Source organism: Thermobia domestica, chromosome 18 (assembly GCF_964235325.1).
Source record: "Thermobia domestica chromosome 18, izTheDome1.hap1.1, whole genome shotgun sequence".
NCBI lineage: Eukaryota > Metazoa > Arthropoda > Insecta > Zygentoma > Lepismatidae > Thermobia > Thermobia domestica.
This window is the reverse complement of record NC_137471.1, coordinates 112530574-112602662: the sequence shown is the minus strand read 5'-3', so window position 1 is coordinate 112602662 and position 72089 is coordinate 112530574. Positions and strand designations below refer to the sequence as shown.

Below are 72089 nucleotides of genomic sequence, written 5' to 3'. Positions count from 1 at the left end.
TTTCGTTAAAATATGTGCAGAAGTTTCGGAGATATAGCCTTTAGTATATAGTTGTTAGGTGCAATGCACAACAATATAATATATATAAAAATGACATATGTTATATTGTTGAGATGTTACCTAACAACATATTTATACCAAATAGTACAGTTTTGAAGAAAATTGAAGAAAATAGTGTTTGAAGACATACTTTTTCGACTTAAGATGAGTGTCACGTGGTCTCATCAATCCTGCAAGGGTTAAATTGCTTCAAGTATAACAACAGGTACTAACTTCATTTTTTACATTTTTTGTTGTAATCTATAGATTTTCTTTCCCCTTCGTCATGTGTGCAACACTTAGGTAGTATATTTGGTAGTTGTGTTGAAAAAATATACAGGGTGATGCAAAATTTCAACCCTTAATACTATAAAATTATTGTTTTTTCATCAAGAAATAAAGAAAATGCACCATATACCGAGTGCGCTGTATGTAGTTCTGAATGGTACATGTTCTTACCCCTCGGTTGTCATTCGTCAGCCATATTGTTATGAGGCAATGAGACATATTATGGGATAAAATCTGTTATATTCTGAAAAAAAAACAGTTAGAAAGCCCCAAATATGATATATACAAGGTAACTTCCCTTCTACGGTAGAGGACTCTGCTTGCACTCACATCATAAAGGGGGCAATGCTCTTCAATTTGAGCTTTATTTCGTTAAAATATGTGCAGAAGTTTCGGAGATATAGCCTTTAGTATATAGTTGTTAGGTGCAATGCACAACAATCTATATTATAAAAGAGAACGTACAAATCCTTTGTTCCCTCATCACGCTAATACGGCTGAACCAATTTCTTTTATTTTTGGGGGGTTATTAGGATTTGGACCCTAGATGGTTTTTATCATATCACTTTAATTTTTAATTACCAGTGTCTTGAGATAATTGACCATTCAAGTGTCCATAACGTACAAATCCTTTGTTGGTTCATCATAGGTATAAAAATAAACGTATTTATATGCAACCCGCATGACCGTGTCACTCGGCGGGTTAACATAAATGACAGGCGCTATGATGTTAACATTTACTGCAATTTGAAAGCGAAAAAGTAAAAATTATCTAAGTAACAAAGTTTATTGCGTTCCGGGGCGACCGCAGCGAAGCGGGGTGAACGCTGCTAGTATAATATATATAAAAATGACATATGTTATATTGTTGAGATGTTACCTAACAACATATTTATACCAAATAGTACTGTTTTGAAGAAAATTGAAGAAAATAGTGTTTGAAGACATACTTTTTCGACTTAAGATGAGTGTCACGTGGTCTCATCAATCCTGCAAGGGTTAAATTGCTTCAAGTATAACAACAGGTACTAACTTCATTTTTTACATTTTTTGTTGTAATCTATAGATTTTCTTTCCCCTTCGTCATGTGTGCAACACTTAGGTAGTATATTTGGTAGTTGTGTTGAAAAAATATACAGGGTGATGCAAAATTTCAACCCTTAATACTATAAAATTATTGTTTTTTCATCAAGAAATAAAGAAAATGCACCATATACCGAGTGCGCTGTATGTAGTTCTGAATGGTACATGTTCTTACCCCTCGGTTGTCATTCGTCAGCCATATTGTTATGAGGCAATGAGACATATTATGGGATAAAATCTGTTATATTCTGCAAAAAACAGTTAGAAAGTACCAAATATGATATATACAAGGTAACTTCCCTTCTACGGTAGAGGACTCTGCTTGCACTCACATCATAAAGGGGGCAATGCTCTTCAATTTGAGCTTTATTTCGTTAAAATATGTGCAGAAGTTTCGGAGATATAGCCTTTAGTATATAGTTGTTAGGTGCAATGCACAACAATCTATATTATAAAAGAGAACGTACAAATCCTTTGTTCCCTCATCACGCTAATACGGCTGAACCAATTTCTTTTATTTTTGGGGGGTTATTAGGATTTGGACCCTAGATGGTTTTTATCATATCACTTTAATTTTTAATTACCAGTGTTTTGAGATAATTGACCATTCAAGTGTCCATAACGTACAAATCCTTTGTTGGTTCATCATAGGTATAAAAATAAACGTATTTATATGCAACCCGCATGACCGTGTCACTCGGCGGGTTAACATAAATGACAGGCGCTATAATGTTAACATTTACTGCAATTTGAAAGCGAAAAAGTAAAAATTATCTAAGTAACAAAGTTTATTGCGTTCCGGGGCGACCGCAGCGAAGCAGGGTGAACGCTGCTAGTATAATATATATAAAAATGACATATGTTATATTGTTGAGATGTTACCTAACAACATATTTATACCAAATAGTACAGTTTTGAAGAAAATTGAAGAAAATAGTGTTTGAAGACATACTTTTTCGACTTAAGATGAGTGTCACGTGGTCTCATCAATCCTGCAAGGGTTAAATTGCTTCAAGTATAACAACAGGTACTAACTTCATTTTTTACATTTTTTGTTGTAATCTATAGATTTTCTTTCCCCTTCGTCATGTGTGCAACACTTAGGTAGTATATTTGGTAGTTGTGTAGAAAAAATATGCAGGGTGATCCAAAACTTCAACCCTTAATAGTATAAAATTATTGTTTTTTCATCAAGAAATAAAGAAAATGCACCATATACCGAGTGCGCTGTATGTAGTTCTGAATGGTACATGTTCTTACCCCTCGGTTGTCATTCGTCAGCCATATTGTTATGAGGCAATGAGACATATTATGGTATAAAATCTGTTATATTCTGCAAAAAACAGTTAGAAAGTACCAAATATGATATATACAAGGTAACTTCCCTTCTACGGTAGAGGACTCTGCTTGCACTCACATCATAAAGGGGGCAATGCTCTTCAATTTGAGCTTTATTTCGTTAAAATATGTGCAGAAGTTTCCGAGATATAGCCTTTAGTATATAGTTGTTAGGTGCAATGCACAACAATCTATATTATAAAAGAGAACGTACAAATCCTTTGTTCCCTCATCACGCTAATACGGCTGAACCAATTTCTTTTATTTTTGGGGGGTTATTAGGATTTGGACCCTAGATGGTTTTTATCATATCACTTTAATTTTTAATTACCAGTGTCTTGAGATAATAGACCATTCAAGTGTCCATAACGTACAAATCCTTTGTTGGTTCATCATAGGTATAAAAATAAACGTATTTATATGCAACCCGCATGACCGTGTCACTCGGCGGGTTAACATAAATGACAGGCGCTATAATGTTAACATTTACTGCAATTTGAAAGCGAAAAAGTAAAAATTATCTAAGTAACAAAGTTTATTGCGTTCCGGGGCGACCGCAGCGAAGCGGGGTGAACGCTGCTAGTATAATATATATAAAAATGAAATGCGTTATATTGTTGAGATGTTACCTAACAACATATTTATACCAAATAGTACAGTTTTGAAGAAAATTGAAGAAAATAGTGTTTGAAGACATACTTTCTCGACTTAAGATGAGTGTCACGTGGTCTCATCAATCCTGCAAGGGTTAAATTGCTTCAAGTATAACAACAGGTACTAACTTCATTTTTTACATTTTTTGTTGTAATCTATAGATTTTCTTTCCCCTTCGTCATGTGTGCAACACTTAGGTAGTATATTTGGTAGTTGTGTTGAAAAAATATACAGGGTGATGCAAAACTTCAACCCTTAATAGTATAAAATTATTGTTTTTTCATCAAGAAATAAAGAAAATGCACCATATACCGAGTGCGCTGTATGTAGTTCTGAATGGTACATGTTCTTACCCCTCGGTTCTCATTCGTCAGCCATATTGTTATGAGGCAATGAGACATATTATGGTATAAAATCTGTTATATTCTGCAAAAAACAGTTAGAAAGTACCAAATATGATATATACAAGGTAACTTCCCTTCTACGGTAGAGGACTCTGCTTGCACTCACATCATAAAGGGGGCAATGCTCTTCAATTTGAGCTTTATTTCGTTAAAATATGTGCAGAAGTTTCGGAGATATAGCCTTTAGTATATAGTTGTTAGGTGCAATGCACAACAATCTATATTATAAAAGAGAACGTACAAATCCTTTGTTCCCTCATCACGCTAATACGGCTGAACCAATTTCTTTTATTTTTGGGGGGTTATTAGGATTTGGACCCTAGATGGTTTTTATCATATCACTTTAATTTTTAATTACCAGTGTCTTGAGATAATTGACCATTCAAGTGTCCATAACGTACAAATCCTTTGTTGGTTCATCATAGGTATAAAAATAAACGTATTTATATGCAACCCGCATGACCGTGTCACTCGGCGGGTTAACATAAATGACAGGCGCTATAATGTTAACATTTACTGCAATTTGAAAGCGAAAAAGTAAAAATTATCTAAGTAACAAAGTTTATTGCGTTCCGGGGCGACCGCAGCGAAGCGGGGTGAACGCTGCTAGTATAATATATATAAAAATGACATATGTTATATTGTTGAGATGTTACCTAACAACATATTTATACCAAATAGTACAGTTTTGAAGAAAATTGAAGAAAATAGTGTTTGAAGACATACTTTTTCGACTTAAGATGAGTGTCACGTGGTCTCATCAATCCTGCAAGGGTTAAATTGCTTCAAGTATAACAACAGGTACTAACTTCATTTTTTACAATTTTTTGTTGTAATCTATAGATTTTCTTTCCCCTTCGTCATGTGTGCAACACTTAGGTAGTATATTTGGTAGTTGTGTTGAAAAAATATACAGGGTGATGCAAAACTTCAACCCTTAATAGTATAAAATTATTGTTTTTTCATCAAGAAATAAAGAAAATGCACCATATACCGAGTGCGCTGTATGTAGTTCTGAATGGTACATGTTCTTACCCCTCTGTTCTCATTCGTCAGCCATATTGTTATGAGGCAATGAGACATATTATGGTATAAAATCTGTTATATTCTGCAAAAAACAGTTAGAAAGTACCAAATATGATATATACAAGGTAACTTCCCTTCTACGGTAGAGGACTCTGCTTGCACTCACATCATAAAGGGGGCAATGCTCTTCAATTTGAGCTTTATTTCGTTAAAATATGTGCAGAAGTTTCGGAGATATAGCCTTTAGTATATAGTTGTTAGGTGCAATGCACAACAATATAATATATATAAAAATGACATATGTTATATTGTTGAGATGTTACCTAACAACATATTTATACCAAATAGTACAGTTTTGAAGAAAATTGAAGAAAATAGTGTTTGAAGACATACTTTTTCGACTTAAGATGAGTGTCACGTGGTCTCATCAATCCTGCAAGGGTTAAATTGCTTCAAGTATAACAACAGGTACTAACTTCATTTTTTACATTTTTTGTTGTAATCTATAGATTTTCTTTCCCCTTCGTCATGTGTGCAACACTTAGGTAGTATATTTGGTAGTTATGTTGAAAAAATATACAGGGTGATGCAAAATTTCAACCCTTAATACTATAAAATTATTGTTTTTTCATCAAGAAATAAAGAAAATGCACCATATACCGAGTGCGCTGTATGTAGTTCTGAATGGTACATGTTCTTACCCCTCGGTTGTCATTCGTCAGCCATATTGTTATGAGGCAATGAGACATATTATGGGATAAAATCTGTTATATTCTGAAAAAAAAAACAGTTAGAAAGCCCCAAATATGATATATACAAGGTAACTTCCCTTCTACGGTAGAGTACTCTGCTTGCACTCACATCATAAAGGGGGCAATGCTCTTCAATTTGAGCTTTAATTCGTTAAAATATGTGCAGAAGTTTCGGAGATATAGCCTTTAGTATATAGTAGTTAGGTGCAATGCCCAACAATATAATATATATAAAAATGACATATGTTATATTGTTGAGATGTTACCTAACAACATATTTATACCAAATAGTACAGTTTTGAAGAAAATTGAAGAAAATAGTGTTTGAAGACATACTTTCTCGACTTAAGATGAGTGTCACGTGGTCTCATCAATCCTGCAAGGGTTAAATTGCTTCAAGTATAACAACAGGTACTAACTTCATTTTTTACATTTTTTGTTGTAATCTATAGATTTTCTTTCCCCTTCGTCATGTGTGCAACACTTAGGTAGTATATTTGGTAGTTGTGTAGAAAAAATATACAGGGTGATCCAAAACTGCAACCCTTAATAGTATAAAATTATTGTTTTTTCATCAAGAAATAAAGAAAATGCACCATATACCGAGTGCGCTGTATGTAGTTCTGAATGGTACATGTTCTTACCCCTCGGTTCTCATTCGTCAGCCATATTGTTATGAGGCAATGAGACATATTATGGTATAAAATCTGTTATATTCTGCAAAAAACAGTTAGAAAGTACCAAATATGATATATACAAGGTAACTTCCCTTCTACGGTAGAGGACTCTGCTTGCACTCACATCATAAAGGGGGCAATGCTCTTCAATTTGAGCTTTATTTCGTTAAAATATGTGCAGAAGTTTCGGAGATATAGACTTTAGTATATAATTGTTAGGTGCAATGCACAACAATCTATATTATAAAAGAGAACGTACAAATCCTTTGTTCCCTCATCACGCTAATACGGCTGAACCAATTTCTTTTATTTTTGGGGGGTTATTAGGATTTGGACCCTAGATGGTTTTTATCATATCACTTTAATTTTTAATTACCAGTGTCTTGAGATAATTGACCATTCAAGTGTCCATAACGTACAAATCCTTTGTTGGTTCATCATAGGTATAAAAATAAACGTATTTATATGCAACCCGCATGACCGTGTCACTCGGCGGGTTAACATAAATGACAGGCGCTATAATGTTAACATTTACTGCAATTTGAAAGCGAAAAAGTAAAAATTATCTAAGTAACAAAGTTTATTGCGTTCCGGGGCGACCGCAGCGAAGCGGGGTGAACGCTGCTAGTATAATATATATAAAAATGACATATGTTATATTGTTGAGATGTTACCTAACGACATATTTATACCAAATAGTACAGTTTTGAAGAAAATTGAAGAAAATAGTGTTTGAAGACATACTTTTTCGACTTAAGATGAGTGTCACGTGGTCTCATCAATCCTGCAAGGGTTAAATTGCTTCAAGTATAACAACAGGTACTAACTTCATTTTTTACATTTTTTGTTGTAATCTATAGATTTTCTTTCCCCTTCGTCATGTGTGCAACACTTAGGTAGTATATTTGGTAGTTGTGTTGAAAAAATATACAGGGTGATGCAAAACTTCAACCCTTAATAGTATAAAATTATTGTTTTTTCATCAAGAAATAAAGAAAATGCACCATATACCGAGTGCGCTGTATGTAGTTCTGAATGGTACATGTTCTTACCCCTCGGTTCTCATTCGTCAGCCATATTGTTATGAGGCAATGAGACATATTATGGTATAAAATCTGTTATATTCTGCAAAAAACAGTTAGAAAGTACCAAATATGATATATACAAGGTAACTTCCCTTCTACGGTAGAGGACTCTGCTTGCACTCACATCATAAAGGGGGCAATGCTCTTCAATTTGAGCTTTATTTCGTTAAAATATGTGCAGAAGTTTCGGAGATATAGCCTTTAGTATATAGTTGTTAGGTGCAATGCACAACAATATAATATATATAAAAATGACATATGTTATATTGTTGAGATGTTACCTAACAACATATTTATACCAAATAGTACAGTTTTGAAGAAAATTGAAGAAAATAGTGTTTGAAGACATACTTTTTCGACTTAAGATGAGTGTCACGTGGTCTCATCAATCCTGCAAGGGTTAAATTGCTTCAAGTATAACAACAGGTACTAACTTCATTTTTTACATTTTTTGTTGTAATCTATAGATTTTCTTTCCCCTTCGTCATGTGTGCAACACTTAGGTAGTATATTTGGTAGTTGTGTTGAAAAAATATACAGGGTGATCCAAAACTTCAACCCTTAATAGTATAAAATTATTGTTTTTTCATCAAGAAATAAAGAAAATGCACCATATACCGAGTGCGCTGTATGTAGTTCTGAATGGTACATGTTCTTACCCCTCGGTTCTCATTCGTCAGCCATATTGTTATGAGGCAATGAGACATATTATGGTATAAAATCTGTTATATTCTGCAAAAAACAGTTAGAAAGTACCAAATATGATATATACAAGGTAACTTCCCTTCTACGGTAGAGGACTCTGCTTGCACTCACATCATAAAGGGGGCAATGCTCTTCAATTTGAGCTTTATTTCGTTAAAATATGTGCAGAAGTTTCGGAGATATAGCCTTTAGTATATAGTTGTTAGGTGCAATGCACAACAATCTATATTATAAAAGAGAACGTACAAATCCTTTGTTCCCTCATCACGCTAATACGGCTGAACCAATTTCTTTTATTTTTGAGGGGTTATTAGGATTTGGACCCTAGATGGTTTTTATCATATCACTTTAATTTTTAATTACCAGTGTCTTGAGATAATTGACCATTCAAGTGTCCATAACGTACAAATCCTTTGTTGGTTCATCATAGGTATAAAAATAAACGTATTTATATGCAACCCGCATGACCGTGTCACTCGGCGGGTTAACATAAATGACAGGCGCTATAATGTTAACATTTACTGCAATTTGAAAGCGAAAAAGTAAAAATTATCTAAGTAACAAAGTTTATTGCGTTCCGGGGCGACCGCAGCGAAGCGGGGTGAACGCTACTAGTATAATATATATAAAAATGACATATGTTATATTGTTGAGATGTTACCTAACAACATATTTATACCAAATAGTACAGTTTTGAAGAAAATTGAAGAAAATAGTGTTTGAAGACATACTTTTTCGACTTAAGATGAGTGTCACGTGGTCTCATCAATCCTGCAAGGGTTAAATTGCTTCAAGTATAACAACAGGTACTAACTTCATTTTTTACATTTTTTGTTGTAATCTATAGATTTTCTTTCCCCTTCGTCATGTGTGCAACACTTAGGTAGTATATTTGGTAGTTGTGTTGAAAAAATATACAGGGTGATGCAAAATTTCAACCCTTAATACTATAAAATTATTGTTTTTTCATCAAGAAATAAAGAAAATGCACCATATACCGAGTGCGCTGTATGTAGTTCTGAATGGTACATGTTCTTACCCCTCGGTTGTCATTCGTCAGCCATATTGTTATGAGGCAATGAGACATATTATGGGATAAAATCTGTTATATTCTGAAAAAAAAAAACAGTTAGAAAGCCCCAAATATGATATATACAAGGTAACTTCCCTTCTACGGTAGAGTACTCTGCTTGCACTCACATCATAAAGGGGGCAATGCTCTTCAATTTGAGCTTTAATTCGTTAAAATATGTGCAGAAGTTTCGGAGATATAGCCTTTAGTATATAGTAGTTAGGTGCAATGCCCAACAATATAATATATATAAAAATGACATATGTTATATTGTTGAGATGTTACCTAACAACATATTTATACCAAATAGTACAGTTTTGAAGAAAATTGAAGAAAATAGTGTTTGAAGACATACTTTCTCGACTTAAGATGAGTGTCACGTGGTCTCATCAATCCTGCAAGGGTTAAATTGCTTCAAGTATAACAACAGGTACTAACTTCATTTTTTACATTTTTTGTTGTAATCTATAGATTTTCTTTCCCCTTCGTCATGTGTGCAACACTTAGGTAGTATATTTGGTAGTTGTGTAGAAAAAATATACAGGGTGATCCAAAACTGCAACCCTTAATAGTATAAAATTATTGTTTTTTCATCAAGAAATAAAGAAAATGCACCATATACCGAGTGCGCTGTATGTAGTTCTGAATGGTACATGTTCTTACCCCTCGGTTCTCATTCGTCAGCCATATTGTTATGAGGCAATGAGACATATTATGGTATAAAATCTGTTATATTCTGCAAAAAACAGTTAGAAAGTACCAAATATGATATATACAAGGTAACTTCCCATCTACGGTAGAGGAATCTGCTTGAACTCACATCATAAAGGGGGCAATGCTCTTCAATTTGAGCTTTATTTCGTTAAAATATGTGCAGAAGTTTCGGAGATATAGACTTTAGTATATAATTGTTAGGTGCAATGCACAACAATCTATATTATAAAAGAGAACGTACAAATCCTTTGTTCCCTCATCACGCTAATACGGCTGAACCAATTTCTTTTATTTTTGGGGGGTTATTAGGATTTGGACCCTAGATGGTTTTTATCATATCACTTTAATTTTTAATTACCAGTGTCTTGAGATAATTGACCATTCAAGTGTCCATAACGTACAAATCCTTTGTTGGTTCATCATAGGTATAAAAATAAACGTATTTATATGCAACCCGCATGACCGTGTCACTCGGCGGGTTAACATAAATGACAGGCGCTATAATGTTAACATTTACTGCAATTTGAAAGCGAAAAAGTAAAAATTATCTAAGTAACAAAGTTTATTGCGTTCCGGGGCGACCGCAGCGAAGCGGGGTGAACGCTGCTAGTATAATATATATAAAAATGACATATGTTATATTGTTGAGATGTTACCTAACAACATATTTATACCAAATAGTACAGTTTTGAAGAAAATTGAAGAAAATAGTGTTTGAAGACATACTTTTTCGACTTAAGATGAGTGTCACGTGGTCTCATCAATCCTGCAAGGGTTAAATTGCTTCAAGTATAACAACAGGTACTAACTTCATTTTTTACATTTTTTGTTGTAATCTATAGATTTTCTTTCCCCTTCGTCATGTGTGCAACACTTAGGTAGTATATTTGGTAGTTGTGTTGAAAAAATATACAGGGTGATGCAAAACTTCAACCCTTAATAGTATAAAATTATTGTTTTTTCATCAAGAAATAAAGAAAATGCACCATATACCGAGTGCGCTGTATGTAGTTCTGAATGGTACATGTTCTTACCCCTCGGTTCTCATTCGTCAGCCATATTGTTATGAGGCAATGAGACATATTATGGTATAAAATCTGTTATATTCTGCAAAAAACAGTTAGAAAGTACCAAATATGATATATACAAGGTAACTTCCCTTCTACGGTAGAGGACTCTGCTTGCACTCACATCATAAAGGGGGCAATGCTCTTCAATTTGAGCTTTATTTCGTTAAAATATGTGCAGAAGTTTCGGAGATATAGCCTTTAGTATATAGTTGTTAGGTGCAATGCACAACAATATAATATATATAAAAATGACATATGTTATATTGTTGAGATGTTACCTAACAACATATTTATACCAAATAGTACAGTTTTGAAGAAAATTGAAGAAAATAGTGTTTGAAGACATACTTTTTCGACTTAAGATGAGTGTCACGTGGTCTCATCAATCCTGCAAGGGTTAAATTGCTTCAAGTATAACAACAGGTACTAACTTCATTTTTTACATTTTTTGTTGTAATCTATAGATTTTCTTTCCCCTTCGTCATGTGTGCAACACTTAGGTAGTATATTTGGTAGTTGTGTTGAAAAAATATACAGGGTGATGCAAAATTTCAAACCTTAATACTATAAAATTATTGTTTTTTCATCAAGAAATAAAGAAAATGCACCATATACCGAGTGCGCTGTATGTAGTTCTGAATGGTACATGTTCTTACCCCTCGGTTGTCATTCGTCAGCCATATTGTTATGAGGCAATGAGACATATTATGGGATAAAATCTGTTATATTCTAAAAAAAAAACAGTTAGAAAGCCCCAAATATGATATATACAAGGTAACTTCCCTTCTACGGTAGAGTACTCTGCTTGCACTCACATCATAAAGGGGGCAATGCTCTTCAATTTGAGCTTTAATTCGTTAAAATATGTGCAGAAGTTTCGGAGATATAGCCTTTAGTATATAGTAGTTAGGTGCAATGCCCAACAATATAATATATATAAAAATGACATATGTTATATTGTTGAGATGTTACCTAACAACATATTTATACCAAATAGTACAGTTTTGAAGAAAATTGAAGAAAATAGTGTTTGAAGACATACTTTCTCGACTTAAGATGAGTGTCACGTGGTCTCATCAATACTGCAAGGGTTAAATTGCTTCAAGTATAACAACAGGTACTAACTTCATTTTTTACATTTTTTGTTGTAATCTATAGATTTTCTTTCCCCTTCGTCATGTGTGCAACACTTAGGTAGTATATTTGGTAGTTGTGTAGAAAAAATATACAGGGTGATCCAAAACTTCAACCCTTAATAGTATAAAATTATTGTTTTTTCATCAAGAAATAAAGAAAATGCACCATATACCGAGTGCGCTGTATGTAGTTCTGAATGGTACATGTTCTTACCCCTCGGTTCTCATTCGTCAGCCATATTGTTATGAGGCAATGAGACATATTATGGTATAAAATCTGTTATATTCTGCAAAAAACAGTTAGAAAGTACCAAATATGATATATACAAGGTAACTTCCCTTCTACGGTAGAGGACTCTGCTTGCACTCACATCATAAAGGGGGCAATGCTCTTCAATTTGAGCTTTATTTCGTTAAAATATGTGCAGAAGTTTCGGAGATATAGCCTTTAGTATATAGTTGTTAGGTGCAATGCACAACAATCTATATTATAAAAGAGAACGTACAAATCCTTTGTTCCCTCATCACGCTAATACGGCTGAAAAAATTTCTTTTATTTTAAGGGGTTATTAGGATTTGGACCCTAGATGGTTTTTATCATATCACTTTAATTTTTAATTACCAGTGTCTTGAGATAATTGACCATTCAAGTGTCCATAACGTACAAATCCTTTGTTGGTTCATCATAGGTATAAAAATAAACGTATTTATATGCAACCCGCATGACCGTGTCACTCGGCGGGTTAACATAAATGACAGGCGCTATAATGTTAACATTTACTGCAATTTGAAAGCGAAAAAGTAAAAATTATCTAAGTAACAAAGTTTATTGCGTTCCGGGGCGACCGCAGCGAAGCGGGGTGAACGCTGCTAGTATAATATATATAAAAATGACATATGTTATATTGTTGAGATGTTACCTAACAACATATTTATACCAAATAGTACAGTTTTGAAGAAAATTGAAGAAAATAGTGTTTGAAGACATACTTTTTCGACTTAAGATGAGTGTCACGTGGTCTCATCAATCCTGCAAGGGTTAAATTGCTTCAAGTATAACAACAGGTACTAACTTCATTTTTTACATTTTTTGTTGTAATCTATAGATTTTCTTTCCCCTTCGTCATGTGTGCAACACTTAGGTAGTATATTTGGTAGTTGTGTTGAAAAAATATACAGGGTGATGCAAAACTTCAACCCTTAATACTATCAAATTATTGTTTTTTCATCAAGAAATAAAGAAAATGCACCATATACCGAGTGCGCTGTATGTAGTTCTGAATGGTACATGTTCTTACCCCTCGGTTCTCATTCGTCAGCCATATTGTTATGAGGCAATGAGACATATTATGGGATAAAATCTGTTATATTCTGAAAAAAAAAACAGTTAGAAAGCCCCAAATATGATATATACAAGGTAACTTCCCTTCTACGGTAGAGTACTCTGCTTGCACTCACATCATAAAGGGGGCAATGCTCTTCAATTTGAGCTTTATTTCGTTAAAATATGTGCAGAAGTTTCGGAGATATAGCCTTTAGTATATAGTTGTTAGGTGCAATGCACAACAATCTATATTATAAAAGAGAACGTACAAATCCTTTGTTCCCTCATCACGCTAATACGGCTGAACCAATTTCTTTTATTTTTGGGGGGTTATTAGGATTTGGACCCTAGATGGTTTTTATCATATCACTTTAATTTTTAATTACCAGTGTCTTGAGATAATTGACCATTCAAGTGTCCATAACGTACAAATCCTTTGTTGGTTCATCATAGGTATAAAAATAAACGTATTTATATGCAACCCGCATGACCGTGTCACTCGGCGGGTTAACATAAATGACAGGCGCTATAATGTTAACATTTACTGCAATTTGAAAGCGAAAAAGTAAAAATTATCTAAGTAACAAAGTTTATTGCGTTCCGGGGCGACCGCAGCGAAGCGGGGTGAACGCTACTAGTATAATATATATAAAAATGACATATGTTATATTGTTGAGATGTTACCTAACAACATATTTATACCAAATAGTACAGTTTTGAAGAAAATTGAAGAAAATAGTGTTTGAAGACATACTTTTTCGACTTAAGATGAGTGTCACGTGGTCTCATCAATCCTGCAAGGGTTAAATTGCTTCAAGTATAACAACAGGTACTAACTTCATTTTTTACATTTTTTGTTGTAATCTATAGATTTTCTTTCCCCTTCTTCATGTGTGCAACACTTAGGTAGTATATTTGGTAGTTGTGTTGAAAAAATATACAGGGTGATGCAAAACTTCAACCCTTAATAGTATAAAATTATTGTTTTTTCATCAAGAAATAAAGAAAATGCACCATATACCGAGTGCGCTGTATGTAGTTCTGAATGGTACATGTTCTTACCCCTCGGTTCTCATTCGTCAGCCATATTGTTATGAGGCAATGAGACATATTATGGTATAAAATCTGTTATATTCTGCAAAAAACAGTTAGAAAGTACCAAATATGATATATACAAGGTAACTTCCCTTCTACGGTAGAGGACTCTGCTTGCACTCACATCATAAAGGGGGCAATGCTCTTCAATTTGAGCTTTATTTCGTTAAAATATGTGCAGAAGTTTCGGAGATATAGCCTTTAGTATATAGTTGTTAGGTGCAATGCACAACAATATAATATATATAAAAATGACATATGTTATATTGTTGAGATGTTACCTAACAACATATTTATACCAAATAGTACAGTTTTGAAGAAAATTGAAGAAAATAGTGTTTGAAGACACACTTTTTCGACTTAAGATGAGTGTCACGTGGTCTCATCAATCCTGCAAGGGTTAAATTGCTTCAAGTATAACAACAGGTACTAACTTCATTTTTTACATTTTTTGTTGTAATCTATAGATTTTCTTTCCCCTTCGTCATGTGTGCAACACTTAGGTAGTATATTTGGTAGTTGTGTTGAAAAAATATACAGGGTGATGCAAAATTTCAACCCTTAATACTATAAAATTATTGTTTTTTCATCAAGAAATAAAGAAAATGCACCATATACCGAGTGCGCTGTATGTAGTTCTGAATGGTACATGTTCTTACCCCTCGGTTGTCATTCGTCAGCCATATTGTTATGAGGGATGAGACATATTATGGGATAAAATCTGTTATATTCTGAAAAAAAAAACAGTTAGAAAGCCCCAAATATGATATATACAAGGTAACTTCCCTTCTACGGTAGAGTACTCTGCTTGCACTCACATCATAAAGGGGGCAATGCTCTTCAATTTGAGCTTTTATTCGTTAAAATATGTGCAGAAGTTTCGGAGATATAGCCTTTAGTATATAGTAGTTAGGTGCAATGCCCAACAATATAATATATATAAAAATGACATATGTTATATTGTTGAGATGTTACCTAACAACATATTTATACCAAATAGTACAGTTTTGAAGAAAATTGAAGAAAATAGTGTTTGAAGACATACTTTCTCGACTTAAGATGAGTGTCACGTGGTCTCATCAATCCTGCAAGGGTTAAATTGCTTCAAGTATAACAACAGGTACTAACTTCATTTTTTACATTTTTTGTTGTAATCTATAGATTTTCTTTCCCCTTCGTCATGTGTGCAACACTTAGGTAGTATATTTGGTAGTTGTGTAGAAAAAATATACAGGGTGATCCAAAACTTCAACCCTTAATAGTATAAAATTATTGTTTTTTCATCAAGAAATAAAGAAAATGCACCATATACCGAGTGCGCTGTATGTAGTTCTGAATGGTACATGTTCTTACCCCTCGGTTCTCATTCGTCAGCCATATTGTTATGAGGCAATGAGACATATTATGGTATAAAATCTGTTATATTCTGCAAAAAACAGTTAGAAAGTACCAAATATGATATATACAAGGTAACTTCCCTTCTACGGTAGAGGACTCTGCTTGCACTCACATCATAAAGGGGGCAATGCTCTTCAATTTGAGCTTTATTTCGTTAAAATATGTGCAGAAGTTTCGGAGATATAGACTTTAGTATATAATTGTTAGGTGCAATGCACAACAATCTATATTATAAAAGAGAACGTACAAATCCTTTGTTCCCTCATCACGCTAATACGGCTGAACCAATTTCTTTTATTTTTGGGGGGTTATTAGGATTTGGACCCTAGATGGTTTTTATCATATCACTTTAATTTTTAATTACCAGTGTCTTGAGATAATTGACCATTCAAGTGTCCATAACGTACAAATCCTTTGTTGGTTCATCATAGGTATAAAAATAAACGTATTTATATGCAACCCGCATGACCGTGTCACTCGGCGGGTTAACATAAATGACAGGCGCTATAATGTTAACATTTACTGCAATTTGAAAGCGAAAAAGTAAAAATTATCTAAGTAACAAAGTTTATTGCGTTCCGGGGCGACCGCAGCGAAGCGGGGTGAACGCTGCTAGTATAATATATATAAAAATGACATATGTTATATTGTTGAGATGTTACCTAACAACATATTTATACCAAATAGTACAGTTTTGAAGAAAATTGAAGAAAATAGTGTTTGAAGACATACTTTCTCGACTTAAGATGAGTGTCACGTGGTCTCATCAATCCTGCAAGGGTTAAATTGCTTCAAGTATAACAACAGGTACTAACTTCATTTTTTACATTTTTTGTTGTAATCTATAGATTTTCTTTCCCCTTCGTCATGTGTGCAACACTTAGGTAGTATATTTGGTAGTTGTGTAGAAAAAATATACAGGGTGATCCAAAACTTCAACCCTTAATAGTATAAAATTATTGTTTTTTCATCAAGAAATAAAGAAAATGCACCATATACCGAGTGCGCTGTATGTAGTTCTGAATGGTACATGTTCTTACCCCTCGGTTCTCATTCGTCAGCCATATTGTTATGAGGCAATGAGACATATTATGGGATAAAATCTGTTATATTCTGCAAAAAACAGTTAGAAAGTACCAAATATGATATATACAAGGTAACTTCCCTTCTACGGTAGAGGACTCTGCTAGCACTCACATCATAAAGGGGGCAATGCTCTTCAATTTGAGCTTTATTTCGTTAAAATATGTGCAGAAGTTTCGGAGATATAGCCTTTAGTATATAGTTGTTAGGTGCAATGCACAACAATCTATATTATAAAAGAGAACGTACAAATCCTTTGTTCCCTCATCACGCTAATACGGCTGAAAAAATTTCTTTTATTTTTGAGGGGTTATTAGGATTTGGACCCTAGATGGTTTTTATCATATCACTTTAATTTTTAATTACCAGTGTCTTGAGATAATTGACCATTCAAGTGTCCATAACGTACAAATCCTTTGTTGGTTCATCATAGGTATAAAAATAAACGTATTTATATGCAACCCGCATGACCGTGTCACTCGGCGGGTTAACATAAATGACAGGCGCTATAATGTTAACATTTACTGCAATTTGAAAGCGAAAAAGTAAAAATTATCTAAGTAACAAAGTTTATTGCGTTCCGGGGCGACCGCAGCGAAGCGGGGTGAACGCTGCTAGTATAATATATATAAAAATGACATATGTTATATTGTTGAGATGTTACCTAACAACATATTTATACCAAATAGTACAGTTTTGAAGAAAATTGAAGAAAATAGTGTTTGAAGACATACTTTTTCGACTTAAGATGAGTGTCACGTGGTCTCATCAATCCTGCAAGGGTTAAATTGCTTCAAGTATAACAACAGGTACTAACTTCATTTTTTACATTTTTTGTTGTAATCTATAGATTTTCTTTCCCCTTCGTCATGTGTGCAACACTTAGGTAGTATATTTGGTAGTTGTGTTGAAAAAATATACAGGGTGATGCAAAACTTCAACCCTTAATACTATCAAATTATTGTTTTTTCATCAAGAAATAAAGAAAATGCACCATATACCGAGTGCGCTGTATGTAGTTCTGAATGGTACATGTTCTTACCCCTCGGTTGTCATTCGTCAGCCATATTGTTATGAGGCAATGAGACATATTATGGGATAAAATCTGTTATATTCTGAAAAAAAAAAAACAGTTAGAAAGCCCCAAATATGATATATACAAGGTAACTTCCCTTCTACGGTAGAGTACTCTGCTTGCACTCACATCATAAAGGGGGCAATGCTCTTCAATTTGAGCTTTATTTCGTTAAAATATGTGCAGAAGTTTCGGAGATATAGCCTTTAGTATATAGTTGTTATGTGCAATGCACAACAATCTATATTATAAAAGAGAACGTACAAATCCTTTGTTCCCTCATCACGCTAATACGGCTGAACCAATTTCTTTTATTTTTGGGGGGTTATTAGGATTTGGACCCTAGATGGTTTTTATCATATCACTTTAATTTTTAATTACCAGTGTCTTGAGATAATTGACCATTCAAGTGTCCATAACGTACAAATCCTTTGTTGGTTCATCATAGGTATAAAAATAAACGTATTTATATGCAACCCGCATGACCGTGTCACTCGGCGGGTTAACATAAATGACAGGCGCTATAATGTTAACATTTACTGCAATTTGAAAGCGAAAAAGTAAAAATTATCTAAGTAACAAAGTTTATTGCGTTCCGGGGCGACCGCAGCGAAGCGGGGTGAACGCTACTAGTATAATATATATAAAAATGACATATGTTATATTGTTGAGATGTTACCTAACAACATATTTATACCAAATAGTACAGTTTTGAAGAAAATTGAAGAAAATAGTGTTTGAAGACACACTTTTTCGACTTAAGATGAGTGTCACGTGGTCTCATCAATCCTGCAAGGGTTAAATTGCTTCAAGTATAACAACAGGTACTAACTTCATTTTTTACATTTTTTGTTGTAATCTATAGATTTTCTTTCCCCTTCGTCATGTGTGCAACACTTAGGTAGTATATTTGGTAGTTGTGTTGAAAAAATATACAGGGTGATGCAAAATTTCAACCCTTAATACTATAAAATTATTGTTTTTTCATCAAGAAATAAAGAAAATGCACCATATACCGAGTGCGCTGTATGTAGTTCTGAATGGTACATGTTCTTACCCCTCGGTTGTCATTCGTCAGCCATATTGTTATGAGGGATGAGACATATTATGGGATAAAATCTGTTATATTCTGAAAAAAAAAACAGTTAGAAAGCCCCAAATATGATATATACAAGGTAACTTCCCTTCTACGGTAGAGTACTCTGCTTGCACTCACATCATAAAGGGGGCAATGCTCTTCAATTTGAGCTTTTATTCGTTAAAATATGTGCAGAAGTTTCGGAGATATAGCCTTTAGTATATAGTAGTTAGGTGCAATGCCCAACAATATAATATATATAAAAATGACATATGTTATATTGTTGAGATGTTACCTAACAACATATTTATACCAAATAGTACAGTTTTGAAGAAAATTGAAGAAAATAGTGTTTGAAGACATACTTTCTCGACTTAAGATGAGTGTCACGTGGTCTCATCAATCCTGCAAGGGTTAAATTGCTTCAAGTATAACAACAGGTACTAACTTCATTTTTTACATTTTTTGTTGTAATCTATAGATTTTCTTTCCCCTTCGTCATGTGTGCAACACTTAGGTAGTATATTTGGTAGTTGTGTAGAAAAAATATACAGGGTGATCCAAAACTTCAACCCTTAATAGTATAAAATTATTGTTTTTTCATCAAGAAATAAAGAAAATGCACCATATACCGAGTGCGCTGTATGTAGTTCTGAATGGTACATGTTCTTACCCCTCGGTTCTCATTCGTCAGCCATATTGTTATGAGGCAATGAGACATATTATGGGATAAAATCTGTTATATTCTGCAAAAAACAGTTAGAAAGTACCAAATATGATATATACAAGGTAACTTCCCTTCTACGGTAGAGGACTCTGCTTGCACTCACATCATAAAGGGGGCAATGCTCTTCAATTTGAGCTTTATTTCGTTAAAATATGTGCAGAAGTTTCGGAGATATAGCCTTTAGTATATAGTTGTTAGGTGCAATGCACAACAATCTATATTATAAAAGAGAACGTACAAATCCTTTGTTCCCTCATCACGCTAATACGGCTGAACCAATTTCTTTTATTTTTGGGGGGTTATTAGGATTTGGACCCTAGATGGTTTTTATCATATCACTTTAATTTTTAATTACCAGTGTCTTGAGATAATTGACCATTCAAGTGTCCATAACGTACAAATCCTTTGTTGGTTCATCATAGGTATAAAAATAAACGTATTTATACGCAACCCGCATGACCGTGTCACTCGGCGGGTTAACATAAATGACAGGCGCTATAATGTTAACATTTACTGCAATTTGAAAGCGAAAAAGTAAAAATTATCTAAGTAACAAAGTTTATTGCGTTCCGGGGCGACCGCAGCGAAGCGGGGTGAACGCTGCTAGTATAATATATATAAAAATGACATATGTTATATTGTTGAGATGTTACCTAACAACATATTTATACCAAATAGTACAGTTTTGAAGAAAATTGAAGAAAATAGTGTTTGAAGACATACTTTTTTGACTTAAGATGAGTGTCACGTGGTCTCATCAATCCTGCAAGGGTTAAATTGCTTCAAGTATAACAACAGGTACTAACTTCATTTTTTACATTTTTTGTTGTAATCTATAGATTTTCTTTCCCCTTCGTCATGTGTGCAACACTTAGGTAGTATATTTGGTAGTTGTGTTGAAAAAATATACAGGGTGATGCAAAACTTCAACCCTTTATAGTATAAAATTATTGTTTTTTCATCAAGAAATAAAGAAAATGCACCATATACCGAGTGCGCTGTATGTAGTTCTGAATGGTACATGTTCTTACCCCTCGGTTGTCATTCGTCAGCCATATTGTTATGAGGCAATGAGACATATTATGGGATAAAATCTGTTATATTCTGAAAAAAAAAACAGTTAGAAAGCCCCAAATATGATATATACAAGGTAACTTCCCTTCTACGGTAGAGGACTCTGCTTGCACTCACATCATAAAGGGGGCAATGCTCTTCAATTTGAGCTTTATTTCGTTAATATATGTGCAGAAGTTTCGGAGATATAGCCTTTAGTATATAGTAGTTAGGTGCAATGCACAACAATATAATATATATAAAAATGACATATGTTATATTGTTGAGATGTTACCTAACAACATATTTATACCAAATAAGACAGTTTTGAAGAAAATTGAAGAAAATAGTGTTTGAAGACATACTTTTTCGACTTAAGATGAGTGTCACGTGGTCTCATCAATCCTGCAAGGGTTAAATTGCTTCAAGTATAACAACAGGTACTAACTTCATTTTTTACATTTTTTGTTGTAATCTATAGATTTTCTTTCCCCTTTATCATGTGTGCAACACTTAGGTAGTATATTTGGTAGTTGTGTAGAAAAAATATACAGGGTGATCCAAAACTTCAACCCTTAATAGTATAAAATTATTGTTTTTTCATCAAGAAATAAAGAAAATGCACCATATACCGAGTGCGCTGTATGTAGTTCTGAATGGTACATGTTCTTACCCCTCGGTTCTCATTCGTCAGCCACATTGTTATGAGGCAATGAGACATATTATGGTATAAAATCTGTTATATTCTGCAAAAAACAGTTAGAAAGTACCAAATATGATATATACAAGGTAACTTCCCTTCTACGGTAGAGGACTCTGCTTGCACTCACATCATAAAGGGGGCAATGCTCTTCAATTTGAGCTTTATTTCGTTAAAATATGTGCAGAAGTTTCGGAGATATAGCCTTTAGTATATAGTTGTTAGGTGCAATGCACAACAATCTATATTATAAAAGAGAACGTACAAATCCTTTGTTCCCTCATCACGCTAATACGGCTGAACCAATTTCTTTTATTTTTGGGGGGTTATTAGGATTTGGACCCTAGATGGTTTTTATCATATCACTTTAATTTTTAATTACCAGTGTCTTGAGATAATTGACCATTCAAGTGTCCATAACGTACAAATCCTTTGTTAGTTCATCATAGGTATAAAAATAAACGTATTTATATGCAACCCGCATGACCGTGTCACTCGGCGGGTTAACATAAATGACAGGCGCTATAATGTTAACATTTACTGCAATTTGAAAGCGAAAAAGTAAAAATTATCTAAGTAACAAAGTTTATTGCGTTCCGGGGCAACCGCAGCGAAGCGGGGTGAACGCTGCTAGTATAATATATATAAAAATGACATATGTTATATTGTTGAGATGTTACCTAACAACATATTTATACCAAATAGTACAGTTTTGAAGAAAATTGAAGAAAATAGTGTTTGAAGACATACTTTTTCGACTTAAGATGAGTGTCACGTGGTCTCATCAATCCTGCAAGGGTTAAATTGCTTCAAGTATAACAACAGGTACTAACTTCATTTTTTACATTTTTTGTTGTAATCTATAGATTTTCTTTCCCCTTCGTCATGTGTGCAACACTTAGGTAGTATATTTGGTAGTTGTGTAGAAAAAATATACAGGGTGATGCAAAATTTCAACCCTTAATAGTATAAAATTATTGTTTTTTCATCAAGAAATAAAGAAAATGCACCATATACCGAGTGCGCTGTATGTAGTTCTGAATGGTACATGTTCTTACCCCTCGGTTCTCATTCGTCAGCCATATTGTTATGAGGCAATGAGACATATTATGGTATAAAATCTGTTATATTCTGCAAAAAACAGTTAGAAAGTACCAAATATGATATATACAAGGTAACTTCCCTTCTACGGTAGAGGACTCTGCTTGCATTCACATCATAAAGGGGGCAATGCTCTTCAATTTGAGCTTTATTTCGTTAAAATATGTGCAGAAGTTTCGGAGATATAGCCTTTAGTATATAGTTGTTAGGTGCAATGCACAACAATCTATATTATAAAAGAGAACGTACAAATCCTTTGTTCCCTCATCACGCTAATACGGCTGAACCAATTTCTTTTATTTTTGGGGGGTTATTAGGATTTGGACCCTAGATGGTTTTTATCATATCACTTTAATTTTTAATTACCAGTGTCTTGAGATAATTGACCATTCAAGTGTCCATAACGTACAAATCCTTTGTTGGTTCATCATAGGTATAAAAATAAACGTATTTATATGCAACCCGCATGACCGTGTCACTCGGCGGGTTAACATAAATGACAGGCGCTATAATGTTAACATTTACTGCAATTTGAAAGCGAAAAAGTAAAAATTATCTAAGTAACAAAGTTTATTGCGTTCCGGGGCGACCGCAGCGAAGCGGGGTGAACGCTGCTAGTATAATATATATAAAAATGACATATGTTATATTGTTGAGATGTTACCTAACAACATATTTATACCAAATAGTACAGTTTTGAAGAAAATTGAAGAAAATAGTGTTTGAAGACATACTTTTTCGACTTAAGATGAGTGTCACGTGGTCTCATCAATCCTGCAAGGGTTAAATTGCTTCAAGTATAACAACAGGTACTAACTTCATTTTTTACATTTTTTCTTGTAATCTATAGATTTTCTTTCCCCTTCGTCATGTGTGCAACACTTAGGTAGTATATTTGGTAGTTGTGTTGAAAAAATATACAGGGTGATGCAAAATTTCAACCCTTAATACTATAAAATTATTGTTTTTTCATCAAGAAATAAAGAAAATGCACCATATACCGAGTGCGCTGTATGTAGTTCTGAATGGTACATGTTCTTACCCCTCGGTTGTCATTCGTCAGCCATATTGTTATGAGGCAATGAGACATATTATGGGATAAAATCTGTTATATTCTGAAAAAAAAACAGTTAGAAAGCCCCAAATATGATATATACAAGGTAACTTCCCTTCTACGGTAGAGTACTCTGCTTGCACTCACATCATAAAGGGGGCAATGCTCTTCAATTTGAGCTTTAATTCGTTAAAATATGTGCAGAAGTTTCGGAGATATAGCCTTTAGTATATAGTAGTTAGGTGCAATGCCCAACAATATAATATATATAAAAATGACATATGTTATATTGTTGAGATGTTACCTAACAACATATTTATACCAAATAGTACAGTTTTGAAGAAAATTGAAGAAAATAGTGTTTGAAGACATACTTTCTCGACTTAAGATGAGTGTCACGTGGTCTCATCAATCCTGCAAGGGTTAAATTGCTTCAAGTATAACAACAGGTACTAACTTCATTTTTTACATTTTTTGTTGTAATCTATAGATTTTCTTTCCCCTTCGTCATGTGTGCAACACTTAGGTAGTATATTTGGTAGTTGTGTAGAAAAAATATACAGGGTGATCCAAAACTTCAACCCTTAATAGTATAAAATTATTGTTTTTTCATCAAGAAATAAAGAAAATGCACCATATACCGAGTGCGCTGTATGTAGTTCTGAATGGTACATGTTCTTACCCCTCGGTTCTCATTCGTCAGCCATATTGTTATGAGGCAATGAGACATATTATGGTATAAAATCTGTTATATTCTGCAAAAAACAGTTAGAAAGTACCAAATATGATATATACAAGGTAACTTCCCTTCTACGGTAGAGGACTCTGCTTGCACTCACATCATAAAGGGGGCAATGCTCTTCAATTTGAGCTTTATTTCGTTAAAATATGTGCAGAAGTTTCGGAGATATAGCCTTTAGTATATAGTAGTTAGGTGCAATGCACAACAATATAATATATATAAAAATGACATATGTTATATTGTTGAGATGTTACCTAACAACATATTTATACCAAATAAGACAGTTTTGAAGAAAATTGAAGAAAATAGTGTTTGAAGACATACTTTTTCGACTTAAGATGAGTGTCACGTGGTCTCATCAATCCTGCAAGGGTTAAATTGCTTCAAGTATAACAACAGGTACTAACTTCATTTTTTACATTTTTTGTTGTAATCTATAGATTTTCTTTCCCCTTTATCATGTGTGCAACACTTAGGTAGTATATTTGGTAGTTGTGTAGAAAAAATATACAGGGTGATCCAAAACTTCAACCCTTAATAGTATAAAATTATTGTTTTTTCATCAAGAAATAAAGAAAATGCACCATATACCGAGTGCGCTGTATGTAGTTCTGAATGGTACATGTTCTTACCCCTCGGTTCTCATTCGTCAGCCACATTGTTATGAGGCAATGAGACATATTATGGTATAAAATCTGTTATATTCTGCAAAAAACAGTTAGAAAGTACCAAATATGATATATACAAGGTAACTTCCCTTCTACGGTAGAGGACTCTGCTTGCACTCACATCATAAAGGGGGCAATGCTCTTCAATTTGAGCTTTATTTCGTTAAAATATGTGCAGAAGTTTCGGAGATATAGCCTTTAGTATATAGTTGTTAGGTGCAATGCACAACAATCTATATTATAAAAGAGAACGTACAAATCCTTTGTTCCCTCATCACGCTAATACGGCTGAACCAATTTCTTTTATTTTTGGGGGGTTATTAGGATTTGGACCCTAGATGGTTTTTATCATATCACTTTAATTTTTAATTACCAGTGTCTTGAGATAATTGACCATTCAAGTGTCCATAACGTACAAATCCTTTGTTAGTTCATCATAGGTATAAAAATAAACGTATTTATATGCAACCCGCATGACCGTGTCACTCGGCGGGTTAACATAAATGACAGGCGCTATAATGTTAACATTTACTGCAATTTGAAAGCGAAAAAGTAAAAATTATCTAAGTAACAAAGTTTATTGCGTTCCGGGGTGACCGCAGCGAAGCGGGGTGAACGCTGCTAGTATAATATATATAAAAATGACATATGTTATATTGTTGAGATGTTACCTAACAACATATTTATACCAAATAGTACAGTTTTGAAGAAAATTGAAGAAAATAGTGTTTGAAGACATACTTTTTCGACTTAAGATGAGTGTCACGTGGTCTCATCAATCCTGCAAGGGTTAAATTGCTTCAAGTATAACAACAGGTACTAACTTCATTTTTTACATTTTTTGTTGTAATCTATAGATTTTCTTTCCCCTTCGTCATGTGTGCAACACTTAGGTAGTATATTTGGTAGTTGTGTAGAAAAAATATACAGGGTGATCCAAAACTTCAACCCTTAATAGTATAAAGTTATTGTTTTTTCATCAAGAAATAAAGAAAATGCACCATATACCGAGTGCGCTGTATGTAGTTCTGAATGGTACATGTTCTTACCCCTCGGTTCTCATTCGTCAGCCATATTGTTATGAGGCAATGAGACATATTATGGTATAAAATCTGTTATATTCTGCAAAAAACAGTTAGAAAGTACCAAATATGATATATACAAGGTAACTTCCCTTCTACGGTAGAGGACTCTGCTTGCATTCACATCATAAAGGGGGCAATGCTCTTCAATTTGAGCTTTATTTCGTTAAAATATGTGCAGAAGTTTCGGAGATATAGCCTTTAGTATATAGTTGTTAGGTGCAATGCACAACAATCTATATTATAAAAGAGAACGTACAAATCCTTTGTTCCCTCATCACGCTAATACGGCTGAACCAATTTCTTTTATTTTTGGGGGGTTATTAGGATTTGGACCCTAGATGGTTTTTATCATATCACTTTAATTTTTAATTACCAGTGTCTTGAGATAATTGACCATTCAAGTGTCCATAACGTACAAATCCTTTGTTGGTTCATCATAGGTATAAAAATAAACGTATTTATATGCAACCCGCATGACCGTGTCACTCGGCGGGTTAACATAAATGACAGGCGCTATAATGTTAACATTTACTGCAATTTGAAAGCGAAAAAGTAAAAATTATCTAAGTAACAAAGTTTATTGCGTTCCGGGGCGACCGCAGCGAAGCGGGGTGAACGCTGCTAGTATAATATATATAAAAATGACATATGTTATATTGTTGAGATGTTACCTAACAACATATTTATACCAAATAGTACAGTTTTGAAGAAAATTGAAGAAAATAGTGTTTGAAGACATACTTTTTCGACTTAAGATGAGTGTCACGTGGTCTCATCAATCCTGCAAGGGTTAAATTGCTTCAAGTATAACAACAGGTACTAACTTCATTTTTTACATTTTTTGTTGTAATCTATAGATTTTCTTTCCCCTTCGTCATGTGTGCAACACTTAGGTAGTATATTTGGTAGTTGTGTTGAAAAAATATACAGGGTGATGCAAAATTTCAACCCTTAATACTATAAAATTATTGTTTTTTCATCAAGAAATAAAGAAAATGCACCATATACCGAGTGCGCTGTATGTAGTTCTGAATGGTACATGTTCTTACCCCTCGGTTGTCATTCGTCAGCCATATTGTTATGAGGCAATGAGACATATTATGGGATAAAATCTGTTATATTCTGAAAAAAAAACAGTTAGAAAGCCCCAAATATGATATATACAAGGTAACTTCCCTTCTACGGTAGAGTACTCTGCTTGCACTCACATCATAAAGGGGGCAATGCTCTTCAATTTGAGCTTTAATTCGTTAAAATATGTGCAGAAGTTTCGGAGATATAGCCTTTAGTATATAGTAGTTAGGTGCAATGCCCAACAATATAATATATATAAAAATGACATATGTTATATTGTTGAGATGTTACCTAACAACATATTTATACCAAATAGTACAGTTTTGAAGAAAATTGAAGAAAATAGTGTTTGAAGACATACTTTCTCGACTTAAGATGAGTGTCACGTGGTCTCATCAATCCTGCAAGGGTTAAATTGCTTCAAGTATAACAACAGGTACTAACTTCATTTTTTACATTTTTTGTTGTAATCTATAGATTTTCTTTCCCCTTCGTCATGTGTGCAACACTTAGGTAGTATATTTGGTAGTTGTGTAGAAAAAATATACAGGGTGATCCAAAACTTCAACCCTTAATAGTATAAAATTATTGTTTTTTCATCAAGAAATAAAGAAAATGCACCATATACCGAGTGCGCTGTATGTAGTTCTGAATGGTACATGTTCTTACCCCTCGGTTCTCATTCGTCAGCCATATTGTTATGAGGCAATGAGACATATTATGGTATAAAATCTGTTATATTCTGCAAAAAACAGTTAGAAAGTACCAAATATGATATATACAAGGTAACTTCCCTTCTACGGTAGAGGACTCTGCTTGCAGTCACATCATAAAGGGGGCAATGCTCTTCAATTTGAGCTTTATTTCGTTAAAATATGTGCAGAAGTTTCGGAGATATAGCCTTTAGTATATAGTTGTTAGGTGCAATGCACAACAATCTATATTATAAAAGAGAACGTACAAATCCTTTGTTCCCTCATCACGCTAATACGGCTGAACCAATTTCTTTTATTTTTGAGGGGTTATTAGGATTTGGACCCTAGATGGTTTTTATCATATCACTTTAATTTTTAATTACCAGTGTCTTGAGATAATTGACCATTCAAGTGTCCATAACGTACAAATCCTTTGTTGGTTCATCATAGGTATAAAAATAAACGTATTTATATGCAACCCGCATGACCGTGTCACTCGGCGGGTTAACATAAATGACAGGCGCTATAATGTTAACATTTACTGCAATTTGAAAGCGAAAAAGTAAAAATTATCTAAGTAACAAAGTTTATTGCGTTCCGGGGCGACCGCAGCAAAGCGGGGTGAACGCTGCTAGTATAATATATATAAAAATGACATATGTTATATTGTTGAGATGTTACCTAACAACATATTTATACCAAATAGTACAGTTTTGAAGAAAATTGAAGAAAATAGTGTTTGAAGACATACTTTTTCGACTTAAGATGAGTGTCACGTGGTCTCTTCAATCCTGCAAGGGTTAAATTGCTTCAAGTATAACAACAGGTACTAACTTCATTTTTTACATTTTTTGTTGTAATCTATAGATTTTCTTTCCCCTTCGTCATGTGTGCAACACTTAGGTAGTATATTTGGTAGTTGTGTTGAAAAAATATACAGGGTGATGCAAAACTTCAACCCTTAATACTATAAAATTATTGTTTTTTCATCAAGAAATAAAGAAAATGCACCATATACCGAGTGCGCTGTATGTAGTTCTGAATGGTACATGTTCTTACCCCTCGGTTGTCATTCGTCAGCCATATTGTTATGAGGCAATGAGACATATTATGGTATAAAATCTGTTATATTCTGAAAAAAAAAAACAGTTAGAAAGCCCCAAATATGATATATACAAGGTAACTTCCCTTCTACGGTAGAGTACTCTGGTTGCACTCACATCATAAAGGGGGCAATGCTCTTCAATTTGAGCTTTATTTCGTTAAAATATGTGCAGAAGTTTCGGAGATATAGCCTTTAGTATATAGTAGTTAGGTGCAATGCACAACAATCTATATTATAAAAGAGAACGTATAAATCCTTTGTTCCCTCATCACGCTAATACGGCTGAACCAATTTCTTTTATTTTTGGGGGGTTATTAGGATTTGGACCCTAGATGGTTTTTATCATATCACTTTAATTTTTAATTACCAGTGTCTTGAGATAATTGACCATTCAAGTGTCCATAACGTACAAATCCTTTGTTGGTTCATCATAGGTATAAAAATAAACGTATTTATATGCAACCCGCATGACCGTGTCACTCGGCGGGTTAACATAAATGACAGGCGCTATAATGTTAACATTTACTGCAATTTGAAAGCGAAAAAGTAAAAATTATCTAAGTAACAAAGTTTATTGCGTTCCGGGGCGACCGCAGCGAAGCGGGGTGAACGCTGCTAGTATAATATATATAAAAATGACATATGTTATATTGTTGAGATGTTACCTAACAACATATTTATACCAAATAGTACAGTTTTGAAGAAAATTGAAGAAAATAGTGTTTGAAGACATACTTTTTCGACTTAAGATGAGTGTCACGTGGTCTCATCAATCCTGCAAGGGTTAAATTGCTTCAAGTATAACAACAGGTACTAACTTCATTTTTTACATTTTTTGTTGTAATCTATAGATTTTCTTTCCCCTTCGTCATGTGTGCAACACTTAGGTAGTATATTTGGTAGTTGTGTTGAAAAAATATACAGGGTGATGCAAAACTTCAACCCTTAATAGTATAAAATTATTGTTTTTTCATCAAGAGATAAAGAAAATGCACCATATACCGAGTGCGCTGTATGTAGTTCTGAATGGTACATGTTCTTACCCCTCGGTTCTCATTCGTCAGCCATATTGTTATGAGGCAATGAGACATATTATGGTATAAAATCTGTTATATTCTGCAAAAAACAGTTAGAAAGTACCAAATATGATATATACAAGGTAACTTCCCTTCTACGGTAGAGGACTCTGCTTGCACTCACATCATAAAGGGGGCAATGCTCTTCAATTTGAGCTCTATTTCGTTAAAATATGTGCAGAAGTTTCGGAGATATAGCCTTTAGTATATAGTTGTTAGGTGCAATGCACAACAATATAATATATATAAAAATGACATATGTTATATTGTTGAGATGTTACCTAACAACATATTTATACCAAATAGTACAGTTTTGAAGAAAATTGAAGAAAATAGTGTTTGAAGACATACTTTTTCGACTTAAGATGAGTGTCACGTGGTCTCATCAATCCTGCAAGGGTTAAATTGCTTCAAGTATAACAACAGGTACTAACTTCATTTTTTACATTTTTTGTTGTAATCTATAGATTTTCTTTCCCCTTCGTCATGTGTGCAACACTTAGGTAGTATATTTGGTAGTTGTGTTGAAAAAATATACAGGGTGATGCAAAATTTCAACCCTTAATACTATAAAATTATTGTTTTTTCATCAAGAAATAAAGAAAATGCACCATATACCGAGTGCGCTGTATGTAGTTCTGAATGGTACATGTTCTTACCCCTCGGTTGTCATTCGTCAGCCATATTGTTATGAGGCAATGAGACATATTATGGGATAAAATCTGTTATATTCTGAAAAAAAAACAGTTAGAAAGCCCCAAATATGATATATACAAGGTAACTTCCCTTCTACGGTAGAGTACTCTGCTTGCACTCACATCATAAAGGGGGCAATGCTCTTCAATTTGAGCTTTTATTCGTTAAAATATGTGCAGAAGTTTCGGAGATATATCCTTTAGTATATAGTAGTTAGGTGCAATGCCCAACAATATAATATATATAAAAATGACATATGTTATATTGTTGAGATGTTACCTAACAACATATTTATACCAAATAGTACAGTTTTGAAGAAAATTGAAGAAAATAGTGTTTGAAGACATACTTTCTCGACTTAAGATGAGTGTCACGTGGTCTCATCAATCCTGCAAGGGTTAAATTGCTTCAAGTATAACAACAGGTACTAACTTCATTTTTTACATTTTTTGTTGTAATCTATAGATTTTCTTTCCCCTTCGTCATGTGTGCAACACTTAGGTAGTATATTTGGTAGTTGTGTAGAAAAAATATACAGGGTGATCCAAAACTTCAACCCTTAATAGTATAAAATTATTGTTTTTTCATCAAGAAATAAAGAAAATGCACCATATACCGAGTGCGCTGTATGTAGTTCTGAATGGTACATGTTCTTACCCCTCGGTTCTCATTCGTCAGCCATATTGTTATGAGGCAATGAGACATATTATGGTATAAAATCTGTTATATTCTGCAAAAAACAGTTAGAAAGTACCAAATATGATATATACAAGGTAACTTCCCTTCTACGGTAGAGGACTCTGCTTGCACTCACATCATAAAGGGGGCAATGCTCTTCAATTTGAGCTTTATTTCGTTAAAATATGTGCAGAAGTTTCGGAGATATAGCCTTTAGTATATAGTTGTTAGGTGCAATGCACAACAATCTATATTATAAAAGAGAACGTACAAATCCTTTGTTCCCTCATCACGCTAATACGGCTGAACCAATTTCTTTTATTTTTGGGGGGTTATTACACCCTAAAAAATGGTATAGTTGGCATAACCATTAAATGGTTAATAATACCAGAATAGTATTGCTTATATAGGGACAGCTATGCTTATGGCCAGTAATAGCATACAGGTATGGCTATTAAATCCGGGTTATTGTTACCATACATATGTGCAATAGTACCATATTTCTGTATTGTAAATTTAACTATAATCGGAGTTAATAGTCAATATTACCATGCAGATTACAATACAGCTACATCCCAACTATACCTTTATAGCTCTGCCTACAATACCATATTCGTTCGAATACTATACCGTATAGGTATTGCAAAGATACTAGATGGTTGGACAACAGGTGGACAACCATACCGTATAGTCATTGTAACCATTATATATTGTTGTATTTGCAAGACTAAATTACAGTACCTACAATACCGTATGGCTATTTTAACAATACTGTCTTATTGAGACAACCATATAGCAGGGTAGGTGCACCAAATTTTATACTTGATGTAACCATACTATATTGCTGTAGTTGCAATATTATATGACTATATCTACAATACGGTATGGCTGTGTGAACAAGAACGTCTTGTTGAAGCAGCCATGTAAGATGGTAGATGGAACAACCTGCATAGGTACTATAACCATATTATATTGCTATGGTAGCCATGCCGTATTGTAATATTGAAGATAAAGTATGTTTGCTGTTACCATGCTAGATTGTTGACAGAACAATCTAGCATAGTGTGTGGAACAATTTCGGAATTGTTATAGAAACAACACGCATAAACACACCACCTTGATTCTGCTTCATATTAAACTTCACAGAAGATAAGACAAAGGTATTATTAGAAACAGTTCCAGTAACCATTTCAATACTTCTTTAAATGGTTAATGGAAATGTTTCTAATAATACTTTTGTCTTATCTTCTGTGAAGTTTGATATGAAGCAGAATCAAGGTGGTGTGTTTATAGCTATCGTAACCATGCAGTGTTGTTTCTATAACAATGGAACTGAGGTGGTATGCAATGTAGATCAGAAATTACACAGCATTTATAACAACTACTTTTATTTTCCTTTAATCAAGTATACATTACAGAAAAATTAGAAATGCAGCACAGTAATACCAAAAAAGGAACTTTACAATAATGCAGTTATGAAAGTATATAAATCTTTTAATCAATGCAATGAAAATATACAACATACTTTTGATTTACATTTCTTTCTTAATATTTTTACACGTATTTTATAAAATGTGGATGTTACTAAATAACAGTTATTCCAAGTAATTGAACACGGAAGACACATATTGATGATGTGTCCAAATTAGAATTATTTTTCATCTTAAAGTTTCAGTGTACATCTGACACCATCTTCAGAGAGAGGAAATAAGATGGCAAATAATGGGTAAGGCAATTGAGAAGAACTCGAAGTATTCAATTTTGTAATCCATTCTTTTCCCATCCTATTTTTCTCTATCTGAAGATGCTGTCAGGTGTACAACCAGACTGTTAGACAAGATATAATTCTAATTTGGATACTAAGAATTGCCCCAATTACATAAACTAGAAGTTTTGAAGAATCAAGATTCACTTAATACAATACACATATATACACGGTGATTCAGAATTCGAATTCGCAGGAAAATGAACTTTGAATACCCTGGTCCTCGTAAAGTCCTTAAAACTACAAAGAAAAGCGTTCTTCGCAGGACAATCCGCCTCCACCATATCCGTTACGTTTCAACACAAAATTATGAAATATTCAAATTTGAAAGTTTTACTCCCTTGAGCGGAATATGGTACATCAACTCTGTCAATCATAGTAGAGGAGTTAGTGTTCTAAAGTTCATTTCCTTACGACTTCGGTATGCATACAAGCAAGAAATATATTGATTCTAGTAAGGAGCATGTAAATGAATATCAAATGAAATTAAATGCTGATTCATTTCACATTCTAAATTCAAACTTGAAAATTTAGTGGCAAGTATTTGTGCTTAAACTGATTCACACAGAACAGGAATCAGAAGAAAAATATATATATGTATTATTCCATTAGACGCAGAATTACTGTTTTACTGATAATGAATATATTATATTACGATTTATGGCTGATTCGTTTTATTATTAATGAATTTAACACTAATGCTTTATTGTTGTAAGATCATATTGCACTTATTTTTAATTTATTTTCCACATTCCTAATACTGATACAATAAATCATTTTTCAACCAAAACTGCTAAGTTTTATCTTAGACAGAAAACCAAGAAGAAGAAAAAATGAGTACAACTTAACAAATATACACAATTCTTTTGAAACTTGGTAACCGTTTGCATTAATTACAAAACATGTTACAAGACTGCTTTTTTAAAATGGAAAATTTTGTAACTACCATGTAGTTCTTTAGTGTCAATACCTACATCATAATAAATGTGTTTCTTCCTATGTTTGATAAATAATACGGAAACATGCATAAAATAAAGCTTAGAAGATTGAACTGAATTAGTGTTTCGCTATGTTAACTGAATTTTCCTTATCATTTTATTATTACTTATTTTTCAAAAAGCTTTTTGGAGTTGGTAGTGCGTATTTCTAATGTCATTTAATCTCTCAATTTTTTTTCTTTCTTTCTAAAGTGTACCGTATATAACGGAGTACTGGAAAGTTTTCAGAATAGTTTTGCAGCTCGTGAAGTTTAAGCTAGAATGATTAAACACCACCAAGCAATTCCTCGTATATCCTTTGTGAGTCAGTGCCCTAAGCGGCTTTGTCCTAGGAAGTCGCATTTAGTTTTTAAGCGTATCTTCCCCCAGTTATGCGCTGAGTAACAGCGAAATTGAAGGTGACGAAATTTATGAAACTAGGTAAAGCTAGAAAATCTGCTTCAGAAACACATGAAATGTTGAAGTCAACATTTGGAAAAGATGCTTTAGGCCATGGTCAAACGTAAGAGCATGTTAAAAGTGACAGAACATAGGTTGAAAATAATGTCCGTTCAGGATACCCGTCAATCGGCATAGGATTTTGTACCACGAAGAGAACATGGGAGGATTACTGTAAAGGCTGTGTAGAGACTTGCTGTAAAGACTGTGAAAAAAATTATACTACTAACTTTCCATCGGATTTACCCAGCTCTGCAACGTGTAACATTTTCTTCTTCTTCAGAATGGAAATCAACTTCAAGGGCCGAGGATTTAACAGTATACAACACTCAAGCGAAACTGCCATCACGAAACACACGAGTGGAAATATATGCAAAAATTAAACGTGATCTTCTAGCACAAAGTCGCTTAAGCATTGACCACCAAGTGATGCACGAGGAGCCATCTGCCGGAATTTTACTGTACAGACACTGCGGAAACTGAGTACCCCATCATACACATGACATTATTTAACATGATAAACGCAAACAAAAATTTACATTAAATGCCCACACAGACTGGATTACAAACGACACAATTTCACGACGAATATTTTCGTTAGAAGTAATTATTATTATTTTACATTTTCTGAAATTATTTTCTTGGTACAATATGCATTATTTGCATCTAACAATAATACGAAAGTATTTGCTAAGCAGTAATAAGACTTGTAAGAAAAGACACAGGGACAAATAAAATACTTAAATACAAGGGACAATAATTAGAACCATCGTTAGCGTAACGTTTCGTAACACATGATATAAACGTTACAATACGAAAGAATATCTACTGATTCATGTTCTATCATAGGTTCGCTACATGTTTCCGTACCTATCTCTTTTTAAGAGTTAATGGCATTTGATTTTCCCGACGTCACGCCTGTGGTTTTCATTCCTTAATAGTATTCGATTTCTCCTAGAAACTTTCCTTATTTTTATAAGTTTAAAATAAAATGAGGAGACAAAATGTATAACAAAGAAATTGGGGCAGCTCCTGCAAGTATCTACATTTTAAGGAGTAAAAATTTTGTTAGTGCACCAAGGATCAGAACAGGAATCGTCAGGCTGACGTCCTAGATTCAATCTTACGTCCAATAGCATATTTTCAACTCTAAAATTAGAACAAAGTATAGTTTGAACTCAGTAAAGGTTATAGTAAATGGTTTATGTAATTCAGTGAGATTTTGAATGAAGAAATATTATGACCACTAGCAATGTATTTGCAATCAATAAAAGCTATTCTTTTCGACGTACGACACATCATACTACCATATAATATTAATCGGAATTTAATGGCATCATATGTTTTTTCTTAAGACTTACACCTTCCCAAGATACGGTTCTTGACTTTGACACATTTATATTAGAATTGCAGAAACCCATTAAAAACTGCTTTCATAAATATATTTTTAGTAGTTTAAACTTAGTGTCACATGACATCCTTCCCAATTAAAAAAAATACTTAGAATTAAAAATGGCAGACAACGATTTACCTTCCTTTCACGCAATATTGTTTAACTTTTGTTTTAAACCCATTTCGGTAACACTAAATCCTTTTCATTAGCAAATCCAAGTTACATTCTTATAAAGGAACCCGAACCCATACAAACTTTTGCGACTGGGTACACTGATTCCTTTTCCAAAGCGGTTTTATATATATCGGGTGTAAGGAAAAGGTAGTACAGGCAGACAGACTTGATTCTACAGCTAAAACGATACGAAAATGTCTTTATAAAGTTGTCCTTTAAGGCCCCCTTTTGGAAGGGAGAGACCGGTAAACTTTGGTCGATATGGCAATATCGCACGGGTTGTCCGTAACAACACTTGATAGCAGCGACTTTGGAATGGTGTTTATCGTGGAGTAGAGGAAAGTGCCGTACTTCAAACGAAGGTACCTAACTTCAAAGCTCTTTGTCATTTTTCTTTTTCTTCTTTTTTTTTTCAAAATAAAAGTATGGAATATGGGATGCAGCAAAAGGTCTGAAATGTGGCGGGAAAATGTGAAGAGATGAAAACGTACATTTAAAATGTCAAATTGAATAAATGTCGTACAAAAAGAAGCTTTCTGTGCCCAGATCATGACAAAACATGCCGTTTCAAATCTAGCCATTTTGTTGTTAAAATAAAAAAAAACTGATTTAAAAAACCTTAGATAACGAAGAAGTTTAAACTAAACTCCAAAGCCGATATCACGTGTTTCTACAGAGTACCGCAAGGTGTTACCTCATAGTCCAAATTTTACCCGTCTGTCACTTCAAAAGGGAACCTCGGAGGACAAAATATCGTAAGACATTTTCGTTTCATTTCAGCTGTAGAGTCAGATTCTGTCCAAGCTGTGCGATCTTTTCCTTACACTCGATATGTAACCTTTTTCTATTCCGAACAAAAAATCTGTATAAAATTTACATAGAACCAACCATGTTTTTTAAAAGTTTAGTTCCTACTTCGGTGGCCATAGGACCATGCAGGCAAAACATCTAGTAGTACAGGAATGTATGCTTCATTGCAAATGCTTTGCTAGTGGATATAATATTGTTTGACTGAAAATCACATGGATTAAGAAACATTTTCTTATGCTCGAGCCCTATTACGATTATGTTAGAAAACACTGCCCCACATGCAACACAAAATCATACCGAAACAGAAACATATATGTTGTCATTATCGATTATCTTATAATACGTAGGAGGCCCTGCAAAATTCAAATTTACTGGTATGTAGATCCACTCTTGCGTGAAAGACAAATGATATGCACAGTAGTGACTGTCATAGCCAACTGTTTTCATTTTCTTACATAGAAGGAAAATGTGCGACTCTTCGTCTAACAAAATTTTTTTTATATTATAAAAATTTAAACCATCTTCATGAATTTCGAACGCTACCATGCAACACTTGAACACAAATCCGTTGTATATGCACCAAGCTACTGACCGACAAAGTTTCAACAACGAAGGAGGTAAACACATTGAAAACAATGGAAAATTCTGATCTTGTGAAAGGTATATCTTTGCTCCAGGTCCAATTTCTTGTTGAATATGAAAACCGTTTTTCTGAAAGAACTTATAACATATCTGCAATTGGTGTTTCAAACCTATAGTTTCTAGAACATTCTTTCGACAATAAGCAATACGGGCAGCAATCTTGGACGGTTGGTGTTTGGATTCATACCTCATACACCATGTGAAAACAAGTGGTCCTATATGTCGCATTAAACGTGGATAGTGAACCATATGATGATGCTTAGGTTTTAATGTATCCTGAAAAAAAGATTTGTATATCTCATGATGTTCTTCAATTAATGTACAAAGTAATTCAGAAGTGTTTACGTGAATAACTTTTGATGTTAATATGACTGTTATTTCTCTTAGCAGAATATAAAATTTCCAAACGATATTTTCCTCGGGGATTAAGTCACCCATTATCAAACCAAAGTACCTTATGAGAAATAACATTTCAGCAGCAGACAAGTTTAATTTATTCTTTTCAAGATTTTCAGAAGATAAAGGTGCCGGCTTATTTACGTCATCTGACATGCTTGCAAAGGCCGAAATCCTACTGTTTAAAATATCCATTGTGAAAAGACGTGTTTCGTTGATGTAGTACTTCAAAATATGCATCATATCATAGTTCCCCACCCCTTCCAAAAGATCATGCATCACGTCCACACTGTAATTTTTGGTAACATGAAAACTCGGCAACATGTTCCAAGTGCTAGTCTCTTTTACTCCTGTCTGTGAAGCATCTCCGAGAATTACATGTAGTTCATAATTCTCAACGTCCCGCAAATTCCGGGCGTTTTCTCTTGACTGCGCCTGTAAATCTGTTTTTGAAGTAAGGCAAAACCTGCAAGGGTACTTAGCAGAAAATGACTCTGTAAAGCCAAGAACGGAATTCAATCCAAGATTGTCACCTGTAATAACACACAACTTAAAATAAATCTGTACTTCTAAACCATTATACATTACACATATACCTTCACATTCTAGGAAACGCAACTCGTCAATAAGAATTGAAAAGGTTGCTTTATTACCGAAAGTTTTTCTATCATTTGAATGAAAGAGTAAGGCGAGAAATATGTTCTCTAGTTTCGCGAAAAACTCCGGTGGAATACATGCAATTGTATAATAAACTACCCCTATCTTTTTTGTACCAGCATGCCCACTTAAAGGATTGTTAATTTCATAATCGTCAAAGTAAAGAAATAAAGGTAATATCAAATGATCATCAGAAACCGTTACCTCGTTTCTCCAATGCAGTCCTTGCACACTACTGAAAAGTACTTCAGTCTCTTGTTCTGCACTGTTCTTGAAGTGGAGTAACGTTGACAGAACATTCGGTAACTAAAAAATCGTTTAAGCATTTTTCGCATAGGCACAAACTTTCCAAGCACTTGTAATGTTTCCACCGAAACCTCGCCTTTCTTTCTCTTTGAAGATAATTTCTGTCCAATAACATAATCAATTGGTTTTATCAAACTGCCCATTGTCTCTAACATGCCAAATCGCCTATATTCGGTTTCCAAGCTATAAAATGGACTGGACATTATACTAAACATGTTCATTACTTCAGTTACTATATTATCATCAACATGATTTCCTCGAAGCGTTTGTAAAATTTTCTCTCTTAGCAGTTGCATCACACTACCGCCCATAAACCCGTGTACCCAGTCGCAAAGGTTTTGTATATGAGTTCTGGTTAAGTTACATTGACTATACAGTTTAGTAATAAAAAGAAGGGCTTCCTCCTTTACAGCCTCACGGTAATCTTCAAGAGAAAGGCTTTCCACAGAAGTTTCAATTGGTATATCACCATTATCAGTCAACTGTCTCTCAACATTGATGTGACACACCTCATTTTGGTATCCACGAAAAGGCTGGTTCCCATCACCACCCGTACTTGTTCTTTCGTGTTTCAGCAAGTGTTTGCGGAATGAATTGGCGATATCAAATTCGCGTCCACACAATGATTCCCCACAACGAAAGGGGCTCATGGCACCTAATTTGTGACAAAATTTTAAATGAAGTAACAGAGACTGACTCGTTCTTAAGTCACTATGACAAACAAAACACTTAGGCATCTTCTTACAAACTAAAAAGAACGTATATACATGAAAAAACTATTTTACAAACTAAATGATTAACGGAAAACAACCTTTCCCGCCATTACACCTTTGATATTTCAGAGATAAGAGTGTTCACTGAAGGAAAATTCTTGTCGCAGTCATTTTCAATTTTGTACATATGTTTCTGCACAAATGTCCACACCTGTTCCGATTCCTTCGGATATTCTGCATCCAGTACTTGAAACGACTTGAATGTGCTATCGATTGCTTTCAGTGGAGTTTCAACTCTGTAGAGATTATCCTCAATACTCACGTAGAAGGCTTGAGGTTCATCTATTTTTGAAGCGACAACGACGGGCATGGGCTGCACACTACATCCAAAGCGCTGCATCTTTAGATGATGCCTTTCTAACTCTGTTTGAAGATCGGACGCTTCCTGTAAGTCATGTACACAGAATTATTATCACGTTACACACCTATTAACACGTTATCAAATTCCAAAAACTACAAATACACGTATAATTAAAATGAGCTTGTATTTTAAACACGAGGTGCACCAATAATATATATAGCAATCCAATTAAACTGCTACCAACTGTTTTCAGGCATTCTTCTATACTAGAAATGTAATGTAATGAGGTCATAATTGACGCGAGTCACTTCTACGCGATATGAAATGTCTTGAAAACTAATATAGGTTAATATGACAGTATTTCGAATGTATTCTTATACCCCTTGAGTTGTACATTTTTAATACCGTTCATTGTGTTTGTATTATCCGATGCAATTAAGAAAAGTTCTGGAAAAATTAAGTAAAGTTCCTTAGATGAATCTACCCTTTAGTATAAGGTTTGAGAATAATCACAAAGAAAACAATCTGAATTATTGCACTTATAAACTTGACTGTAGTTACGTGAATAGATAACTGCGACATCAATAAAATTGTCCTAAGCTTACACTTAATGGTTTACATTTACAGTAATAAATATTTCAATTAAATGTGGCAAACTTGGAATCACATCCAGACATAAAGTAAGCACGGATATTTTAAAGATAAAATAAATTTAGATCCTGTACGTCAATGACCGCAATTCTTGACGTTACAAATCTCCAGGAAGAAGAAAGAAAACCCTTTGCGGAAATTTGAAAAGCAAGGATGCTACAATATCAATGAATTAGTTTTTAAAATAATGATCGCGAAAAGGTTGGTGCCGTTCCCCTACGTGCTGTTTAGTATTTTTATAAGATTGATATTACACACATATCATTACCTCGAGTATAAACACTTCTTACTTATTTATGCCATAAAATGAAGAAAGGAGTGCTATCATAGTTCCAATATTTGAAGGGTTGAATGAAGAACATTTTTAAAGACACTGGGAAAAAGCTGTTTTGAGCCAAGTAAACATTTTATCCATGACCATAAACATATTTAACCTCTACTTATGTTTTAGAAAGTTTACATAGCATTCACCGAAAGTTTTACAGCATTTTTACGTTTACTATTGTTATTGGAGTATAGGGTTTCATCACGGGAACTTCATAAGGCATAAACCTACAGTGGAACCGAAAATACGAATAACATCCTAAAATCCCCTCCCCCTTTCTCCCGGGAAATCGAACGCAGTCGCCCAACAAAGGAGGTAAGTGTACTAGCAACGAAGGAGTAACTTTTAGGTCGGCCTTAAGTTCGTCACGTTTGAGGGATGTCGTCCCTCGGAGAGCACACAATCCGAGAGAGGGGAAGCAAGAAATGAATGGATGGGGAAGGAAGCGGTCTGGGATCTGTGTGTTAGGTACCATCCCGGCATTTTTAGCATCGTTCACTGTGTTTATATTATCCGACGCGATTAAAAAACAAAAAAACTCACTCAACCCAGGAAAGAACACTCAGGATGATTGGCCTGAAAAAGCTGTTACACTTCTTTGATCGAGTGATCCCACCGGGAATCGAACCCAGAACCGCTCGCACCAAAGGCGAGGGCGTTAGCGACTAATAAATATTGTGTTTTCCTATTTTATGCATATTCCTTTCTATCTACACAACTTAGGTTCACGATATCTTCGTAAGATACAAATCGCGTCACATACACCGATATATGCTTTACTAATTGCATGAAGAAGAGTCATGTATATTGCAAAATATGGTTGATAGCTCACTCCACCAAGGGCGTGCTGTCCCGAGGGGGCCTTTTCTTAAACAAACTTTTTTGTTTCCATGTACCACCAATATGATCCTCTTGATATGGTATGGTAATCATATCAATTGAGTGCACATCAAAGATGGAGCGGGTCAGTGGCTATGGATCACGTGGGGATAATTTTGAGTATACTTTAGTGGATCTTGGGTTACATTTACATGTTCCACTGTTACGTATTACTACCCTAACCCAACAATAACAACTGACTCATTGTAGTCCTCAATATAACACATTCCACTTTGATCCACTCTCGACGTATTCGGTCAGTAGGTCGAAGTAGATCATGGTGACACGTGGTGAGTCAGAGTGGATCGTGGTTTGATGAAAATGGTGTTTGCTTACACAATATTTTTGTTTGAGCATAGCAGTTTTTCCAGAAAAGCTGATTTTTTTTTGTTTGTTTGTTCGATAAGGTTTCGTGCAATGTTCTCCATTCTCCAATCACTAATTAAATGTTAATGACATATTTCGTGGTAATCAAGTGTAGATATTAATACATTATATTACATAATGGTACATACTCTGACATGAAAAAGGAATCCTTGCTGTGCCTCGTATTTGGAAGGTTTCCATAATCCACCTCCGTCTTTCCTTTTGATACACGTGGTCACAGATGGGAAATATCTTCCAAGAAGTATTAATATTACGACTGTTCTGGCATCTGGAAAAGAATGAAATATCAAAAACATTTGTAGGTAATTAATTTACGCTTATACAGCGAGGTCCGGAAGTGGGCGTACCTCTAATTGGTGTTTTCTGACGGTTTTTGGTTTTACCTACATTTGTTTGGTAACACTGCTTGGCATTGTCTGGTAACATTCCTTTGCATTGTCTGGCAACATTGCTATCCATTTGTTTTCTGCTTGGTAACAGTTATCAGATCAGTTCCTGGCCGCTGGATTGGAAGAGGTTGTGCATCCAGCTCTTTGCCAGGCCTCCAAGAAGTCCCGATCTGACGATATCAGACAATGCTCCCTGGGCTTTCATGAAGGAACACGTAAGAAACACTCGATATCACACAACGCAGGAATTACGAGCAGCTGTGGAACACGCCTTCACCCTCGTTGACTCCGGAGTATCTCCGCAAAACATCTGCCAGAACTTTGTGCAGAATTCAGTTGTGTTATGACATGGATGGTGATCATATCTTTGTTTACGACTCTTACGACTTCAAGGTAGCTGTGTACAGACATTCTACCATAACTAACACTATACTGTTGAAACTAAAGGGGGGTACGCCCACTTTTGGACCACTTTATACTAATTTATTTGAATGTAAGTGCTAACTTTCTTACTGCATTCATTCTCATACCTGCAGAGGTTTGCTCTGTGATACGCAATGAATACTGTATATTACTGTAAGTCAATAATCAAAGAAAAAAGGAAATTACATTTTGTAAGCAATGGACAGCAGTCTGAAAAAAAAACACACAAAAAGTATCATCTTTTGTAACTACACCCAGATTCGGCAAAGGGATAATGCGATGTTTCTTATATGCAAATATTGGGTCCAAATAATGGTGAAAACTAATCTTAATACGATACTTATCTATCGCCTATAAGTACGTGTATAAAAGCTGTACATGAAGTATATTATTTCAAGAACCAAAGGTTAAAGTCAACGTATGTATTTCTCTTTGGGAAGTTGCAACAGATACGGATAAAAAGAGAGAAACTGAACAGCTTAATGAATCAAACTAGACAATTAACAACAAGTTAAAGACTATACGCTGCGGAAAAGCTCTTTCGTCACAAATTCTAAACATTAGTGTCATTCATTGCTACAAAAGGGATTTCATATCTGCTTATTAACCCTACTGAATCTATCTTCTTCATATACTGTTATTCAAGTAAATACTAATTTCAGGGATGTAAACTGGTCACTGAAGTCAGTATTTCAGACTCTTTGGGAGATTAAACGAAAAATGTTCAATTACTACACAGCAGTTGAAATATTTCTCGTGATCTGAGCTCAATAATGAAACAAAAGAATAACAGAGCTTTTTTAAGTGCTCGATATGTTGTCGATTTACAATTATCATTTATTTTTCTTCTAGATTTTGATTTATTCTGCTCGGACTTACGACTAAAAGGAGACAAGGGAAAATTGCCGGAGCAGCTGTAATTGATCTTTTCTTTGCTTACGGGAGTAGGCTGAACAGTGTTGCGTTTTAATAATTATAGTGAACAATACTTAATGAAATAATAAACAATGTGTACACCATTTCTCCACAGTCACAACTTACTTCCATGCACTTCGATAAATTTTATTATAATTAGCAATTTTTAAAAAAGGGGGCAGGTAGGACTCGTAAACCTTATTCGCCTTCTGTGCAGATGGTATGGTAAAAATCAATACTGGATAATGAAAGTGTAAGTGTAAAGGCTAATATGGAACAGAGAAACAAAAGAGAACTTCTTCAGAAGGGAATTGGGAGGGGAGGGGATGAGAGTACAATGCTGTGACACTTAAAATGCGTCTTGATTTGTATACTTCAACAAACTTTTCTTATTAGATTACGCAATTTCTAGTTTCTTACTCCGATTATTCAAAGTATTCAAATGTTCTTGGAGGGAGTGACCGCCCCTCCCTTTAATCCGTCCGTGGTGTCATTCGTTTGGCTTTTCGCTACTAATTCAAACTGCTTTCCGAAACAAGTTGTCTTCTTGTGACAGCAGGGGGTGGAAGAAACAAACAAACCGTGAAAGGAAGAAAGAAGTGGTTTTGGGCTCTTCCAGTCCAGACCATTCTAACCACTGAGAAGTGAGAATCACAACGTGATTTTTCTGGTAAGAGCGTCCTTTTTAAAGCAGCTAACAAGCAAACAGATGGTCAGCCCTCTTCTCTCTGCAGCATACTTTTTATTCTCTGTTGTCAAACTTACTGAAGAATATATTGCAATTAATCTAACGCATGTAACGTAAATTGGAGACCGTGGTTGGATTTATATGGGTCTTGTCTATTTGTATTAAAACTTTCAAGTCATTACCTACAATACTTTGTTAGAAATTACCATATTAAAATTTACATGTTTTCAAATGGGAAGTTAGAAACATAAGCGAAGAGGTATAAGATCCCCTTAATAAGAAAAATAATTACCTTCCCTGATGTTCTCCTGCAGCAAAAGTTCTACTAATGTGGCTCCGTCATTTGTTGTTTGTTTGGTCGTGGTAAGTATATGCTGAATCTTCTTTAAGTCTGCATTCCACGTTGAAAAAAATGTTATATCTTTCCCAGGATATAACTGGCCAAAATCAATGTCGATCTGAAAAGTAAAAGAAATTGTTGTCACATATACCTAACGCTGTTTGATGATATAATGTTCTATGCTTTCTTCTCTTTATACAAAAGTTTGGTAGTATAGTTTTCTTTGAAGTTCATTAAATAATCTTTGTTTCAACAGAGCGTTTTTAATCAAGTTATGAACATCAATGGCATTCACCCCACTATAGTATCCATTTTCAGAAAATACTATGTCTGATTGAAAAAGAAATCCCAAAGTAGGCATGTAAAAAACAATTACTTAGAGTGGAACTGATAAAATACACGCAAATATAAAACAAACTTCCAAGCGCTTTCGCATTTATGGAGTCGTCATACAGGGACGCAAAGACAAAAGTGGAATAAGAAATAGAGAAAGACACAAGGACCGCACCTATACCAACAGTGATTTCTCCACAAGGTTCTCTACTTTCTCGTATGAGTACTTGACAGCAGTCACGTGATCACATGACCACCATAGCACCTAGCAGAAATATGGCAAAATGAAATGAAATCTTTGAGTTTTACGTCTCACGGTTATGCCGGTTAGGCTAAAGGAGACGGTGATGATGAGAGATGAATGAAATGGTGGAATGAAGAAAGTGGGAGAACCCGAGAAAACCCACGAGCACGGTGTTTGTCCACCACAAAGTCCACACGGCGGGAGCAGGGTTTGAACCCGGGACCCCAAGCACCGGAGGTGAACGCTCTACCACTGAGCCACCGCGCCCCCCAGAAATATGGCGTAACTCGTCTTACTCTGTATCTTTCTTCTTCCACTTTCGTCTTTCTCTTCCTGCCTAACAAAGCCATAAAAGGTGAAAGCTCTTACAAGCTTTTTTTTCTTTCTTAAATCTTTGCGCGCATGTACTGCACGTGTATTTTATCTAATTTCTGGTAACTGTTTTATACATTGGTTGGTTTTTAATTACACAAAAACGTGTCTTTAACGTAAGCTTACATAATTCTGACCCTTCTGCCGCTGATGCTGGTATATTTGTAAATTAAAATAAACTATTAAATGTTTTCATAGGAACATTATCAACAAGAGTGAGGATGTGGGGCTGATCGGGGAGCGGGCTGGGTAGCGTAGAGGTTAACTTATTGGCATTGTACGTCGAAGACAAAAGATCTATTTTCGGCCCACTCGCACTTTTTCACTCTGATTTTTCATTATTTCTGAATCTATACAGGATTTGGTGTACTGAAAATCCGGTTGATTTTCTCAGAATTACTAAACGTTCTACCTGCTTCAAGATGCACCATCTCGTCCATCAGCTTACTCACAGGAAAAAATTAGAACCGAAAAACTCCGAAACATAGTGCAAGACAGGGTACAACTTCATACACCGAAAAACATTTATAAAATCTCTCGCCTCATGCTAGGTGCTTTTTTTGCAAAGAAAAACTGCCGTGTTCGCAATTTATATATAGCATCAACATAAGACCCTTATGTTCATGATTTTTTTTTAACTCATTAAATTTTGTTACACGTTTTTTTTTTTTCATTTTCCTTTAAGTACAGTTCGTTCTGTGATACGAAATTACACTTCTATAAAATAATAAAAAGGTATTTTCTTTCTTCGGTTACATTCATAAAATAATAATAGAAAGATGTAAACTTCTTAGCAATATCACTACACTTACAAGTGTGTATCCAAGAGGCTGTTTTAAAGCAGAAAATTCCTTGAAGTACGAGCTGATATCCTTCTTTGACTGAATGTAATTTGCTCTCCGATTTAATGTCGTTTGTTTCCACAGATCACAGACTTTCTCCCATGGCTCTATATTATTTCTCAACCACGTGAGAGCTTCCTCGGCAAATTCATCAGTGGACTCTGAAAATAAAGGACACCATCTACATAATTCAGTGTGAAAGAAACGTACATACTCAGTATACGTAAATACATACGTATTAATTTCTAGGACAGAAGTACAAGAAATAATATTTCAATAAACATGTGAAACAGACAGTATTATACTTCTGAACACAATTGTCATATGAGGTGTTCGGAACATGTATTTACGAAACGTCCCGTTAATATATGAAAGCAGTGATAGAGTTTTACACACAGATGAACAGCAGATATACTGATTGCACAAATTCACGGAAATTTGTTGATTTATAATGAAGGTAGTGCCCTTGAACTGTGAATCTGTTGATTGACCATAATACGTGAATATGTGTAATCATGTAAAAAATCGGCACGCATCTCTTTTAGGAAGTTTTGTACCCTTGTCTGAATATAAGATAGCATAAAACACTATGCATCGTGATTTACTGATAAAATTATAATACAGAATTTATGAACATGAAAGTAAATAAATGAAAAAGAGCTATGAACGCACCATCTAAATCGACTTCGGTAGAAGTTGTAGCTGCACACCGGTTTCTCAAAGGCAAAACACCACTTTGCCGCAAATACCTTCTTGTGTTGCAATATCTGTCCCAAAGTTTCCCTCTTGCCAAAACCTTCTTCCCTTGAGCAACTTTATAGGGGACGTAGTAAGTATGCTATTTGAAAAACAAATCACTGTTATAATATACAGTCCTGATATCCTATTGCACAACACAAAATTACAATTAAACTATATTATTTCCACAGAGAAACAAAATACATGGAAACCTGTTTAAAACGAAACTTATATAAACCGGAAATTTGCCGAAGATGAATAGTTTTTAGTCCCGGCAACTCTGTCTGATTTGCCATATGGTAAAGATTTTTCTCTTAACTGATTGCCAGCTCGAAACGTAGGGGCACTGTAGTCTGTCTGTCTCTGCGTTGGCGTTACTACTGAACTTCTGTTTTCAATAGTTAAGATCTTTCGGCCGTGAACAAGAATGGAGATAATGTTTCTGTTATTTAAGTTACCTGTTTCCTGTTTTTGTTGATACACACATAAGCACTTTTCTACTGTCAAAACTTTCTTTATAAATTAAAGACTTACTGCTTGCTACTCCGTCATTACACATGCATTTCCAAGAATTCGGTCATTTTTGAAAAAAAATGGTAGAAATTTAGACCAGTTGTTGAAAATTTCCATTGTTTCTGCTGCAGAAAATGTGGTTTCAGTGTGGCGTGTTTGTGTGCCCAGTGTTGTGCACAAATACGGCAAAAACAAATGTTATTGTTACTTTGGAGGACACAATACGATTATTGAAGAGAGAAAAAGAGACAATGTTTGTAAAATATAAAGTTCATTTCAAATGTTGCAAACGCAAATTTCCAACACTGAAACCCAGAAAATGAAAACAATCCTTAAAAGGCGGTGAAAATGTAAAGAGGAATGTGAGAGGAAATACATAATAAAATAATACATACTTGTAGTTTGTACTTTAAGCGTCTGTCTTATTCAAATAAGTTCACTTTGTTAATTGAGTTTATGTTGTAAATACATTTTTGTGTTAATTAATCTTTCACCTCAACCATTTTAACCTAGGTATAGTACTACGAGATTATTTTTACCAGCAGTTATTGTTACAGAACTTAACTTTTCGTATTTGCATACAACGGAAAATTATTTTGTTCCTTGACGTTCCGTCTTATACAAGTTTCACTGTATATATATGCTGTAAATTAGACATATTGGAATTTCTTTTTTTTTTCTGGATTCCTTTAGTGCTTCAATAAAATGAGCATTGAAAAATGTATTCTGATAAGTTATGGAAAACGTTCACTTGTAAGTTAAATTGTAAATTTCTCCTTGTTCTGAAGACAATGATAAAATAAATATTAATACAATTAAGTCTAATTTTCAATGGGTGTTCAGAAACTATACCTTATTCCTTTATTGCATCCACAGTTAAATTTTCGAATGCCTCATCATCGATTTCTTCCTCTGAAATAATAACAAATGTTTATTCAATGAAATACACAGATTGCACAAAGCTCCTATTTAACGAACAATATAAAGATTATGTCGGAATCTAAGGTACACGATGCTGGGTGAACATAAATTTTGAGCTCCTTTCGGGAATCGAATCCGTCACTCCTCACACCACAAGCGCTAGGCAAAACAAACTGGATGTGAAGAAGCTCTAAGGAAATAAAGAAATATGAATAAAACTTCCCTGAAATAAGAAAAAATTGAATCCTGCAACTCTTCATTCTTTCAATCTAATTTTATAAAACGACATGATAAAATTAGGCAGATTATACAAATATGTTCAACTTTTTGTCACGTCTTAGCTATTTTCTTCAATGTCATTCAAACCGGTCAGCATCTTAAAATATAGGTCCTGAGCGACATCTTTCCCATATTCCTATCTTTCAGTTGTGGGTCAGCTTCTTTAAGCCAAATGGATCTTTAAAAAAAAAAAAAAAAAAAAAAAAAAAACTATTCGGAAATACAGCTTAGTGATTGCATGTACAAAAAGTATTTATCCTACTTGGAAGTTGGGATACAAATAACTGAAGGTCTGTTCTGAAGAGGCAAAGTAGAACTAAGGAGGTACTGTTCTGTGCCTTTTCTCTTGATATTATTTCTTCATTTGTTTGGTCTTTCGGAAAATCTTACTTTTGATGACTTCAATATGTGAATGGAATGAAGGATCTGTCAATGCTAATGAGGAAAGCATAATTAGTATTGCAAAAATATCTTTAATTGAGTAAACAGGAATGAAGTATAAACATCTAGCTTCATGTACCGCAGTTATGCCCTGTACGTTGATGGAGAAGAATCAACAAAGAAACAGCTGCTAAATTAAGAAAACCAAAGACAGGTCTTTTGTAATGGAACACCAAATCTTGGGAGTTACAGTTATTGTGATCTCAGAAATAAGCTGAGAAGAGGTAGAATATGCTTTAAAGAAAATGAAGACAGGGAAAGCAACTACAAGCTAAAACATGGTGCTTAGGATCAGAAGTTGTCCTACCGCATACTATGGGATCTAATGAAAACAGTTTACAGACAAGAGAAAAATGCCAAGTCAGTGGAGAGAGAGAGTAGTACTGTATCTATATACAAAGAGAAGGAAGATGTACAAAATTGTGAAAATTACCGAGGAATCAAGCTGATGCCACATACAATAAACATTTGGACGATGAAGATTTAGAAAGAAAAACAACAGTTGAATCCACGCTACAGATGAGTACAACTGATACAATCAGTGGCGTCATTAGCTCTTAAATATTAGGGGGGGGGGGACACATGATATATCTCACATGTGCAAGTTATTTTCTAATTACATATTATGATTTGGTTTAATTTTATCGAAATAAATTAATGATATACCGTAACTCATGCAGTGCAAATAATAATAAAAAAAAATAAATAAATAAAATACTGGCCAGCTGGTAACTTTATACACGACACAGAAAATTACGGGGGGGCATGTCCCAGTCACGCTAACGACGCCCGTAGATGCAATCTTATTAAAGCAAACAATGGAAAAGCGTCAGGGAAAGCAATAAGGATGCAGTATTTACTGAATGGGCAAAGACGTAAGACAGAGTACCAAGTCAGGAAGTTTGGAGGTATATGAAAGGAAAATGGAACTCCAGTAAAGTACAGGAAGATTGTTCAAGATCCGTATACAAGAGCTAGTGTCCCGGTAAGAAGCAGTGTAGAAATAATACATCTTACTGCATTTAGAGTTGGACTGCACTATGGTTCGGAAGTGAAATCTCTATCTGGTAGCCCAAAACGCAACAGCCCAATACGAGCATAACCTAACCGTAACTACCCTACGCCAGAGGTCACAAAACTATCTGGATATGTAAGTCCCTCAATAATGAATAGGCACGAAACGAATATAATTAAAACGTAACTAACTCAAGGAAGCAGTCACAAAACTAGCTGTGTGTATTTTTGATTATTATCTATCAGAGTTGGTTGGTGTAAACCAAGATGGTTTAAATTTTTAAAAAATCCAATTGGTTTAAGCCAAAAATATAAAATAAATGGTTCACAGCCAGAGTGAACACAAATTATTAGTATCTTTATTCACTTCTAAGCAATTTAAATTAGGACGCTGTACTTCGGATGCAGTGAACTACTTGAATTAAAGTAATCTTCTGTAACCTGTATAATCTTTTGAAATTGTCCATTTATATCAATTATGAAATGAAATATTTAGTTTAACGTGCCACGTTTATACACCGAAGCTAAGAGAGACGGTGATGATGAGTAATGACTGAAATGGTGGAATGGAGAAAGTAGGAGGAAATGGGAGAACCCCGAAAAACCTACGCACACGGTGTTGTCCGACAGACGGCCCACTGGCGCGAGCTGGGATCGAACGAGGGACCCCACGCACCAGAGGTGAACGCCCTACCACTGAGCTACCGTGTCCCCTTATTTCAATTATAAGTCTGTAAAGTGATTTCACTTATGCAGTTGTCCTGAAGTGACGGAAAATATGCACAAGTATGCAAATCGGTTAAACATATTTCTATCACGTGTCGTAAGGTTTAGTCTATAAACTCATCCCCTTCCTAATCAAGGGATCCCGAGTTCAAGTCCAGGTGAAGAACAATTTCTCTTGGATGTAAACCGAGTAGTGATTCAGGTCCAACCTTAAACTGTATTTCCCGTCCTTCATAACCTCACTGTTGAATAAGTATATATGGACCAGACATTTTCATTAATATGTAATCTCAACAAATAAAGTTTAAAGTGGAATAACGATGACCCTTACTATTTTTTTAAAAAAAAGAATAAAGTAATTTGAGGGTACTGGTGCTATTGAGCTCGATTTCAACCCCTTTAGAAAAAACAAAAATGAAATCTCTACGTTTTACGTCCCACGGTTATGCCGGTTAGGCTAAAGGAGACGGTGATGATGAGAGATGAGTGAAATGGTGGAATGAAGAGTAGGAGGAAACGGGAGAACCCCGAGAAAACCCACGAGCACGGTGTTTGTCCACCACAAAGTCCACACGGCGCGAGCTGGGATCGAACCAGGGACCCCAAGCACCGGAGGTGAACGCTTTAGAAAAAAACAGTAACCCGGTCAAACTCGAAGGCAAATGTCAACTAGCTCTGTTTTCCTCGCAATCGATGACTTCCAATTCCAACATGTGCAGCAGCTGTGCGTGTTACTGAAGACTAGCCTTCGGCTAGCTGGAGGTTTCGCACCTTATAAACCAACAAGTATGCCAAATGTCATCCGCAGATGTTCAGGAAAAGTCTAAGCATTTAGAGATGTAGAAGATATGATATTAAATAACTGTGAGTTTTCAGTTTTCTAAAATAAATAATATATAAATAAATAAAAATAAAAAAATTAAAAAATCCCTCTATAACTAGATATTATGTTTGGTTAATAACTTGCATATCGCTATCAAAAGCTAGCAAGCATACCGAATTTCAAACTTTTGTTCCAATTTCAATTACCTAAAACATGAGATTTTATGTCCAAAACAAATATACATTTAAATAGCACCGGAAATCTTTCTTTTTATTTTAGAATTACCCTAAAAACTAAAAATATTTACTTTTGATATTTTTTGTGAGTTACTTCCAGAAGGCTACAAACATGCCAAACTGCATCACTCTAACCTTCGGGCTACATCATTTAACTTAATAATTTTTAATAATTTTGGGCTGTAGAAGGTATCTCCATATAAATAACAAAGGAAGATTTTTCACTTTCCCAAACAACCTCACTGAACTAGGAAATGTATAGTTTTGGTGATTTACTTAGTTAATTTTATGAAAACCCTACATGAATACCGAATGTAAAGTTTTTACTCAAATACAATTTCCTAAGACTTTTTTTTTTTAAAGTACACCGAAATAAGATGGGATTTTTACTCATTCTTCCTTTTCACCTACTAAAAAGAAAAAAAAATCCTGTATATTTTTCTCTGAAGGCTATATGTATGCCAAGTTTCAACTTTCCACGTCAACCGCCAGTTCCATTATTTTGTCAGTTAATGGCACGATGAAAAGTTTGAAACTTCCGGCTTTTATCCTAACTTAACGTACGCTCTAATGCAACGTGTGAACCAGATAATTGCTAAGGAGAAGTTCTAGAACACAGGTTCCCCATATAGATTAGCAAGGTTGGTTCCTTTCTGTACCAAAATTTAAATTTTATTTCACAGAATATTGCTAGCGAGCGTCAGCAAGTGAAAGCGGGTTAGAATACCGCAGGATACGTTGTTTTCTGTTTTTATTACAGCTAAATGGGAAGTGGGACATGTGTTCTAGAACCTTGTAATTTCTATGACGTTTATATTTTCTTCTCGCTTATTACAAAGCTAAGGCATTACTGCCGCATCGCCGGACCAGTATTAAAATCGAAAAAAAGTACCAAAATATACTGTATACGGTTATATTTTGTTGGACTACATTAACTTACATTAGATTACCTCACATTAGGATAAGGGCATAAAAAGCTACAGTGCAAAAAACACAAACCAACTTGTGCTAGGTGGCCACTAAGTGCACGAATGCTATCTAACCGAGCCAAGGTAGGGCGGAGCTAGCGGACCAGCGCGGTAGTGTGCCCGAAGGGAGCAGGCGCGACATTTCATATTAAAAAAAAATGAACTGGTTCAAACAAAATATCGGATTTAAAAAGAAAATGGTTTCTGCAAAACCTGTTATTTATGTGCTTTGAAGTTTGACATCACCATCATGAATTAAATTAAAAGTGCAAAGGTGGTGTCACTTAGTGTAACACAAAGAGAAAGGCCTTCTGTAATAATTTGAAAGCGATAGAAGCACACTTAAAAAGCATTAAATCGTAACCTATCGTGTTTTCTTTTTGCTACACATACCTAAACTAGCCTATCTAACCATACTTTCGCTCGCTGTCGCTTGTTCAGCATTAATTTGTAAAAATTAAGGGTGAATTATTATTAAAATTCTTGATCCCATCTGTACTGTTTGCAGAAAGTAATAAGGGCACAAAGTATAACAATTAAGGGCTTAAATTCCAAAGTTGGACGTCCGTTTTCAGCAAAATTTTGAAACTTGCACGGAAGATACGTATAATTTGATCGTTTGTGTGCTTGATAATATATAAAGATAATACAACAACACTCTCTCTATTTGTTATATATAATTGGTTATAAACATGGGACTACTAAGCGAGCGAAGAGAACTACCTCGCGCAAGGTAACCGAATAGTTGCATTGTGGGAAAGTAACGAGCATTCATAATATCAATATTGCGGGTAATATACCGAATCGCTGTACGGGATATGAACTGACAGTGTTGAATTTCGTGAAGCTCCCGTCGAAGGGTACTTCTATTATAGATCCTAACGTAACGTAACCTAACCTAACCTGCACTTTCTCCCAACTCGCGAAATTGAAAAATTATACATTTTAATAGCTTTTACGCAATTTTGGTAGAAAAGTATCGGACGTCCAACTTCGGAATAAATGCCCAATTAAGTAAAACTCAACGTAGAAATATCAACATAGGATCACTATGATCCTCAAGCATCGAATCGTTCTGCAAAAGCTTAAGCCTCTTCCAAATAGTACGAACTCTCACATTAATAATAACCTTTCTCTCAACTTTTCACACAAACATCTTACAAGAAGTCTTAAATCATTATTATACCTTATATAATTTCATCTGTACATTTTCGGGCTTAAGTTTAGATTTGCCCCTCCAGTTTCCAACCTACGAAAATGCAGTTAAAACATTAAAAATTGTTAGGTTAGGTTAGTTTAGGTTACCTGGTTAGACTAGAACAGTGACTGAAACAGGTTCTAATATCGTAATTCCAAGTAAAAACGGGCTAGAAACTCTAAACTTACCCTCAATTGCGTGAACACATCGTGTCTCTATTTTGAAGTATTTTGATTTGGTGATAATAAAAATAATATTTTGGAAGCGTCATAAATGCTTAATAATACACTATTTCGTACAAGGGACTTTTGTTGCTTGTGCGCAATACAATTCAAATAAAAATTTAGAAATACATATCTGCGGCTACATGACAGCTCGTAAAAGGCGGGATTTCGCATAGTTGCCATAACAAGAGTTTTATATTGTAATAGCCATTTTAACCATAATGCTATCGCTATTTTAGCAATACTAAATAATCTGGTTATATAAACAATATGCATGATATTATTAACCATACTAATATTAGCAATATTTTTTTCTTACCACAGCCATACTAAAAAAATTGGTGTTGTATATATAACAAATCAGTATTTATACATCAACTATACTATAGTCAATATTAATTTACCAATTAGCAATACTCATCAACAATGCTTTTATTGTCAATTCAGCTATACCATTTTTTAGAGTGTAGGATTTGGACCCTAGATGGTTTTTATCATATCACTTTAATTTTTAATTACCAGTGTCTTGAGATAATTGACCATTCAAGTGTCCATAACGTACAAATCCTTTGTTGGTTCATCATAGGTATAAAAATAAACGTATTTATATGCAACCCGCATGACCGTGTCACTCGGCGGGTTAACATAAATGACAGGCGCTATAATGTTAACATTTACTGCAATTTGAAAGCGAAAAAGTAAAAATTATCTAAGTAACAAAGTTTATTGCGTTCCGGGGCGACCGCAGCGAAGCGGGGTGAACGCTGCTAGTATAATATATATAAAAATGACATATGTTATATTGTTGAGATGTTACCTAACAACATATTTATACCAAATAGTACAGTTTTGAAGAAAATTGAAGAAAATAGTGTTTGAAGACATACTTTTTCGACTTAAGATGAGTGTCACGTGGTCTCATCAATCCTGCAAGGGTTAAATTGCTTCAAGTATAACAACAGGTACTAACTTCATTTTTTACATTTTTTGTTGTAATCTATAGATTTTCTTTCCCCTTCGTCATGTGTGCAACACTTAGGTAGTATATTTGGTAGTTGTGTTGAAAAAATATACAGGGTGATGCAAAACTTCAACCCTTAATAGTATAAAATTATTGTTTTTTCATCAAGAAATAAAGAAAATGCACCATATACCGAGTGCGCTGTATGTAGTTCTGAATGGTACATGTTCTTACCCCTCGGTTGTCATTCGTCAGCCATATTGTTATGAGGCAATGAGACATATTATGGGATAAAATCTCTTATATTCTGAAAAAAAAAACAGTTAGAAAGTACCAAATATGATATATACAAGGTAACTTCCCTTCTACGGTAGAGGACTCTGCTTGCACTCACATCATAAAGGGGGCAATGCTCTTCAATTTGAGCTTTATTTCGTTAAAATATGTGCAGAAGTTTCGGAGATATAGCCTTTAGTATATAGTAGTTAGGTGCAATGCACAACAATATAATATATATAGAAATGACATATGTTATATTGTTGAGATGTTACCTAACAACATATTTATACCAAATAAGACAGTTTTGAAGGATATTGAAGAAAATAGTGTTTGAAGACATACTTTTTCGACTTAAGATGAGTGTCACGTGGTCTCATCAATCCTGCAAGGGTTAAATTGCTTCAAGTATAACAACAGGTACTAACTTCATTTTTTACATTTTTTCTTGTAATCTATAGATTTTCTTTCCCCTTTATCATGTGTGCAACACTTAGGTAGTATATTTGGTAGTTGTGTAGAAAAAATATACAGGGTGATCCAAAACTTCAACCCTTAATAGTATAAAATTATTGTTTTTTCATCAAGAAATAAAGAAAATGCACCATATACCGAGTGCGCTGTATGTAGTTCTGAATGGTACATGTTCTTACCCCTCGGTTCTCATTCGTCAGCCATATTGTTATGAGGCAATGAGACATATTATGGTATAAAATCTGTTATATTCTGCAAAAAACAGTTAGAAAGTACCAAATATGATATATACAAGGTAACTTCCCTTCTACGGTAGAGGACTCTGCTTGCACTCACATCATAAAGGGGGCAATGCTCTTCAATTTGAGCTTTATTTCGTTAAAATATGTGCAGAAGTTTCGGAGATATAGCTTTTAGTATATAGTTGTTAGGTGCAATGCACAACAATCTATATTATAAAAGAGAACGTACAAATCCTTTGTTCCCTCATCACGCTAATACGGCTGAACCAATTTCTTTTATTTTTGGGGGGTTATTAGGATTTGGACCCTAGATGGTTTTTATCATATCACTTTAATTTTTAATTACCAGTGTCTTGAGATAATTGACCATTCAAGTGTCCATAACGTACAAATCCTTTGTTAGTTCATCATAGGTATAAAAATAAACGTATTTATATGCAACCCGCATGACCGTGTCACTCGGCGGGTTAACATAAATGACAGGCGCTATAATGTTAACATTTACTGCAATTTGAAAGCGAAAAAGTAAAAATTATCTAAGTAACAAAGTTTATTGCGTTCTGGGGTGACCGCAGCGAAGCGGGGTGAACGCTGCTAGTATAATATATATAAAAATGACATATGTTATATTGTTGAGATGTTACCTAACAACATATTTATACCAAATAGTACAGTTTTGAAGAAAATTGTAGAAAATAGTGTTTGAAGACATACTTTTTCGACTTAAGATGAGTGTCACGTGGTCTCATCAATCCTGCAAGGGTTAAATTGCTTCAAGTATAACAACAGGTACTAACTTCATTTTTTACATTTTTTGTTGTAATCTATAGATTTTCTTTCCCCTTCGTCATGTGTGCAACACTTAGGTAGTATATTTGGTAGTTGTGTAGAAAAAATATACAGGGTGATCCAAAACTTCAACCCTTAATAGTATAAAATTATTGTTTTTTCATCAAGAAATAAAGAAAATGCACCATATACCGAGTGCGCTGTATGTAGTTCTGAATGGTACATGTTCTTACCCCTCGGTTCTCATTCGTCAGCCATATTGTTATGAGGCAATGAGACATATTATGGTATAAAATCTGTTATATTCTGCAAAAAACAGTTAGAAAGTACCAAATATGATATATACAAGGTAACTTCCCTTCTACGGTAGAGGACTCTGCTTGCATTCACATCATAAAGGGGGCAATGCTCTTCAATTTGAGCTTTATTTCGTTAAAATATGTGCAGAAGTTTCGGAGATATAGCCTTTAGTATATAGTTGTTAGGTGCAATGCACAACAATCTATATTATAAAAGAGAACGTACAAATCCTTTGTTCCCTCATCACGCTAATACGGCTGAACCAATTTCTTTTATTTTTGGGGGGTTATTAGGATTTGGACCCTAGATGGTTTTTATCATATCACTTTAATTTTTAATTACCAGTGTCTTGAGATAATTGACCATTCAAGTGTCCATAACGTACAAATCCTTTGTTGGTTCATCATAGGTATAAAAATAAACGTATTTATATGCAACCCGCATGACCGTGTCACTCGGCGGGTTAACATAAATGACAGGCGCTATAATGTTAACATTTACTGCAATTTGAAAGCGAAAAAGTAAAAATTATCTAAGTAACAAAGTTTATTGCGTTCCGGGGTGACCGCAGCGAAGCGGGGTGAACGCTGCTAGTATAATATATATAAAAATGACATATGTTATATTGTTGAGATGTTACCTAACAACATATTTATACCAAATAGTACAGTTTTGAAGAAAATTGTAGAAAATAGTGTTTGAAGACATACTTTTTCGACTTAAGATGAGTGTCACGTGGTCTCATCAATCCTGCAAGGGTTAAATTGCTTCAAGTATAACAACAGGTACTAACTTCATTTTTTACATTTTTTGTTGTAATCTATAGATTTTCTTTCCCCTTCGTCATGTGTGCAACACTTAGGTAGTATATTTGGTAGTTGTGTAGAAAAAATATACAGGGTGATCCAAAACTTCAACCCTTAATAGTATAAAATTATTGTTTTTTCATCAAGAAATAAAGAAAATGCACCATATACCGAGTGCGCTGTATGTAGTTCTGAATGGTACATGTTCTTACCCCTCGGTTCTCATTCGTCAGCCATATTGTTATGAGGCAATGAGACATATTATGGTATAAAATCTGTTATATTCTGCAAAAAACAGTTAGAAAGTACCAAATATGATATATACAAGGTAACTTCCCTTCTACGGTAGAGGACTCTGCTTGCATTCACATCATAAAGGGGGCAATGCTCTTCAATTTGAGCTTTATTTCGTTAAAATATGTGCAGAAGTTTCGGAGATATAGCCTTTAGTATATAGTTGTTAGGTGCAATGCACAACAATCTATATTATAAAAGAGAACGTACAAATCCTTTGTTCCCTCATCACGCTAATACGGCTGAACCAATTTCTTTTATTTTTGGGGGGTTATTAGGATTTGGACCCTAGATGGTTTTTATCATATCACTTTAATTTTTAATTACCAGTGTCTTGAGATAATTGACCATTCAAGTGTCCATAACGTACAAATCCTTTGTTGGTTCATCATAGGTATAAAAATAAACGTATTTATATGCAACCCGCATGACCGTGTCACTCGGCGGGTTAACATAAATGACAGGCGCTATAATGTTAACATTTACTGCAATTTGAAAGCGAAAAAGTAAAAATTATCTAAGTAACAAAGTTTATTGCGTTCCGGGGCGACCGCAGCGAAGCGGGGTGAACGCTGCTAGTATAATATATATAAAAATGACATATGTTATATTGTTGAGATGTTACCTAACAACATATTTATACCAAATAGTACAGTTTTGAGGAAAATTGAAGAAAATAGTGTTTGAAGACATACTTTTTCGACTTAAGATGAGTGTCACGTGGTCTCATCAATCCTGCAAGGGTTAAATTGCTTCAAGTATAACAACAGGTACTAACTTCATTTTTTACATTTTTTGTTGTAATCTATAGATTTTCTTTCCCCTTCGTCATGTGTGCAACACTTAGGTAGTATATTTGGTAGTTGTGTTGAAAAAATATACAGGGTGATCCAAAACTTCAACACTTAATAGTATAAAATTATTGTTTTTTCATCAAGAAATAAAGAAAATGCACCATATACCGAGTGCGCTGTATGTAGTTCTGAATGGTACATGTTCTTACCCCTCGGTTCTCATTCGTCAGCCATATTGTTATGAGGCAATGAGACATATTATGGTATAAAATCTGTTATATTCTGCAAAAAACAGTTAGAAAGTACCAAATATGATATATACAAGGTAACTTCCCTTCTACGGTAGAGGACTCTGCTTGCACTCACATCATAAAGGGGGCAATGCTCTTCAATTTGAGCTTTATTTCGTTAAAATATGTGCAGAAGTTTCGGAGATATAGCTTTTAGTATATAGTTGTTAGGTGCAATGCACAACAATCTATATTATAAAAGAGAACGTACAAATCCTTTGTTCCCTCATCACGCTAATACGGCTGAACCAATTTCTTTTATTTTTGGGGGGTTATTAGGATTTGGACCCTAGATGGTTTTTATCATATCACTTTAATTTTTAATTACCAGTGTCTTGAGATAATTGACCATTCAAGTGTCCATAACGTACAAATCCTTTGTTAGTTCATCATAGGTATAAAAATAAACGTATTTATATGCAACCCGCATGACCGTGTCACTCGGCGGGTTAACATAAATGACAGGCGCTATAATGTTAACATTTACTGCAATTTGAAAGCGAAAAAGTAAAAATTATCTAAGTAACAAAGTTTATTGCGTTCCGGGGTGACCGCAGCGAAGCGGGGTGAACGCTGCTAGTATAATATATATAAAAATGACATATGTTATATTGTTGAGATGTTACCTAACAACATATTTATACCAAATAGTACAGTTTTGAAGAAAATTGTAGAAAATAGTGTTTGAAGACATACTTTTTCGACTTAAGATGAGTGTCACGTGGTCTCATCAATCCTGCAAGGGTTAAATTGCTTCAAGTATAACAACAGGTACTAACTTCATTTTTTACATTTTTTGTTGTAATCTATAGATTTTCTTTCCCCTTCGTCATGTGTGCAACACTTAGGTAGTATATTTGGTAGTTGTGTAGAAAAAATATACAGGGTGATCCAAAACTTCAACCCTTAATAGTATAAAATTATTGTTTTTTCATCAAGAAATAAAGAAAATGCACCATATACCGAGTGCGCTGTATGTAGTTCTGAATGGTACATGTTCTTACCCCTCGGTTCTCATTCGTCAGCCATATTGTTATGAGGCAATGAGACATATTATGGTATAAAATCTGTTATATTCTGCAAAAAACAGTTAGAAAGTACCAAATATGATATATACAAGGTAACTTCCCTTCTACGGTAGAGGACTCTGCTTGCATTCACATCATAAAGGGGGCAATGCTCTTCAATTTGAGCTTTATTTCGTTAAAATATGTGCAGAAGTTTCGGAGATATAGCCTTTAGTATATAGTTGTTAGGTGCAATGCACAACAATCTATATTATAAAAGAGAACGTACAAATCCTTTGTTCCCTCATCACGCTAATACGGCTGAACCAATTTCTTTTATTTTTGGGGGGTTATTAGGATTTGGACCCTAGATGGTTTTTATCATATCACTTTAATTTTTAATTACCAGTGTCTTGAGATAATTGACCATTCAAGTGTCCATAACGTACAAATCCTTTGTTGGTTCATCATAGGTATAAAAATAAACGTATTTATATGCAACCCGCATGACCGTGTCACTCGGCGGGTTAACATAAATGACAGGCGCTATAATGTTAACATTTACTGCAATTTGAAAGCGAAAAAGTAAAAATTATCTAAGTAACAAAGTTTATTGCGTTCCGGGGCGACCGCAGCGAAGCGGGGTGAACGCTGCTAGTATAATATATATAAAAATGACATATGTTATATTGTTGAGATGTTACCTAACAACATATTTATACCAAATAGTACAGTTTTGAGGAAAATTGAAGAAAATAGTGTTTGAAGACATACTTTTTCGACTTAAGATGAGTGTCACGTGGTCTCATCAATCCTGCAAGGGTTAAATTGCTTCAAGTATAACAACAGGTACTAACTTCATTTTTTACATTTTTTGTTGTAATCTATAGATTTTCTTTCCCCTTCGTCATGTGTGCAACACTTAGGTAGTATATTTGGTAGTTGTGTTGAAAAAATATACAGGGTGATCCAAAACTTCAACACTTAATAGTATAAAATTATTGTTTTTTCATCAAGAAATAAAGAAAATGCACCATATACCGAGTGCGCTGTATGTAGTTCTGAATGGTACATGTTCTTACCCCTCGGTTCTCATTCGTCAGCCATATTGTTATGAGGCAATGAGACATATTATGGTATAAAATCTGTTATATTCTGCAAAAAACAGTTAGAAAGTACCAAATATGATATATACAAGGTAACTTCCCTTCTACGGTAGAGGACTCTGCTTGCACTCACATCATAAAGGGGGCAATGCTCTTCAATTTGAGCTTTATTTCGTTAAAATATGTGCAGAAGTTTCGGAGATATAGCCTTTAGTATATAGTTGTTAGGTGCAATGCACAACAATATAATATATATAAAAATGACATATATATTGTTGAGATGTTACCTAACAACATATTTATACCAAATAGTACAGTTTTGAAGAAAATTGAAGAAAATAGTGTTTGAAGACATACTTTCTCGACTTAAGATGAGTGTCACGTGGTCTCATCAATCCTGCAAGGGTTAAATTGCTTCAAGTATAACAACAGGTACTAACTTCATTTTTTACATTTTTTGTTGTAATCTATAGATTTACTTTCCCCTTCGTCATGTGTGCAACACTTAGGTAGTATATTTGGTAGTTGTGTTGAAAAAATATACAGGGTGATGCAAAATTTCAACCCTTAATACTATAAAATTATTGTTTTTTCATCAAGAAATAAAGAAAATGCACCATATACCGAGTGCGCTGTATGTAGTTCTGAATGGTACGTGTTCTTACCCCTCGGTTGTCATTCGTCAGCCATATTGTTATGAGGCAATGAGACATATTATGGGATAAAATCTGTTATATTCTGAAAAAAAAAAACAGTTAGAAAGCCCCAAATATGATATATACAAGGTAACTTCCCTTCTACGGTAGAGTACTCTGGTTGCACTCACATCATAAAGGGGGCAATGCTCTTCAATTTGAGCTTTATTTCGTTAAAATATGTGCAGAAGTTTCGGAGATATAGCCTTTAGTATATAGTAGTTAGGTGCAATGCCCAACAATATAATATATATAAAAATGACATATGTTATATTGTTGAGATGTTACCTAACAACATATTTATACCAAATAGTACAGTTTTGAAGAAAATTGAAGAAAATAGTGTTTGAAGACATACTTTCTCGACTTAAGATGAGTGTCACGTGGTCTCATCAATCCTGCAAGGGTTAAATTGCTTCAAGTATAACAACAGGTACTAACTTCATTTTTTACATTTTTTGTTGTAATCTATAGATTTTCTTTCCCCTTCGTCATGTGTGCAACACTTAGGTAGTATATTTGGTAGTTGTGTTGAAAAAATATACAGGGTGATGCAAAATTTCAACCCTTAATACTATAAAATTATTGTTTTTTCATCAAGAAATAAAGAAAATGCACCACATACCGAGTGCGCTGTATGTAGTTCTGAATGGTACATGTTCTTACCCCTCGGTTGTCATTCGTCAGCCATATTGTTATGAGGCAATGAGACATATTATGGGATAAAATCTGTTATATTCTGAAAAAAAAACAGTTAGAAAGCCCCAAATATGATATATACAAGGTAACTTCCCTTCTACGGTAGAGTACTCTGCTTGCACTCACATCATAAAGGGGGCAATGCTCTTCAATTTGAGCTTTTATTCGTTAAAATATGTGCAGAAGTTTCGGAGATATATCCTTTAGTATATAGTAGTTAGGTGCAATGCCCAACAATATAATATATATAAAAATGACATATGTTATATTGTTGAGATGTTACCTAACAACATATTTATACCAAATAGTACAGTTTTGAAGAAAATTGAAGAAAATAGTGTTTGAAGACATACTTTCTCGACTTAAGATGAGTGTCACGTGGTCTCATCAATCCTGCAAGGGTTAAATTGCTTCAAGTATAACAACAGGTACTAACTTCATTTTTTACATTTTTTGTTGTAATCTATAGATTTTCTTTCCCCTTCGTCATGTGTGCAACACTTAGGTAGTATATTTGGTAGTTGTGTAGAAAAAATATACAGGGTGATCCAAAACTTCAACCCTTAATAGTATAAAATTATTGTTTTTTCATCAAGAAATAAAGAAAATGCACCATATACCGAGTGCGCTGTATGTAGTTCTAAATGGTACATGTTCTTACCCCTCGGTTCTCATTCGTCAGCCATATTGTTATGAGGCAATGAGACATATTATGGTATAAAATCTGTTATATTCTGCAAAAAACAGTTAGAAAGTACCAAATATGATATATACAAGGTAACTTCCCTTCTACGGTAGAGGACTCTGCTTGCACTCACATCATAAAGGGGGCAATGCTCTTCAATTTGAGCTTTATTTCGTTAAAATATGTGCAGAAGTTTCGGAGATATAGCCTTTAGTATATAGTTGTTAGGTGCAATGCACAACAATCTATATTATAAAAGAGAACGTACAAATCCTTTGTTCCCTCATCACGCTAATACGGCTGAACCAATTTCTTTTATTTTTGGGGGGTTATTAGGATTTGGACCCTAGATGGTTTTTATCATATCACTTTAATTTTTAATTACCAGTGTCTTGAGATAATTGACCATTCAAGTGTCCATAACGTACAAATCCTTTGTTGGTTCATCATAGGTATAAAAATAAACGTATTTATATGCAACCCGCATGACCGTGTCACTCGGCGGGTTAACATAAATGACAGGCGCTATAATGTTAACATTTACTGCAATTTGAAAGCGAAAAAGTAAAAATTATCTAAGTAACAAAGTTTATTGCGTTCCGGGGCGACCGCAGCGAAGCGGGGTGAACGCTGCTAGTATAATATATATAAAAATGACATATGTTATATTGTTGAGATGTTACCTAACAACATATTTATACCAAATAGTACAGTTTTGAAGAAAATTGAAGAAAATAGTGTTTGAAGACATACTTTTTCGACTTAAGATGAGTGTCACGTGGTCTCATCAATCCTGCAAGGGTTAAATTGCTTCAAGTATAACAACAGGTACTAACTTCATTTTTTACATTTTTTGTTGTAATCTATAGATTTTCTTTCCCCTTCGTCATGTGTGCAACACTTAGGTAGTATATTTGGTAGTTGTGTTGAAAAAATATACAGGGTGATGCAAAACTTCAACCCTTAATAGTATAAAATTATTGTTTTTTCATCAAGAAATAAAGAAAATGCACCATATACCGAGTGCGCTGTATGTAGTTCTGAATGGTACATGTTCTTACCCCTCGGTTGTCATTCGTCAGCCATATTGTTATGAGGCAATGAGACATATTATGGGATAAAATCTCTTATATTCTGAAAAAAAAAAACAGTTAGAAAGCCCCAAATATGATATATACAAGGTAACTTCCCTTCTACGGTAGAGGACTCTGCTTGCACTCACATCATAAAGGGGGCAATGCTCTTCAATTTGAGCTTTATTTCGTTAAAATATGTGCAGAAGTTTCGGAGATATAGCCTTTAGTATATAGTAGTTAGGTGCAATGCACAACAATATAATATATATAAAAATGACATATGTTATATTGTTGAGATGTTACCTAACAACATATTTATACCAAATAAGACAGTTTTGAAGGATATTGAAGAAAATAGTGTTTGAAGACATACTTTTTCGACTTAAGATGAGTGTCACGTGGTCTCATCAATCCTGCAAGGGTTAAATTGCTTCAAGTATAACAACAGGTACTAACTTCATTTTTTACATTTTTTGTTGTAATCTATAGATTTTCTTTCCCCTTTATCATGTGTGCAACACTTAGGTAGTATATTTGGTAGTTGTGTAGAAAAAATATACAGGGTGATCCAAAACTTCAACCCTTAATAGTATAAAATTATTGTTTTTTCATCAAGAAATAAAGAAAATGCACCATATACCGAGTGCGCTGTATGTAGTTCTGAATGGTACATGTTCTTACCCCTCGGTTCTCATTCGTCAGCCATATTGTTATGAGGCAATGAGACATATTATGGTATAAAATCTGTTATATTCTGCAAAAAACAGTTAGAAAGTACCAAATATGATATATACAAGGTAACTTCCCTTCTACGGTAGAGGACTCTGCTTGCACTCACATCATAAAGGGTTCAATGCTCTTCAATTTGAGCTTTATTTCGTTAAAATATGTGCAGAAGTTTCGGAGATATAGCTTTTAGTATATAGTTGTTAGGTGCAATGCACAACAATCTATATTATAAAAGAGAACGTACAAATCCTTTGTTCCCTCATCACGCTAATACGGCTGAACCAATTTCTTTTATTTTTGGGGGGTTATTAGGATTTGGACCCTAGATGGTTTTTATCATATCACTTTAATTTTTAATTACCAGTGTCTTGAGATAATTGACCATTCAAGTGTCCATAACGTACAAATCCTTAGTTAGTTCATCATAGATATAAAAATAAACGTATTTATATGCAACCCGCATGACCGTGTCACTCGGCGGGTTAACATAAATGACAGGCGCTATAATGTTAACATTTACTGCAATTTGAAAGCGAAAAAGTAAAAATTATCTAAGTAACAAAGTTTATTGCGTTCCGGGGTGACCGCAGCGAAGCGGGGTGAACGCTGCTAGTATAATATATATAAAAATGACATATGTTATATTGTTGAGATGTTACCTAACAACATATTTATACCAAATAGTACAGTTTTGAAGAAAATTGAAGAAAATAGTGTTTGAAGACATACTTTTTCGACTTAAGATGAGTGTCACGTGGTCTCATCAATCCTGCAAGGGTTAAATTGCTTCAAGTATAACAACAGGTACTAACTTCATTTTTTACATTTTTTGTTGTAATCTATAGATTTTCTTTCCCCTTCGTCATGTGTGCAACACTTAGGTAGTATATTTGGTAGTTGTGTAGAAAAAATATACAGGGTGATCCAAAACTTCAACCCTTAATAGTATAAAATTATTGTTTTTTCATCAAGAAATAAAGAAAATGCACCATATACCGAGTGCGCTGTATGTAGTTCTGAATAGTACATGTTCTTACCCCTCGGTTCTCATTCGTCAGCCATATTGTTATGAGGCAATGAGACATATTATGGTATAAAATCTGTTATATTCTGCAAAAAACAGTTAGAAAGTACCAAATATGATATATACAAGGTAACTTCCCTTCTACGGTAGAGGACTCTGCTTGCACTCACATCATAAAGGGGGCAATGCTCTTCAATTTGAGCTTTATTTCGTTAAAATATGTGCAGAAGTTTCGGAGATATAGCCTTTAGTATATAGTAGTTAGGTGCAATGCACAACAATATAATATATATAAAAATGACATATGTTATATTGTTGAGATGTTACCTAACAACATATTTATACCAAATAAGACAGTTTTGAAGGATATTGAAGAAAATAGTGTTTGAAGACATACTTTTTCGACTTAAGATGAGTGTCACGTGGTCTCATCAATCCTGCAAGGGTTAAATTGCTTCAAGTATAACAACAGGTACTAACTTCATTTTTTACATTTTTTGTTGTAATCTATAGATTTTCTTTCCCCTTTATCATGTGTGCAACACTTAGGTAGTATATTTGGTAGTTGTGTAGAAAAAATATACAGGGTGATCCAAAACTTCAACCCTTAATAGTATAAAATTATTGTTTTTTCATCAAGAAATAAAGAAAATGCACCATATACCGAGTGCGCTGTATGTAGTTCTGAATGGTACATGTTCTTACCCCTCGGTTCTCATTCGTCAGCCATATTGTTATGAGGCAATGAGACATATTATGGTATAAAATCTGTTATATTCTGCAAAAAACAGTTAGAAAGTACCAAATATGATATATACAAGGTAACTTCCCTTCTACGGTAGAGGACTCTGCTTGCACTCACATCATAAAGGGTTCAATGCTCTTCAATTTGAGCTTTATTTCGTTAAAATATGTGCAGAAGTTTCGGAGATATAGCTTTTAGTATATAGTTGTTAGGTGCAATGCACAACAATCTATATTATAAAAGAGAACGTACAAATCCTTTGTTCCCTCATCACGCTAATACGGCTGAACCAATTTCTTTTATTTTTGGGGGGTTATTAGGATTTGGACCCTAGATGGTTTTTATCATATCACTTTAATTTTTAATTACCAGTGTCTTGAGATAATTGACCATTCAAGTGTCCATAACGTACAAATCCTTAGTTAGTTCATCATAGATATAAAAATAAACGTATTTATATGCAACCCGCATGACCGTGTCACTCGGCGGGTTAACATAAATGACAGGCGCTATAATGTTAACATTTACTGCAATTTGAAAGCGAAAAAGTAAAAATTATCTAAGTAACAAAGTTTATTGCGTTCCGGGGTGACCGCAGCGAAGCGGGGTGAACGCTGCTAGTATAATATATATAAAAATGACATATGTTATATTGTTGAGATGTTACCTAACAACATATTTATACCAAATAGTACAGTTTTGAAGAAAATTGAAGAAAATAGTGTTTGAAGACATACTTTTTCGACTTAAGATGAGTGTCACGTGGTCTCATCAATCCTGCAAGGGTTAAATTGCTTCAAGTATAACAACAGGTACTAACTTCATTTTTTACATTTTTTGTTGTAATCTATAGATTTTCTTTCCCCTTCGTCATGTGTGCAACACTTAGGTAGTATATTTGGTAGTTGTGTAGAAAAAATATACAGGGTGATCCAAAACTTCAACCCTTAATAGTATAAAATTATTGTTTTTTCATCAAGAAATAAAGAAAATGCACCATATACCGAGTGCGCTGTATGTAGTTCTGAATAGTACATGTTCTTACCCCTCGGTTCTCATTCGTCAGCCATATTGTTATGAGGCAATGAGACATATTATGGTATAAAATCTGTTATATTCTGCAAAAAACAGTTAGAAAGTACCAAATATGATATATACAAGGTAACTTCCCTTCTACGGTAGAGGACTCTGCTTGCATTCACATCATAAAGGGGGCAATGCTCTTCAATTTGAGCTTTATTTCGTTAAAATATGTGCAGAAGTTTCGGAGATATAGCCTTTAGTATATAGTTGTTAGGTGCAATGCACAACAATCTATATTATAAAAGAGAACGTACAAATCCTTTGTTCCCTCATCACGCTAATACGGCTGAACCAATTTCTTTTATTTTTGGGGGGTTATTAGGATTTGGACCCTAGATGGTTTTTATCATATCACTTTAATTTTTAATTACCAGTGTCTTGAGATAATTGACCATTCAAGTGTCCATAACGTACAAATCCTTTGTTGGTTCATCATAGGTATAAAAATAAACGTATTTATATGCAACCCGCATGACCGTGTCACTCGGCGGGTTAACATAAATGACAGGCGCTATAATGTTAACATTTACTGCAATTTGAAAGCGAAAAAGTAAAAATTATCTAAGTAACAAAGTTTATTGCGTTCCGGGGCGACCGCAGCGAAGCGGGGTGAACGCTGCTAGTATAATATATATAAAAATGACATATGTTATATTGTTGAGATGTTACCTAACAACATATTTATACCAAATAGTACAGTTTTGAGGAAAATTGAAGAAAATAGTGTTTGAAGACATACTTTTTCGACTTAAGATGAGTGTCACGTGGTCTCATCAATCCTGCAAGGGTTAAATTGCTTCAAGTATAACAACAGGTACTAACTTCATTTTTTACATTTTTTGTTGTAATCTATAGATTTTCTTTCCCCTTCGTCATGTGTGCAACACTTAGGTAGTATATTTGGTAGTTGTGTTGAAAAAATATACAGGGTGATGCAAAACTTCAACCCTTAATAGTATAAAATTATTGTTTTTTCATCAAGAAATAAAGAAAATGCACCATATACCGAGTGCGCTGTATGTAGTTCTGAATGGTACATGTTCTTACCCCTCGGTTCTCATTCGTCAGCCATATTGTTATGAGGCAATGAGACATATTATGGTATAAAATCTGTTATATTCTGCAAAAAACAGTTAGAAAGTACCAAATATGATATATACAAGGTAACTTCCCTTCTACGGTAGAGGACTCTGCTTGCACTCACATCATAAAGGGGGCAATGCTCTTCAATTTGAGCTTTATTTCGTTAAAATATGTGCAGAAGTTTCGGAGATATAGCCTTTAGTATATAGTTGTTAGGTGCAATGCACAACAATATAATATACATAAAAATGACATATGTTATATTGTTGAGATGTTACCTAACAACATATTTATACCAAATAGTACAGTTTTGAAGAAAATTGAAGAAAATAGTGTTTGAAGACATACTTTTTCGACTTAAGATGAGTGTCACGTGGTCTCATCAATCCTGCAAGGGTTAAATTGCTTCAAGTATAACAACAGGTACTAACTTCATTTTTTACATTTTTTGTTGTAATCTATAGATTTTCTTTCCCCTTCGTCATGTGTGCAACACTTAGGTAGTATATTTGGTAGTTGTGTTGAAAAAATATACAGGGTGATGCAAAATTTCAACCCTTAATACTATAAAATTATTGTTTTTTCATCAAGAAATAAAGAAAATGCACCATATACCGAGTGCGCTGTATGTAGTTCTGAATGGTACATGTTCTTACCCCTCGGTTGTCATTCGTCAGCCATATTGTTATGAGGCAATGAGACATATTATGGGATAAAATCTGTTATATTCTGAAAAAAAAAACAGTTAGAAAGCCCCAAATATGATATATACAAGGTAACTTCCCTTCTACGGTAGAGTACTCTGGTTGCACTCACATCATAAAGGGGGCAATGCTCTTCAATTTGAGCTTTATTTCGTTAAAATATGTGCAGAAGTTTCGGAGATATAGCCTTTAGTATATAGTAGTTAGGTGCAATGCCCAACAATATAATATATATAAAAATGACATATGTTATATTGTTGAGATGTTACCTAACAACATATTTATACCAAATAGTACAGTTTTGAAGAAAATTGAAGAAAATAGTGTTTGAAGACATACTTTCTCGACTTAAGATGAGTGTCACGTGGTCTCATCAATCCTGCAAGGGTTAAATTGCTTCAAGTATAACAACAGGTACTAACTTCATTTTTTACATTTTTTGTTGTAATCTATAGATTTTCTTTCCCCTTCGTCATGTGTGCAACACTTAGGTAGTATATTTGGTAGTTGTGTAGAAAAAATATACAGGGTGATCCAAAACTTCAACCCTTAATAGTATAAAATTATTGTTTTTTCATCAAGAAATAAAGAAAATGCACCATATACCGAGTGCGCTGTATGTAGTTCTGAATGGTACATGTTCTTACCCCTCGGTTCTCATTCGTCAGCCATATTGTTATGAGGCAATGAGACATATTATGGTATAAAATCTGTTATATTCTGCAAAAAACAGTTAGAAAGTACCAAATATGATATATACAAGGTAACTTCCCTTCTACGGTAGAGGACTCTGCTTGCACTCACATCATAAAGGGGGCAATGCTCTTCAATTTGAGCTTTATTTCGTTAAAATATGTGCAGAAGTTTCGGAGATATAGCCTTTAGTATATAGTTGTTAGGTGCAATGCACAACAATATAATATATATAAAAATGACATATGTTATATTGTTGAGATGTTACCTAACAACATATTTATACCAAATAGTACAGTTTTGAAGAAAATTGAAGAAAATAGTGTTTGAAGACATACTTTTTCGACTTAAGATGAGTGTCACGTGGTCTCATCAATCCTGCAAGGGTTAAATTGCTTCAAGTATAACAACAGGTACTAACTTCATTTTTTACATTTTTTGTTGTAATCTATAGATTTTCTT

General features: G+C 34.3%; 1 protein-coding gene across 1 annotated transcript; it reads right to left on the bottom strand.

The window, feature by feature from the left end:
• Window positions 1-32921: 32921 nt before the first annotated feature.
• On the bottom strand, window positions 32922-55400 carry LOC145675205 (uncharacterized). Its single transcript, XM_081745579.1, has 6 exons — window positions 55392-55400; window positions 47664-47829; window positions 46962-47152; window positions 45153-45318; window positions 42574-42713; window positions 32922-40287 (listed from the first exon to the last, which is right to left on the bottom strand). Exons 1-6 carry the CDS (start codon window positions 55398-55400, stop codon window positions 39952-39954), a joined length of 1008 nt encoding a protein of 335 aa, XP_081601705.1. The 3' UTR covers window positions 32922-39951.
• Between the last annotated feature and the right edge of the window lie 16689 nt (window positions 55401-72089).

Excerpts from the sequence above, each read along its gene's own strand:
- LOC145675205 (XM_081745579.1), bottom strand. Across the intron at positions 42,714-45,152 it reads GCAGGAGAACATCAGGGAAG|ATGCCAGAACAGTCGTAATA; the intron begins GTAATTATTTTT and ends ATTCTTTTCCAG. Across the intron at positions 40,288-42,573 it reads GATTCCTTTTTCATGTCAGA|GAAGCGTCCGATCTTCAAAC; the intron begins GTATGTACCATT and ends CATGACTTACAG.